This window comes from Notamacropus eugenii, chromosome 4 (assembly GCF_028372415.1).
Source record: "Notamacropus eugenii isolate mMacEug1 chromosome 4, mMacEug1.pri_v2, whole genome shotgun sequence".
NCBI lineage: Eukaryota > Metazoa > Chordata > Mammalia > Diprotodontia > Macropodidae > Notamacropus > Notamacropus eugenii.
In genome coordinates, this window is record NC_092875.1 from 94,483,310 (window position 1) to 94,555,398 (window position 72,089).

At 42.2% G+C, this 72,089-nt stretch overlaps 1 protein-coding gene across 3 annotated transcripts; it reads left to right on the plus strand.

Moving 5' to 3' along the window:
• Positions 1-8,352: 8,352 nt before the first annotated feature.
• GPR20 (G protein-coupled receptor 20) lies at positions 8,353-50,188 on the plus strand. 3 transcript variants are annotated; one of them, XM_072602943.1, is made up of 2 exons: positions 8,353-8,536; positions 43,449-50,188. In XM_072602943.1, the coding sequence occupies exon 2, from the start codon at positions 43,464-43,466 to the stop codon at positions 44,514-44,516; it is 1,053 nt and encodes a 350-aa protein (XP_072459044.1). In that variant the 5' UTR covers positions 8,353-8,536; positions 43,449-43,463; the 3' UTR covers positions 44,517-50,188. The 3 variants fall into 3 exon arrangements, with proteins under 3 accessions (XP_072459044.1, XP_072459042.1, XP_072459043.1); XM_072602941.1 differs by having other exon boundaries at positions 8,358-8,544; XM_072602942.1 differs by having other exon boundaries at positions 8,389-8,540.
• Positions 50,189-72,089: the final 21,901 nt, after the last annotated feature.

Consider the following 72,089-nt stretch of genomic DNA (forward strand, 5'->3'; position numbering starts at 1 on the left):
GCTTCCAACAGCACCACTTGATGGAAATAGCTGCTAGCAATCACCATATTACTCATCCCAATGCTGTTTTTTTCTCAGTCTTGACCCTCCTTGATTTCTCCACAGCATTTGACACTGGTCATTACTCTTTCCTTCTTGAATTATCTCTTTTATTTTGCTCCTCTGATTCTTGGTTCTTCCACCTGTCTGCCTCAGTCTCCTTAATTGATGCATCTTCCTCCTGCTGCCATCTAAGCGTGATTGTTTTGCAAGGCTCTTTCCTAGTGTTTGTCTGTCTGTCTGTCCTTTACTCTCCTCCTCCTTTTTCTTTTCCTCTCTCTCCTCTCTGTCCTTATCTCTTTCTCTCTATATCTTTCTTTCTGTCTCTCTCTGTCTCTCCTCTTCTCTTCTGTCTCTGTCTGTGTTTCTCTCTCTTTCTCGCATCTCCATCTCTCTCTCCTCTTGTCTTGTCTCTTGTCTCTCCTTTCCTCTCTGTCTCTCTGTTTCTCTGTGTGTCTGTCTGTCTCTTCTCTCATCTCCATCTCTCAGTGTCTTTCTGTTCCCACCTCTCCTCTCTGTCTTTATCACTTTCTCTCTGTATCTCTGTCTGTCTCTGTCTATATCTGTGTGTGTCTCCTCTTCTCTCCCCTCTTCTCTGTCTCGCTGTCTTTCTCGCTGGGTGTCCTTATCTTTCTCTCTCTCTCTCTCTCTCTCTCTCTCTCTCTCTCTCTCTCTCTCTCTCTCTCTCTCTCTCTCTGTCTTTCTCTGTCTCTATGTTTCTGTCTCTCTCTGATCTGTTCTCATGGGTTCAATCCTCTAATCATCTCTAAATGGAAGATTCCCAAATTTACATACCCAGCCCTCATCTTTCCCCTGAGCTGTTTATCATCTCCACCTGAGTGGGCACCTCAAACTCAACATCTCTCAAATGAAAATGATTAACTTCCTTATTTCTGTGAAGGAAACCAAAATTCTCCCAGTCATACAAATTAGTAACCTCTAAATTAATTCTGACAGTTCTCTGTCCCTAACTCCCCCCCCACACACACACTCACTTGCCAAGTTTTGCTGATTCTAGTTTCACATCTTTTACCTAACTGTATGGTGGTAAATATTTAACAACTGGCCTGGGGTGAGGGGAAGTACACTCAACACATTTTAAACTCTGATCTGCATTACTAACATTTTCTTCATCATCTTCTTCAGTTTAGACAGTAAAAAAAACCCCAATAAATCAAGCTACGATTTTTAGCATTTGCTAGTTTTTGAGATGGAAAATGCTAACACTGAAAATTTAACAACTGGCTCCCATGAGCCTCCAGTATGCCCCTGCTTTTACCTATTCTCTTCTCTCCAGGGATATGACCATGACCCTACTTGAGGACTCTAACACCTCTTGTCAGATTATTAATAATTATTCCTTCTGTCTCTTATCTTTCCCTTTGTTAATCTATCTCTCAAATAGCTACAAAAATAATCATACTAGTTGTTACTCTTGAGTTGTTTCAATTGTGTCCAACTCTTCATGACCCCATTTAGGGTTTTCTTGGTAAAGATACTGGAATGGTTTGCCATTTCCTTCTCCAGCTCCTTTTACAGATAAGGAAACTGAGGCTAACAGGGTGAAGTGACTTGCCCAGGGACACACAGCTAGTAAGTATATAAGGCCAGATTTGAATTCATATAGATAAGTGTTCTTGACTCTATGCCTGGCAGTCTATCCACTGCACCACTTAGTTGCTCTAATCAAACTAGCACATAGATATTAGAGTGCCATGTCACTCCTCCGATCAAAAACCTTCCATAGCTCACTATCTCCTTAGTCTGGCACTCCATAACCTGACTTTCACCAATGTCACCCATTCCACATTCCAGCCAAACTGGACTGCTTGCTTTTCTCTGACAGCTCAAAGTTATCTGCCTCCTCTGGACATTTAGGCAGAGCGTGCTCAATATCTAAATATACTCCTTCATTATCTCAGGCTGCTAAAATCCTCTCTTTATTCAAGGCTCATCTGAGCCAAGGCTCAGATGCTGTATCCTTGAAGGCTTCCTTGATCTGTTTCCCCAATATGAAAATATGCTCTCTCTCCTCACATTTTCCTAACTTAGGAAATCTAGATTTAGATTTGTATTTAGATCTCTCTTAGTACTATATTTAAATATCTCCATGTTATAGGCACCAGTAGAAGGTATGCTCCTCAAGGGAAAAGGATTATAACTTTTTTTTTGAAAACTATTTAATTCCCTATGCCTAACACAGTGTATCAGCAACCACACTAGCACAGAGGGTAGGTTTCTAGCACAGGCTCTTTATCTTCTTGTCTAAAGGAAAGACAACTTTAAAGGGGTCAACAATCTTACTTTAATTAAACACATATGAGTCATTCACTAGTTCTGGGGAAAGGTCAGCACCCTGAATGTGGAGGAAATATAAGCAAAAAAACATAGAGCAATTAGCATAGAGATTCAACAGGCAGGGCTCCTACTGTCTGAACAAATTAATACAACCACCTACATACACCACCAGACTGGGAGAGCACAAACCTCTGAGTATTGGGGAACTCTTAACAAACAGCTACTAAGAGTCCCATCCAGAGAATCAAAAGGTCTTTCTCATAAGCAAATACCCAAAGCAAAATGCCAGTGTCCCAGAATATATAACAGAGTCCCTGATTGGCTCAGAGCCAGTAGGCACAAAACCTATGTAACTCAGCACAGCTGGGAATTATCATGGTTCAAAGGAGATCAATCTTTCAGATGTTTACAAGTTAGCCTGAGCCTAAGAAACTGAAATCCAAAAAGAAAACAACAAAATCCACTTTGCTTGCACTTATACACAGTGTCCTACACATAGTAGTAGTCACTTAATAGCTAACATTTATATAACATTTTAAGGTTTGCAAAGCACTTTACAAATATTATCTCATTTGAGCCTCACAACAACCATGAGAAATAGGTATTATTATTATCCCGTTTTACAGATGAGGGAACTGAGGCAGACAGAAGTTAATATGTTGAGGGTCACACAGCTAGTGAATGTTAGAATATAGATTTAAACTCAAGTCTTTCTGATGCCAAGTCTAGCAATTTATCTAATGAGCCATTTAGGGGCCCTAATAGATATTCAATAAACTAATGAATTAACATTCAGGTTTTCTGTTCTCTGACAAAGTGAATTATCTTTAGATTAGACCACATAGAATAAAAAATGGCTGCTGGAGAATTGATACCTAAGGTAAGTAGAGAAATAATATGATGAGTTAAAATCACTTGGCCCAATTGATCTACGTCCTGGGTAATGAAAGAAAGTTTGGGGATGACTGCAGTGTGTCAATGGAAGACCATGGGGGACAGGAAGGTCATGATGGATTGAACAAGGGATAAATATTATCCTGATTTTCAAAATAAGAGAAGGAAAGGTCCTACAATGCACAGACCAGTGAGCTTGACTTTGAATGCTGGTCAAATTCTAGAATGTATTATTAATGGGCTGATTGGTGAATATCTAGAATCAAAAGTAATACAAAGAGTTGGGATGGCCACATCAAGAATAATTCATGTAATCTTCCACCCTGTGTGTGCAGAAATTGCAAAAATTGGCAACAGTCAAATGTTGGAGAGATTTAGGAAAGATAGGCACACTAATACTTTGTTGGTGGATCTGTGAATGCTATAGTCATTCTGGAAAGTAATTTGTAACTATTCAAATAAAGTGACTAAAAAGTCTATTCTTTGAACCAGAGACTCCATACTGGACTTATACCCCAAGGAAGCCATCAATTAAGGGGAAAAAATCCCCATATTATTCAAAAAAATTATAGCAGCACATTTTATGATAGCTAAAAATTGACAATAAAGTGGATGCCCATCAAATAGGGAATGGTTAAACAAATTGTGGTATGTGAATGTAATGGAATATTACTATGCTGTAAGAAATTATGTGTGATGAATACAGAAAAGCATGAAAAGATCTACATGAACTGATGAAGAGTAAAGTAAGCAGAGCCAAGAAAACAATGTACACAGTAACGACTAAATAAATGGAAATGAAATGGTTCTTTCCACATCAATGGAGAAAACAACGATGCACCAAAAAGTCAAAAGTGAATGTTACAAAATTATAAAGCTCAAATAAGGCTCAAATGAAGAGATATGAGAAGATATTCCTAACGTATCCCTTTGTGGAAGTGGGAGATACTAAGCATTACGCATGTTTTGGAGCTTTAAAAAATGTATTCAAAAAAAGAGAAAGTTATACCAAATTAACTTCATTTCTTTTTTGATAGTCAAATCAAATAAAAAAAATTTTATTAAGCATCTATTATGTTCCAGACACTGCATAAAACTGGCGATTCAAAGAAAGGTAATATAAATAGTCCCTGCCTTCAAAGAGTTCCCAGGCTTATGAGAGGACAATATGCAAATGACTATGTACAAACAAAATGTGGACAGGATAAATGTAAGGGTAGTCTCAGAGGGAAGGTACTAAAATTAAGGAGGACTGGGAAAGGCTTCTTATGGACGGTGAGACTTCAACTAAGATTTGAAGAAAGCTAGGAAAACTAGGAGATAGATGAGGCAGGAGAGGATTCCAGGCATGTGAGACAGTGTGTTCGAGGAATGTGAAAAAGGTGGGTAGCTTGAGATCCAAGAATATGTGAATTGAAGAAATTGGGGTAGGTTTTTGCCTGAAGAAGAGAATAGCTGTCTTCAAATACTTTGAAGGGCAGGATTAGACTTGTTCTACTTGGCAGCAGAAAAAATAGGAGCCATACAGTCAAGCTGCAAAGAGGGAAAATGAGGTTTAACATTAGGAAAAATTTGCTAACAATTAAAGTTCTTCAAGAGGCTACCTCTGAAGGTGACTCTCAGTGAAGATTTTCAAAGAAAGGGTGGATGATCACTCACCAAATATATCAGGTGACCTTATCTAAACTTTCTTCCAGCAAAGAACCAGCCTGTCCCAAACTGAGCCCTAAGACCATTAATTGTTTCCTGAACTATATATTGGGTCCAAGAGTGTGGATAGCCCCATGTGGCAACCAGAGACCTCATGATCATGGATGGAGCGCTGTATGGAATTCTTTGTCCTAGGAAAATTCCAGGTCATTGTATTAACGTTGCATCCCTGATGTCCAGTAGGTAAAACAGTGTTTATCTTCAACATCCCACATGGAAACAAGGCTATTCCCCACCCAGCAAGCCCCATAAACCATCAGCTATTACTCATCCGCCTTTGCCAGCTCGTATAAGATGAGACCGATGTTTTCCTTGCCAGGGGAACATTGTATTCCAGCTTCATTTGTCCTGAGAGACACCCTGTAAGGGTGAGAAAAATCTCGGTTTCCAGGGTGATCTCCTCTGGCCCAAGGAAAAAACCAAACAGCTCTTCTGGACATTGTCTAATAAAAGTAAGGATGGAAAAGGTAATGCGGTGCTTCAGAATGATAACCCAATGGGGAGTCAGAGACCCGAATTCAATAATTCCATTCAACAAACATTGAGATTAAGGACTGACTATTTCCAGGGAATAAAGCACAGAAAAAGGAGGTAAGATTTGAACCTAGGCCCTTTGATTTTTGAATCAAGGCTCTTTCCACCATACCACTCCTCAGAAACTCATAAGGTACAAATACAGAGAACTATAATACATCTCAACACAGAACTACATTAGGGAGATAAGAAAAACATTGGGCGAGATGGGAAGAGGGGTAATTACTCGAGACAGGAATCAGGGAGGGCTTTTTAAAGGGGTATTTGACCTGGGTTCAAATACTTACCCCTTGTGTAACCTTAGGTCAACACTAAAATTCTCTGGCATCTAGGTGTGGATGGTCCTGGGTTCTCAAAGTCTGTTTCTAGATTAGCACAAGCTCTGGCCAGGTCTAGAAGCTGAAGAAGCCCTCAGTTGTGGGCCAGTGATAATCATAGATTTAGAGACAAACAGGCTAATCCTCTCATTTTACCACCAAGGAAACTGAACCTGAGAGAGGGTAACTTTCCCAAGTTCACACAGTCTAAGGCAAGATTAGATCTCATGTTTCCCTGACTTCAAGTCTAGTGCCCTAACTAGAAGTCCATTGCCTAGGTGAGTTTAAGACAAACCCCTCTGTGTGTTGGTCCTTCGTCGCTGAAGAAGACCATGCCGTGACTTGCACTTGACTTTGTTTTGAATGAGGGAGGGCTGTGCAGGTCACCAGCCTCACTTCTCCTCCAGAACCATCTGAATTCAGTGACCAGATATTCCTCAGGATGACTGGTGACAACCCAGGATGAGGCAATTAGGGTTAAGTGACTTGCCCAAGGTCACACAGCTAGTGAGTGTCAAATGTCCGAGGTGAGATTTGAACTCAGGTCCTCCTGATTCCTGCATTGGTGCTCTATCCACTGCACCACCTAGCTGCCCACTAGCACTAAGACAAGCCCCTCTACATACATAGCTGACCCCATTCTATTTTTATCTTCTCCAACATTTTCTGCTCCTTCTCTCTATCACCCTTACTCTCTCACTTATCTTCAGTCTCTTCCTGTCACCTTGCTGCTTCCCTACTGCCTCTACACATGCCCATGTCTTCCCCATCCTCAGAATACACTCCCTTGATCCATCCATTCCCCTCTAGCTCTATCTCCCTTCCCTTTTATGACTAGACTTTCTGAAGGTCACCTACAAGGGATGCCTCCACTTCCGTTTCTCTGACTCTCTTCTTAACTTTCTGCAGTTTGTCTTGCCTCATCCTCCCACCAAAACAGTTCTTTCCAAAGTGATCAACGGTTTCTCAATGGCCAGATCTTTTTGGATGTTCCCTCAAATCCTCAGCCTTCTTGACCTCTCTCAACATCTGACACTGTCAATCATCCTCTTCTTCCTGATCCTCTCTTCTCTCTAGGTTTCTGCTTCCCCCTAGTTCTCCTTACTGATAATCTAACATCTCTTTTCCTGTCTCCTTTGCTGGATCTTGGTCATGTCACACTCACTAACTGTCCTGGGCCCTCTTTCCTTTTCCCTCTACATTATTTTATTTGGAGATCTCATCAGCAACCATGGACCTAATTACCATCTCTATGCAGAGTCTCTGATCCTTTTATCCAGTCCTCACTTCTCTCCTAACCTTCAGTTTCCATCTTGAATTGCCTGCTGAACAACTGAAAGTCCCACAAACATCTTAAACTCAGAATGTCCCAAAGTGAACTCATTATATTTCCCTTCAAACCTTTCCCTCTTCCCAATTTCTCTGTTATTATCAAGGGTACCATCCTCCTCTTAATCACCCAGGTTCACAACCTAGGTGACATCCTTGCTCTTGAACTGTCATTCTCGCCTCCCCTACATGTATTACGTTGCCAGGTTCTATTGATTTTACCTTCCTAAGTTCCCTCTTCTCTTCTGACAGGCCCCCAGGCTCCTACAGGCCTTCATCACCTCACATCTGACTATTTCAATAGCCTGGAAGGTGGTCTCCCTGCCTCCCTTTCCCCATTACTCTGTATCCTCTACACAATTGTTAAAATGATCTTCCTAAATCCAAGGTCTGACCACACACCCTTAATTCAATCAATTCCAAAGGCTCCCTATCAGGTCTAATATTAAATATGAAACCCTTTTTGGAGGTTCACAACCCGCACCGGCATCCCCCTTCCCACTCTCCAGTCTTCTTACACATCAGTCACTCCAACTTTTTCTGTCAATGCACTGACTTCCTGCTATATTCCTTGAAGGAGGTAACTCCTCAGCTCCCAGGCATCTTCACTGTCTCTGCTCGCACAGAATACTTTCCTTCTTGCCTTCCCTGCCTTCCTTGAAGTCTCAGCTGAAGTTCCACTTTCTGTAAGAACTTTCTCTGTCTTCCTTAATCTTAGCGCATCCTCCGATGACTACCTCCAGCTTATCCTGTGTCTGTGCTGTTTGTACATAGTTATCTGCAGGTGGTTTGTACATAGCTGTTTGCCCACATTAGACTTAAGTTCCTGGAGAGCAGGGACTTTTTTTTTTGGAAGGGAGGGGCGGCTTTCTTTGTTTCCCCAGCATTTAGCACGGTGCCTGCCACATGGTAGGTGTTTAATGAATGTTTCTTCACCGTGACTATTGGCATGCACACAGGGACTCGTCAGGCTGGCACACAACACGGGGCACTCTCGCCATGGGTGCCACCTTCTCTCTTTCCCTGTCCCCCATCCAGGGGTTATGCACCTTGCCTTCCCAAGTACAAGTGCTCGCACAAAGATCGGAGGGACGCTCCCTCCCAGCCCCAGGCCCCCCGCGCTCCCCCTGGACAGCCCCACTACGGCGCCTCCCCCTCTTCCCCACCACCGGCCCCCGCCCCGCCTCCTCGCCCCCAGCTGGAGCCGCCTTTGCCCAAAAGGGGCCGGGGAGACTCAGCAAACTCCTGACGTCCTGCTCCGGCTCCATTTCGGCTCCCTGAGTGACCTCAGAGACAGACGGGACCCGCACACGGCCGGCGCGGGGACGGAAGCACCCCAGATCTGCGGGGGACAGGGACCGCACGGGCGCCGGGGTCTCAGCTGTCTCCTTGAAGCTCTTCCAGCGAGCGAGGGAGTGAGTGAGTGAGTGAGCGGGCGAGCATCCATTGGTCCCGTTATCCCCCCGCAGGGTTTGGCCCCGGGCTCCCCCGCCTGGCATAGGGAGGAGTGGAGACCCGGGCTGGGTGGACGCGCAGGGCTCCTGCCCGGGCTTTGGGGTCGGGACTCCCCCTATCAGAAGAGGGTGGGCAGAGAGGTGTCGTGCCCATCCCCGGTAACCTAGAGAGGGTACGGACGGAGGAGGCAGGCTGAAATAAGGGCGGAGCCGGGTTTGGAGGAGGAGAGGGGTAGACCTGAAGCCGTTCCCAAGAGGGACAGGGTTTGTGAGCTTCAGGAGCGCTGATGTTCAAAAAGCGCTTTGCAAACCTTTCTTTTTGGGGGGAGCTATCCTGGCACAGGTAGATAAAGTACTGGTCTCAGAGTCCGGGATATATAGTTCGAGTCCCACCCTTGACACCTACTGGCTGTGTGACGCCTGGCGAATCACTTAACCTCCCAATGCCCCAGACAACTCTAAAGCTATAAATTGCAAAGAAAGTGGGACTAGGCTTGGTAGAGGAAGTGCCTGTTGACACAGTTTCCTATAAGAAGGAAATCCTAGGTCCAGTCAAAATTAGGAGCATTCTTCTACTGCAATGGAAGAGGGAAGTAGGAATACTCGAGCTGTCTACAAGGGAACCTGAAGAAAGGAGAACATAGAACGGTATTACTGGTGGAAGCTTGGAGCGTAGAATCTGCAGTGTTAGAGATGGAAAAGATCCTCGGAAACTCTGTATAGATAGGATTTTAGATGTAGAGTTGGAAAGGACCTCCGAAGCCATCTAGTTACCCCCCTCCTAAAAAAAACTGCACACATTTACAGCGGAGGAAGTTAAGCCCGTGAAGGTACAATGACTAGCCTACAGTCACACCACAGAGCATTGATTCTGGAGACAGTGCTCTTTCCCTTGTACCGATCCAACCCCCTATATTCTACAAATGGGGAAACTAAGGTCTGGACTTGCCTAAAGCTCACCTACCAAGTTAGCAGCAGGGGTGGATTAGAACTCTTAGCCTCTACTCCAAAACCAAGACTCTTTCTACCAATGTAAATTACAGGGGACTCCAAGTCTCAACTTAAATCCCATTTTCTACAGGAAACCTTTTTAAAACCCTGTTAATTCTGGTGCTTTCCCTCTGTTAATTATTTCCTACTTATCTTGTCTATAGCTATATGGAAGGGAATTATTGTTTATCAGGGCAGAAGAGCTTGCATAAATGGATAGAGTTGTGAACTTGAACAGGTCATTTTAGTTGGACCTCAGTTTCCTTCTCTGTAGAATGAAGGCTGTTAGACTAGATGGTCTCTAAGCTTGCTTCCAGCTCTAACATTCCATCTTCTAAGATCCCTTTAGTTCTGACATGAGATCGTAGTATCACAGACCAGCTTCTATCTATCTAGTCCAAGCCCCTCAATTTACAGAAAAGGAAATTGAGATCAAGAGAATTTAAATGTTTTGTTCAAGGTCATACAAGTGGCAGAAGTAAGATGTGGTCTCGGGGGTCCTTCCACCTCTTGATATTTCTTTTTCAGTATTCTAAAGTCCCTTCCTATGATATTCCCTGAATTCTCTAAGTTTCTCCATGAAAGGGAAGGTATAGCAGGACTGGATCAGAGAGAATACTGGGAGATGGAGAAGGGCATCTGTCTAGCAGCCAAATATATTTATGACTCAGAAAGGCCTCCTTCATATCAATCCTCAGTTTCTCCTGCTACAGAAATATTTAGACATTAGAATCATAGAATGGTAGGGCTAGAACGGTCGGAAGAGGTCATTCAGTCCAACCATCTCATTTAACAGATAAGGAAACTGAGGCCAAGAGAGATGAGGCAATTTGTCTTAGATTACTCAGGGAGTAAAGCATTGGAGCTCAAGTCCTTTGCCTCCAAGTTTAGTGGTCTTCCCATTGTACCATGTTAGGGATTAAGAAAGGTGTGGGCATAGCATTGTCCATCTGGGATCATGGAGGCCAGCTCCACTCTAACCCCCATCCCAAGTAGAATCAAGGATCTGGACTAAGGGACTCACTTCATTTCCAGGGATGGTGGAGGCATAAGTCCCTGAGAAGAGGTTTCTCTGCCCCTTTTCTAAGGAAATAGGGAGCAAAAGATACTGGCTAACATAAATTCTAGGACATTGAAACTGAAGGGAATTTTAGAGATAATCTAGCCCAACCTCCTCATTTTATAGAGAAGAAAACTGGAAGCCCAGAAAACTAAGTAGAATTGCTTGAGGTCTTGCTTGATGGTAAATAGAGCCAGGATTCGAACCCAGGGTCTGATTTCAATCACACTTTTTTTTCACTCTACTGCACTTTCTTGGAATTGTCTAGTCTGACGCTTCTTTCTCCCTCTTTGCCATTTCATAGCTAGGGAAATTGAGGCTCAAAAAAGGAATGTCTTGCCAGAGGGTACATAGAAAGTCACTGGGTCCATCCAGAGTAGTCCATAATCAGCACAGGCTCCCTTTGACCTGCTCCTTGGACAGGAGCAACCTCAACTGCCTAGGGCAGATTGCCAGGAACACAGTCCCTGGTTGGCCCTGTGAGAATGCAGGGGAAAGAGAGATCCCAGTCTGATGGGGGCTGGAGACCAGGGACCTTCACCCTTCCCCAGGGGCCCTATGGGCACTCATAGAAAGGAAAGAAATGTGGCAGGGTGGTATCTAACCATGAGGGACTGAGAGCAGATTTGGTCTTCAGCCAGAAAAAGGGTGGGGATGTGGCATCAGTCCAAGGCACGGGCCTCAGGCAAGTTTGGGTAATGGAGTCGGAGGAGGAGGTCCTATTGACAAAGACCAGCTGCAATGTTGCTGGGGGTAAGACTGGGAACGAAGGATCCAGTGCAGTCCCAGTGAACTGAGATTCTCCAGGCACTTCCAAATCCTATCAACGTCCAAATCCCCTCGAGTTTTACTCTGACATGGAGACAGAGAGCTGAACTGGATAACCTCTACCCTCATCAAAGAGAAATCATGATCATAATTATCATTTCTCCAGTGCTTTAAGGTTGACAGAGTACTTTTCTCTCAAGAACCCTATGAAGTAAGTAGTACAAATGGATAGAGTATTGGATTTGGCAGCAGGAAGACCTGAGTTCAGATCCCAACTCAGACACTTACTAGCTTTGTGATTCTAGGCAAGTCACTTAACCTCTGTTTGCCTCAGTTTCCTCATCTGTAAATGAGGAGTTGAACTAGATGACCTGTAAGATCCCTTGCCACTGAGTAATCTCTGTTTTCCTCAGTTTCTTCATCATTGTGATAAAGTACTTAGCACAGTGCCTAGCATGTAGTCAACATCATATAAATGTTAGCTATTATTGAGTTGCCTATCACTGAAGGTCTTTAAGCAGAAGTCACATATTCACATCAGGCACATAGTGGACTCATGACTTCTAAAATCCTTCTATTTCTGACTTTCTGGGACCATATGCCTCTAAGATCCTTTCAATGCTAACATTGTATTCTATTCAATTTTAGTCAACAATTATTTATGAAGGATCTACCTTGTACCAGGCCCTGTTCTGGCCACTAGTGATACAAAAGTGGCCCTTATTGGCTCCAGGGCCTCTCTCCCAACTCCAGCTGGATGCTCAGGTCTCCAGAGCTTAGCTACCTCTTCCCTCAGGTTCTGGGGTACCCCTGAGAGGTTGGGGGTAATTTTTCTAGTTCTCTCTACTTGAGTCCCGTCCTATGTGTTCCTCCCAACAATCACCAGTAATTATTGCCCCGGTATCATTTGCCAGTGCCAGTTACTTATCTTATTTTGTCAATTGATTTGTCTTTGATATCATGAATAAACAGTTAGCATCATTTAGTTTTCATAAAGGGTATTTACTGAGAAGATATAGCAAGAACAGAAGCACAGAGACATAGGAAACGGAGCCCACTCTCTACCATCTTGGTTCCAAGGGGAAAGTGCACTTAGATTTAAAGTGATTGCTAGCTTAGCCAAGGGGGAATTGCTTCCTTCCATGCAGGACATGGTGACTTGTGGGGTCACTAACGGGTTAGGTCATGTAAGTCCCTGCTTGGAATCTTGTTAGTTCATTGCTGTGGTTTGGCTGTGATGACTGTAACATCTCTGCCATAGATTCCCTTCCCTGGATGTCTAATGATTTTTCTGACTTTTTGAAGCTCACAAGGTCAATACTTCTTCAACTAAGATCATGAAAGAATAAATATAAAGTTGATAGAACACATAGCTGGACCATATGTTCTTGGGGTACATGGCAACTTAAGTAGAGGCAGCAGCAGTCACAGAATATCTGTGCATGGTCTGAGTCAGGCTAAAATCAAGGAGAACAGTTAAAATCAATCAAAAACAATAAAAAAAAAAGAATCAATCAACAAGCATTTATCAAGTGCCTACTATGTGTCAGGCACTGTGCTAGGTACTGAGGATACAAACGGAAAAAAAATGTAACACTCCCTACTCACAAACTTACATACAAATGGGAAAGATTTATAGCCTTCCTAGAAGTATAAAGGGAAACCATTACAGCAATCAAGGCTAGAAATAATGAGGCCTGAACTATGGCAAATGGAAGGTGATGTGGAAAAAAATATTTTAGAAATGAATCAATATGATTTGGCAACTGTGGTGCATCTGCATATATGTGAAGGAGCCAGAGACAGAAACAGGGAGGGAAGGAGGAGAGGGAGAAATGGAAGAAGGGAGAGGAAGGAGAGAGGAAGGAAGGGTGGAGGGGGAGAGAGAGAAAGAGAGGGGAGAGAGAGAGCAAAGGAAGAGAGAGGGAAGAAGGAAGAGAGAGGAAGGGAGAAAAGGGGGAAAGGGAGAGATTCTTCCTACTACCCCCTGATATTTTGGGGTTCCTGTTGCCCTTCTATGTGTCATCTTGAGTAAGTCACTTTTCTGAGCCTGTTTCCTTTTATTTATTGGGGGGGGTTGGGGAGGTGAGGACCCATGATTAGGGAACTCCCATTGTGGAAACTCACTCCACTGATGCAGGCTGTGGACTTGGCAGTCTGTTAGTCATCATGCATTTATTAAGCACCTCCTGTGTTCTGGGCACTGTAGGAAGCTCTGAGTATACAAAGAAAGCCAAAAAAAATCAGCCTCTGCTCTCAAGATGCTCACAAGCAAATAAGATGGAATACAGAATAAACTGGAGATCCTCACCAGAAGGAAGGCAGGCACTAGGATTAAGGAGGGCAGAGAGAGACTTCTTATCGAAGGTGAGACTTCAACCAACACTAGAAGGAAGCTAGGAGGTAGAGATGAGGAAGAACATTCCAGGCATTGGGGCACGATGAACGAAAATGCTTGGAGTCTGGAGGTGGAGTGTCTCCTTTGAGGAAGTGAAGAGGTGGTTCACAGAATATGTGGAAGGGGGGAAGATGTAAGGAAACTGGGAAAGGGGGAAGAGAGCAGGATACTAAGGGCTGCCTAGGGTATTGCCCAGAATCACACAATGTATGTCAAAGGCAGGATTTAAGCTCAGATCTTCCTGACTGCAAGGCTGGCTCCTTCATGTATTACACTGTTGGTTTCACCTTTCTTTGTATCCTCAGTACTTAGCACAGTACCTGACACATAGTAGGTGCTTAATAAGTGCTGGTTGACTATTGGGCTGACTGCTGACATTTCCTAAACCTCGATAAAAATAGGCATAGTAATATTTAACTTATAAGGATATAAGGAGAGCTCTTCACAAGCTGAAAGTGGCTAAAGAAAAGATAGGTAGATAGAATGTGGCTAAAATAGACATTGGCCAGTCCAGACAGGTATAGGAAAAGGAGAAAAAGAAGGTTTCTGATCATGTGACCTTGAACTGATCGCTTCTGTCTGGGCCTCAGTTTCCTCATTTGTTAAAGGAGAGAAGGAAGGGAAATATGGGAGAAACCCTGTTCCAGTTTCAAAATTTTGTTCTTCTTTGATACCCTGATTTTCTCTTTACCTTGCAATGTCCCTCCCCCTTCCCTTGAAATTTCCTCTGGGAATTTCTTGGCCTCCTCCAAGAAGCCTCCCTGATGAATTCTGGCCTCTCCATGCCTCTGGTGTTGATGTATTTTGTTGCTGGCAGTGAAGTCAGAGTCCTTCTTAGAGGTGGCCATGACCCTTTCTGTAAAGAGATAGAGCTTCCTGGGAAAGGCAAATGGCCAGGATTAAGTAAGAAGCTAAGTTAACAGGAAATGAAAGGCTGCCCTGTCAAAGTGATCCCAGAAGATCATTGGGTCCAGGCATGGACCTTCCACCAATGTTAAGAGGGGCCAAAGGAAGCATTGGTCACTGTGGTCAGAAGCCCAGGGGGAGATTGCAGAGGTTGATTTCAGCTCAATGTAAGGCTAACTTCTAATAATGAGAGGGGTCCCAAAGTCTGCCTTGGGAGGTGGTGGGTGCCTCATCCCTGTAGTTCATTATGCCTTTGCTTGTTCCTGTTTCTGTTCAGGAGTCCACCATTCTTCCCATCATCCATCTTCACAGTCTTTGAATCAATCTCAAGTCCTTAGTCTCCCCCATCCCATGTAGACATTCACTTACAAAATCTGGCCATTTCTTGTTCTGCAACATCTGTCCCCTTCTCTCCACTCACATAGCTCCCAGCTTAGTTCAGGCTCCTCTCCCTTTTTGTCTAGACTGTTGTATAAGCCTCTTTAACTGCTTTTCCTATATCAAATCTCAGCTCAGTGTTGAAGTATATGGAGTAAGGGGCCTGGATTCAGGAAGATTCATCTTCCTGAGTTCACATATGATCTGAGACACTAACTAGCTGTTTGACCCTCGGTAAGTCACTTAACCTTTTTTGTCTCAGTTTCCTCATCTGTAAAATGAACTGGAGGAGGAAATGGCAAAACACTCCAGTTTCTTTGCCAAGAAAACTCCAAATGTGATCACTAAGAGTTGGACATGACTGAAAAAACAGCAATCTCAAATGTCTCCTCTATTTTCTACCCAAATTCTGAAGGGATTTTTCCTAAAGCCGGAGAAGTCACTCCTCCACTCAATAAGCTCCAATGGCTCCCTATTGCCCCTAGGTTCACATATAAAGTCTTCTGACATTTAAAGCCCTAACAACCAGAATCCTACCTTTATTTCTTAGCTAATTACACCTCAGATGCACTGGGCAGTCTAGCCAAGTTGGTTTACTTGTTCCTAGGTAAAGAGTAAGAACGTAAAACTCTCTCCTCTCTATTGACTAAGCTGCCCCCCCATGCCAAGAATCAAATCCCCCCCATCACCATCTCTAGCTTCCTTCGAGTTCAGCTCCAACACCATGTGCATCAGGCCACCTTTCCTGATTCCCCCAGCTGCTGGTGCCACACCCTCTCCCCACTAAAGTTATCTTCTATTTTCAATCACCTTGCATATATATGTGTATACATATGTACACATATGTGTATACATATATACACATATGTGTATACATATATATATATACATATATATATATGATATAGCCTTAAATGTGTATGTGTGTTGTTTCTCCCAATAGAATGTAAGGTCCACAAAGGCAAGAAGTACTTCTTTTTGTCTTTTGGCTTGGCATTCAAAGCCCTTCATAACCTAGCCCACTCTTACCTTTCCAATTTTCTTATCTTAGTTCCCAAAACATACTCTTCAATCCAGTGACAATGGCTTCCCATCGACTCCACAAAGAAGATAGTCCATCTCCTGGCTCCACTTTCTCTGCAACTGTCCCTCATGCCTGTAATGCCCTCCCTCCTCATCTCTGCCTCCTGCCTTCCCTGGCTTCCTTTAAGTGTCTACTAAAAACCCATCTCCCAGCCCCTCTTAATTCTAACGCCTTTCCTCTGTTAACTATGCCAGTTTGTCCTGTAAAGCTGGTTTATATTTATTTGTTGTCTCTCCCACTAGATTATGAGTTCCTTGAGGGAGGGACTGTCCTTTGCCTCTAGCACTTAACACAGTGCCTGGCACATAGTAGGCACTTAATAAGTGTTTGACTGATTCATTAGTATCTTCCTATGCCAAGCATGGAATTGGCACATAGTTTGGCATCTAATAAATGCTTGTTGGGACAGCCAGATGGCACAGTGGATAGAGTGCCTCAGTTTCCTCATCTGTAAAATGAACTGGAGAAGGAAATGGCAAACCACTCCAGTATCTTTGCCCAGAAAACCTCAAATGGGGTCACGAAGCATTGGACATGACTGAACAACAGTAACAGATGCTTGTTGACTTATTGATTATGAGGTGAGTAGACTAGATGGTCTCTAAAGCCCTTTTCAAGGCTAGTATTCCATTTCCTAACAATATGGTTATAAGTTGGTTCTTTTTGAGCTCTAACTTTCTATGTTCAGGGTTCCTTCCACCCCTGACCATCTATACAAGTCTATGGTTCTGAGCATCAGTGTGCTGGGAAATGTTAACAATGGACTGGGCTGGGGGGCGGGGAGTACTACATAAGGGAAACATGCATAAGCTGACTCTTCATTTTGAATGTCTTTCTCCACTACTTTTTTAAGTCTAGACAATCAACAAAACTATCAATCAATACCTAATTTGTATCATTTGCTGATTTCTGAGGTGTAAATGCTCACACTAAAAATTTAACAATTGGCTTTCAGTTTAAGTTGGCTCTCTGGTGTCCCCCCTGCTTCTGCGTCAGAGGAGGTGTTTTACTGTGGATGGGTGGGATTCAAAATGCTAAGTGGTTCATTTTTGGATGACTACACATCCTCCCTTCTCTCTCCAGTCACCTAAATGACAACCCCTCTCTCTTGTGCCTCTGATGTTCAATTCCCACCAAACCTTACTTTATCCTAGAAGCCTCCAAGTGTCACCTCCTCCAGGTAGCCTGTCCAGACTACTCTAGGTTACGTGACTCTGTCTTAGAAATCCAAATGGAACTTAGAGTTAGTATCTACAGCTGCCAAATAACCCAATGAGTTAGGGAGTATAAATGTTATTATCCCATTTTTACAAAGGAGGATCCTGGAGGCCAGATACTTTGGCCATGGCCGAACAGGTTAGGGGCAGAGTTATGATTAAAATCAAGATCTCTGTACTTGGTCCAAGCTTGGGGCTTTCTCTCTTCCACCCCACCATGTCCTCTCTCTCCGGGCTACTTGCACATTGCTAACACAGGACTAGATACAAGGGATGGGCTGAATACAGATGTGTGGATTAATGGATGAAATGGCTTATCCTCTCCCTTGTCTCAGAAGGATTATGACTCACTAGAAGGAAGAATTTTTCAATCACCAAAACTATTCCAAAAGTAGGGAGGGAGAAGTCTGGTTTCTTATTTGTGGAGGAGTTCAGTGACCACTTGTCGGTAAGAATGGAGAGGCACTCCAGCTGAGGTAAAAGTTCATCAATCAATGAGTATTTTTCAAGTGTCTACTATATGCAAGGTTTAGCTAAGTGCTGCAGATACAAAGACAGGCAAAAGATACTCCCTGCCCTCAAGGAGCTCAGAGTCTGGTAGAGGAGATCACAAGCAAACAAATATGTCCAAACAATGTATATTGTATAAATTGGAGATGATCAACCAAGGGAAGGCACTAGAATTAGAGGAATTGGGAAAGGCTTCCTGTAGTACGCAGGGTTTTTTTCTGATACTTCAAGAAAGCCAGAAGAGAGAGAGGAGGAAGGAGAGCCCTCCAGGCATAGGGAACAGCTAGAAAAAAATGCCTTGAGTTGGGAGATGGAATCCTTGTTCTTGGAAAAGCAAGCGGGTCATTGGTCACTGGATCACAGAGTATATAGAGGGGACTGGAAGGGTAGTAAAGAGCCAACTTCTGAAGGACCATATGCTTTCTGATGGCCCAACTCATATGCTATGATTCAAAGAATTTTGATTTCTTGGCCTAATGTTTCAAGACCAAGAAGTCACAGAATCATGGAATCATAGAAGCTGAGAGTTGGAAAAGGATCCCAGAGGCCAACTATTCCATTCCACACCTGGAAAAGAATTCCTCCTACAAGAAGTCCAAACAAGTGATCATCCAGTCTCTGCTTAAAGACCTCTAAAGAATCCTCTGCTTCCTGAAACAACCCATTCTACTTCAAGGCAGAGCCTAATAATTAGGAAGGATTTTTTTTCTTACCTCATTTAAAAATTTTCCTCTTTGTAACTTGTACCCATTATTCCTAATTTTCTCCCTTCCCTGGAGACAAAGAGAATAAGTCTAATGCTTTTTCTATATATAACTTTTTATATTGTTGTTCAGTTGTTTTAGTCGTGTCTGACTCTTCATGACCCCATTTTGAATTTTCTTGGCATTTTGCTGTTTCCTTCTCCAGCTCATTTTGCAAATGAGAAAATGGAGGCAAATAGTGTTAAGTGACTTGCCCAGGGTCACACAACTAATGTCCAAGGCTGTATTTGAACTTGGGTCTTCCTGACTCCAGGTCTGGTGCTCTATCCACTGAGCCACCTAGCTGCTCGTTTTTTTTACATAGTTGAAGACAAGTGGTATGTCCCTCATTGAGTATTCTTCTGTCCAGGTTAACCACTCATAGTGTCTCTGAGTGATCCTCATTATGACGTGAACTTGATACCAAAATCTTCATAGTTTACCCTTCTTTAGATGACTTCAAACTTATTCATGTCATTTTTTCTTTTCTTTTCTTTCCTTTTTTCTGCGAAGCAGTGAGGGTTAAGTGACTTGCCCAGGGTCACCCAGTTAGGAAGCGTCAAATGTCCAAAGACGATTTTGAACTCAGGTCCTCCTGACTCCAGGGCTGGTATTCTATCTATTGTGCCACCTAGCTGGCCCATTAATGCACTTTATAATTTCCTAAGTTGTAGTGCCCAGAACTGAACACAATACTGATCTTATGGGATCTGGCCAGGTCAGAGTACAGTTAAAGTATCTCCTGGAAGCTATGACTCTCTTAAGACATGGGAAAACTGAATTCATTTTTTTGGTTGCCATATCACATTGTTGACCCTGTCGAAGTTGCAGCCCACTAAAACTCCCCAGATCTCTTCCAGAAAAACTACTTCCAACCATGCTTCTCCCATCTGGTACTTGTAGAGTCAGTCTTTTAAATCCAACTTCATTCCCATTCATCTCTATTGAATTTCATCTTATTTGACTCCATGCAGAGTTCTGATTTGTCAAGATGGTTAAATGGATGGAATATATATACATATGTATACATGTATGCATATGTGTACATATGTATGGATGGAATAAGCATTTATTAAACACCTACTATATGACAGCCACTGTGCCCAGCATTTTACAAACATTGCCTCATTTGATCTCAGGATCCTTCTGAATTCCGACTGTGGCATCCACTGCATTGACTCTCCTTCCTAGCTTTATGTAATCTGAACATTTGATAACAATGTCATCTATCCTTTTATCCAAGTTCCAGATAAAAACTTTAAAACAGAGCAGGTCCAGTACAGGTTCCTAGAGCACTTGAAAATTCCTCGCCACCAGATCATCAATGTCTACTCTTTGAGTCCTGCTACTTAACTAGTCCATCTAATTGTAATCTGGTCTCATCCACATCTCACCATCTTTTCTATGAGATTAATGTGAGCTGCTTTAACAAATCCCTTGCCAGAATTCTAGATAAACTGTTGCCATTGCATTCCATTGATCTTTTATTAGCTTATTAACCTTGTCAAAAAAGAAAAAGAGGAAATAAGGTTAGCTTTGAATATTGGAGAGATAGTGAGCAAGGAAACAATGGTGGCAGAGGCAGATGGCTTCATCCAAAGTAAATCTTTGGATGAATGAATGGATGGATGGACGGATAGATGGATGGATGAATAAATGAATGAATTAATGGGTGAATGAATGGATGGATGGATGGATGGATGGATGGATGGATGGATGGATGGATGGATGAATTAATGAATGGATGGTGTAATCTAATGGTGGGATTTTAACCCCAGAGTGAGGTTGATGGGGAGATTATTTAGAAACAGTCAGACCTTTTGTCAACAATCCTTCTTTGACCTGGAGGTTATCAGTTCTGTTCTTGAGAAAAGTAGTTAAGAGCCAGTAGAGACTTGCAACCAGGCCAACCTTACTGCCCTGGGTTTTTTCTGGTCCTGTTCTGTCCTATGATCACCAAAAGATGTCTGATTTAGCATTTAGTGTTTTAGTCAACATTGAATCCCCTACTGTCAAAGGACAACCCCCTTGCCCCACTCTAGCTCTCTGCTGTCTTCATCCCATACCCATCCTCTCCCAATACCCCACTCCAGAACTTCCTGACCCTGTGTTCTCTGAAACACTCGCTCCATCAAGCTTTCTTTCCTCTTACAACATTTCCTGTCTTATTCCTTTTGTATTCTATGCTCAGTGTCTTGGCTCCTTCCAGATGACACTGGCCACCCTGTCCAGTACCATTTGCACTTTCACTTATCCCCTTTGACTCACTGGTTATAGTGAGGGAGTCAGCGTACTCCTTGTTTCCCATGGCCAGTCCTAAGCTCTCCCTCTACTATCATAACTCAGAAGTCTTTCCCCTTTGAGATTCATGCAATCAGAATCTATCACCCAATCCAGTTCCTGGTAGTTGCTATCTACTGATCCTAGGACATTCTCCTCCTTTTTCAATGAGTTCATTGCCTAGCTCACAAAGTCCCTCTTCACCCTAACTCTTGACCTCATACTAGGCTATTTCAGTAAACATGTTGATGTTCCCTCAACTATCTAACTTCCCAGATCCTTAATATACTCAAACACTCAACTACTGTGGGTTGACCTATTTCTGTTCCACATAAGTTATGCACAGGAATGGTCCTCCCCTTAATCTTGCCATCACCCACAAGTGAAATCCTTCCATGTTTAAGACCCCCAACCTTTTTCTTTTTCAGATTGTAATCTTGTATCTTCTTGGGTCTCCTGCTACCTTCACTTCTCCTACACTTTGTCCTCCCTGGTACCTCTAATAACCTCAGTCCCTCAGTATTTTCCCTAGCCATCGCTCCTGCTTTGACTCTATTTTCTTCTCTTCCCATTCTCATCCTCTCGGTAAACCAGTTCAAATCCACAGTATCCTTTATTATTCAATCGCTTGTGCCCTTCTCCTATCCCCAATGACACCTTACCCAGCTCCAACCTTATATTACTCTGACCATCTGCCTCCCTCACTCCTACTGAGGTGCTGTTCAGTAGAACTGAAGGAAACCACAAAACCGTGCTGGCTGGGACTGCCACACATTTAGACTATCTCATCTCAACTCAGACCTCTCTGCAGCAAGGCAGTCCTACTGCTTCCTGATCTGTGTCCCCTCCCACTCACTCACAGCGGTTGTTACCAATCTCTTCTCATTCTACCATAACTTTCACTTCCCTGTTGTTATTGTTTAGTCATGTTTTTAGTCTTTGTGACCCCATTTGGGGTTTACTTGGCAAAGATACCAGAGTGGTTTGCCATTTCCTTTTCCAGCTCATTTCCCAGATGAGAGAACTGAGGCAACAGTGTTAAGCAACTTGCCAGGGGTCACACAGCTACTAAGTGTCTGAGGCTGGATTTAAACCCTGGAAGAGGAGTCTTCCTTCACTCACTCAACTTCACAAAATAAATAAATAAATAAATTTTAAAAATTAGAAGTCATTCACTGAGAGCTCTCTCTTGTACCTCCTCCTCATCTCATGTCCAACTGATACCTCCATTATCTCATTCACTTCCATCTCTGATGAAGACATGTCCCTTCTAGCCAAGGCCAATCCTGCTAAAAGTAATTTTGATCCCATTTCCTTCCATATTCTCCATCAGAAAGTTACTCTACCAAGGGGGCAGTGGATAGAGCACCAGCCCTACTGTCAGGAGGACATGAGTTCAAATCCAGCCTCAGATACCTACTAGCTGTGTGACCCTGGACAAGTCACTTAATCTTGTCTCCAAAAAAAAAGGGAAAAAAATAAAGTCATACCCTCCCCATCATCCCTACTCTCTCTCTATCTACTGATTCCTTCCCCCTGCCTGTAAGCATGCCTAAGTCTCTTCTCTCTTAAAAAACAAAACAAAACAAAACAAAAAGCCCTCCCTGAATCTTAGCATGCATACTAGCTATAATCCCTCATCTTTCTTTCCTTTCTTAGCTAAACTCCTTAGCTGTCTTCACTTGGTGCCTCCTCCGTATTCTCTCCTCTCACTCTCTTCTAACCCTCTGGCTTCCAACTTGATCATTGAAACTGCTCTCACTAAGGATATCAGCAATTTCTTAACTGCCATGTTGAATTGATGTTTTCCAGCCCTCATCCTTCTTGACTTCTGTAGCATGACTCTGTTGACCACACTTTCTCAGACCCTCTGGGTTTTCACTTTATATGTATTGTCTCATTTGATCCTCACAACATCCCTGAGAGGTCGGTGCTTTTGTTCACCCCATTTCACAGATGAGGACACTGAGGCAGATGGTTGTTGATCATCTTACTCAAGGTCACATTTGAGGCAGGGTTTGACTCCATGTCCAGCATCTCTCCATTGCATGTCTCATAAACATTTGATGATTGATTTCTAATGGGGTCTAGTGTCTCTTTGCGTTTTGCTAGTATGGTCATGTCTCTATCACTGTACTATGAAAATAGTCTGAAGAATTGAGCAGAGCCCTGATCTGGGAGCCTAGACGCCTGAATTCTTACTCTAGCTCTGCCTCGAACTCACTATTTTATCTTGGGTGAGTCATTTTCGTAGTTGTTTGCTTGTTTTTTTCCTTATTAGATTATGAGCTCCTTGAGATCAGGGACTGTCTTTTGATTTTTTGGGTATCCTCAGCCCTTAGCATGGTGTAGGCAAATAGTAGGTGGTTATAAATACTTATTGAGTTATTGATTTTCAGAACCTCACTTTCTTCTCTTTAAAAAGGGAGCTGGATGAGACTGTAATCAGGTCTCTGAGCTCTGGCATTCTACATTCTAAGGTCCTTTATAGCCAGGATGTTCTGTGTCTGACATAGGAGCAGACACACACAATCGGAGTCATAGGCACATACAAATATATCTGCCTCTACTTACTCTCTCTGTGCTCTGTTCTGACCTGGCCTGTTAGCCTGGATATTATCCTGAGAATGTTCAATTGATTATTCAATATCTCTTGCTCCCTGTGATCACCCCAGGGCGATTCCTAATGCTATAGGTCGAGAATATGCTCTCCACTTTGGAAGCAGTGGCACAGAGATGTTAATAAGCATACCAGGGAGCAGCCCAGCATTCTGGGGCTATAGAAGCAGAATAAGAGGCAGGATAAGAGTTGAGTGTTTGCTGAAGCAGAAATAGGGGAGGGAAAAGGCACATGGGAAGATGCGTCACAGTGAAATACCATTGAGATTCTATCTTTGTCCTTCTGGAGTTGTTGGCAGGGCAGCTGATGAGATGCAGAAATAGGAAGGAAAATGGGGTTAGGGAGAATTCTTGTTGCCAGCAGAAGGGTTTCATAATATAACCAAAAAAGTAGCATCGAGACCTTTTCACATGGTCCTCCTTGTGTAATATGAGCAGGCATCTCTATGAGATATAAGGGGCTTGAGGTATCTCTATAGGGGTATAAGGGACCTGAGGCATCTTTAGAGGATGTAATGGGTCTGAGACATCTCTGTGGGAGTATAAGGGGCCTGAGACATCCCTAAGGAATACAAGGGCCCTCAGGCATCTTTAGGGGATGTAAGGGACCTCAAGGATTCCCAGGGGATAGGAAAGACTCCCTGATGAGTATGAAGGTTCTGATCTATCCTTAGAAGAGGTAGTTTGTATAAGGTGGAGGGGCAGAGCTAGCCTTGCTTTCATGACAGTAGGGAGCTGCCTAGGCTGAGTGTGTCTATGAGCTTTTGGACTTTTTAGCCCCCTCTAGTGGTGCTGCCCTCTTCTCCCCAGCCAGCTGTCTCTACATAAGCAGGGACTGCTCCTAAGCACTCCTGCCTGTCCTGGATAGGGATGGCTCTGTCTTCACTGGCCTAGAGGGGATAAAGGGAACAGGGGCCAAAATGAAGAGGAGAAAATGGTGAAGGAGAAGGAGAAAGAAGATGAGGAAGAAGAGGAAGAGGAGAAGACTCCGAAAACAACTCAGTGTAATGAAAAATGCTCTGCATTTGGAGGCTAGGGATCTGAGCTCTGTATGACCTTGATGAGATTGGTTTGTTCCAGTTCCATAGTTCAATGACCTTTCCCTATTCCATTACTCCATTTCTACACCCCACCTCATAGTACACACACACACACACACACACACACACACACACACACACACACACACACACACACACACACTATGAAAAAGTAGACCTGTGCTGGTTACCACTCGATCTCAGTTCTGATCACCTGCTCCTATGAACCTTGGCCACTTTCTCTCTCCTGGACCTTAGTTTTTGTCATCTGTAAAACAGGAACAGTTTTGGATTAGCTGACCTCTAAAATCCATTCCAGGGCTAAAGTTTTTTAAAATCCATGGTTCTAATGGTGGAATTTCAGGCACTTGAGATATTGTGAGGGGCAAGTAAAATTTCCAGAGGGAAAACTCTAAAACCACAAGCCCTTAAGTGTAGTTTTGTCCCCAAGGGCAAGGGTAATGAACCTCTTTCTCTGTCTTCTCAGGTGCTCTTCATGGGCTTTTGACTGTTATGAATATATCTAATTACCTCCAGACTGTTTACTTAGGATGATTGCATTTAGAGCCAAAGGAACTTTATTGATCATCCAATGCCCTCACCCCCATTTTATAGATGATGAAATTGAAGCCCAGAGTGGGGAGATGACTTAGATTATCCCATCCTAGACCCCAAGTGCACACTTTTTAGGGGTTATTCACAAAGGATAGGAGAACCAACAAATTCAGAAATAATTTACCAAGGGAAGATTACCAGTATAAATAAAAGGAGACTGCCTAGTCCCACACTAGGTGACCCCAGCTCTTTCAGCTTCCCTAGACTAACATTATAGGGCAACTAGGCAGTACAGTGGGTAGAGTGGGAAGCCTGGAGTCAAGAAGACTCATCTTCCTGAGCTCAAATCTGGCCTCAGACACTTACTGGCTGTGTGACCCTGGGCAAGTCATTTAACCTTGTTTGCCTCAGTTCCTAATCTGTAAAATGAACTCAAGAAGGAAATGGCAAACCACTCCAGTATCTTTGCCAAAAAAAAAACCCAAGTGGGGTCACAAAGAGTTGGACACAACTGCACAACAGGACTAACATTCCTCTAGGCCATTCTGATCTCTGTCTCATTTATTTCCCTCAAGATGTCAGGAGAAAATTTTCTTACCCCCAAGCTAAAGATACACACACACACACACACACACACACACACAAACACACACACACACCTCAGACATTTTGTGATTCTGATTCAAAATGCTTGTACCTAGCAAGGCCCTTGTCCCTGATATAATACAACACACATTTACAAAGCACCTACTGTTTGTCCTGTTTGCAGAATTCCTCATTAAGTGCCAGAGGGAGACAGAACCTTTTTTTTTTGTAATTTTTATTTCATTTTCATTTTTTTAAATTAACAAGCTCTTATTTTCTCTCCCTCCTCCTTCTCACAAAGAGACACAACATTTAGCTAAAACATGGTTCTACCTTCTACAGTCAATCAAGGTAATGAGACACATGGATGTATACAAGTACGTGGCATTACAGAAAGTGTTGTGTGATTTGGTTCCTGTACATGCCAGCTGGATGGCCCTATAGACAAGCCTTTCATCTCCTTAGGCTTCAGTTTCTTCCTCTGTAACAGGTTCTTTGCATTGTGTTCCTCTCCAAGTTGTTCTGAGCAAAGTGCTTTGTAAACCTTAAAATGCTATAGGAATATGAGTTATTATTAATAATAATAATTTATTATAATTACTACTACCAACTTAGGGGACCAGGAAAGACTTCCTAAAGGGGGCAATATCTGAACAGACTGATTCCCATCATCTTCCAACAGGTAGGTGGTATAGTGGATAGAGCCCTGGGTTTGGAGGCAGGAAGACTTGAGTTCAAACTCAGCCTCAGATATTTGCTAGGGTGAGTCACTTAAACACCATCTGCCTCAGTTTCTTCAACTGTAGGATGGGGATAATAATACCTTCCTCCTACAGTTGTTGTGAGGATCAAATGGAAGAATATTTGTAAAGCGCTTAGCACAGTGTCTGGCACTTAGGAGATAACAATAAATGCTGGTTTCCTTCCTCTTGTTATTATTAATTAATATTGGATAAAATATTCCTAGCTGACATTCACATAGCACTTCATAGTTTTACAGCACAGTTGCTATTGAACCTGTACTCACCTTGGATTTTGAAGTCAGTATTAGCCAACAGTGTAGAATGGCAATCCAAGAAGTTAATGCCATCCAAGGCTGCGAGAAGTGGCCAGAAAACAAAAAGGGGTGTGTGTGTGTGTGTGTGTGTGTGTGTGTGTGTGTGTGTGTGTGTGTCTGTGTGTGTCTGTGTGTGTCTGTGTGTCTGTGTGTGTGTTTGTGTCTGTATGTGTGTGTGTATGTGTCTGTGTGTGTGTTTGTGTCTGTATGTGTGTGTGTGTGTGTCTGTGTGCATGCGTGCACAGTGATCATCCTGCTGAATGCTTCTCTTTCAGAAGATCTAGTTTTGAGTACACATTCTACCGATTATAGTCACCCAATTTTGAGGAAAGTCAGTTTATCCATCTGGGCTTGTGTCTCTTCATTTGTAAAATGGGAATAATAATACTTCTCTATCTACCTTATAGATTTGCTATGAGATCGTATATGCAAAAGTGTTTTGTAAAAAAAAAATGGGGGTTTTATCATCTTCTCTAGGGGTCCTGGGTATCATACACTGGTGGGGGACAGTGAGAGAAAGAAAAGGAAAGAGGAGACGTATACTGAAGATAGCTTCTCTGAAGGCCATAAAGGCTCACTGTGTTTTTGTTCAGTCATTCAGTCATGTCCAACTCTTCTTGACCCATGGACCATAGCATACCAGGCCTTTCTATCCTCTACGATCTCTCAGTCTGTCCAGGTTTATGTTCATTGTTTCCATGACACTATCTATCTCACCTTCTGCCATTCCCTTCTCTTTTTCCCTTCAATCTTTCCTGACATCTGGGTCTTTTCCAAGGAGTACCATCTTCTCATTATGTGACCAAAGTATTTAAGCTTCAGTATTTGACCTTCCAATGAAGGTCAAATTATTAAATGAATTAATAATTTCAAATCAAATCAAAATTTAAATAATTAGTTTCCTTAGGTATTGACTGATTTGATCTCCTTGCTGTTCAAGAAACCCCCAAAAGTCTTCTCTGGCACCACAATTCAAAATTCGAGCATCAGTTCTGTGGTGCTCAACTTTCTTTATAATCCAACTTTGTCAGCCATACATTGCTACTGGTAAAACCATAACTTTGACCACATAGACCTTTGTCAGCAAGGTGATGTCTCTACTTTTTAGTATGCTGTCCAAATTTGCCATAGATTTCCTTCCAAGGAGCAAGCATCTTTTAATTTCATGGTTGCAGTTACCATCTGCAGTGATCTTTGAGTCCAAGAATATAAAATCTGACACTTTTCCATTTCTTCTCCCTATATTTGCTAGGACCTGATGGGACCAGTTGCCAAGATCTTAATTTTTTTATGTTAGGTTTCCAGTCAGCTTTTACACTCTCCTCTTTCACCCGCATCAAGAGGCTTTTTAATTTTTCTTCACTTTCTGCCATCAAACTGGTTATCATCTGCATATTTGAGATTGTTGATATTTCTCCTGGCAACCTTAATTTCAGCTTTTCATCCATCTAGCCTGGCATTTCTTATGATGACAACATACAGCCTTGTTGTACTCCTTTTCAAATCTTAAACCAATAAGTTGTTCAATTTTTCGTTATAACTGTTGCTTTTCGGCCCACATTCAGTTTCTCAGGAGACAAGTAAGATGATCTGATACTCTCAATTCTTTGAGGACTTACTACATTTTGTTGTGATTCACAAAGTCTGCTTTTGTTGTTCAGTCATTTTCAGTTGTGTCTGACTCTTCGTGACCCCATTTGGAGTTTTCTTGGCAAAGATGCTGGAATGGTTTATCATTTCCTTTTCCAGCTCAGGAAACAGAGGCAAAAAGGGTTAAGTGACTTGCCCAGGGTCACACAGCTAGTAAGTGTCTGAGGCCAGATTTGAACTCAGGAAAATGAGTCTTCCTGACTCCAGGGCCCACACTCTATCCACCTAGCTGCCCAAGAGCTTTAGTGTAGTCAGTGAAGCAGAAGTAGATGCTTTTCTGGAACTCCCTTGCTTTCTCCATAATCCAGCCAATATTGGCAGTTTGTCCTATTGTTCCTCTGCCACTTCAAAAACCAACCTGTTCTTCTGGTAATTCTCAGTTCACATGTTGTTATAAAGACTAGCTTGCGGAATCGTAGGCATAACCTTGTTGGTGTGTGAAATGAGTGCAATTATTAGGTGATCTGAGCATTCCTTGGCATTGCCCTTCTTTATGACTGGGACATAAACTGATCTTTTCCAATATAATGACCATTGTTGAGTTTTTCAAATTTGCAGGCCTGCTGAAACCAGCACCTTAATAGTATCATCTTTTAGGATTTTAAATAACTCAGCTGAAATTCTGTCACCTCTACTAGCCTTATTGCTAGCAATGCTTCCTAAGGCCCACTTGGCTTCATTCTCCAGGGTGTCTGGCTCTAGGTCCGTAACCACAAAATCATGGTTATCCATGATGCTAAGATTTGCCTTGTATAGTTAGTTCTTTTGTGTATTCTTGCCACCTCTTTTTAATCTCTTCTACTTCTGTTAATTTCTTACCATTGTTGTTTTTGTCATGCCCATTTTTACATGAAATGTTCTCTTAATATCTCTGATTTCTTGAAGAGATCTCTTTTTCAGTAACCCAAAAGGCAGCTCTACACATGGACATCCCCAGATGGTCAATACTGAATTCATATTGATTATATACTTTGCAGTCAAAGGTCAGTTATGCAGTCTATAGAGTCAGTTAAAATAATACCTGGAGCTGACTGTGACTCATATTATGACCTTCTTATTGCGAAATTCAGGCTTAAGTTGAAGAAAGTAGGGGAAACCATCAGCTCACATAGGTATAATCTAAATAACATCCCTTATGAATATGAGGTAGAAGTGATGAATAGATTTAAGGGATTAGATCTGTCCCCTGAAGAACTGGGGACAGAGGTTCATAAAATTGTACAGGAGGCAGCAACAAAAAAAAAATCAAGGCTCATAGTCAGGAGTATTATGATCCAACCAAAATTCTAGTCCCCTTCAGGAAAGTAATGTCAGCCCTTAATGTCTTCTCACCAGACATAGACGCCGTCCTTTTCCAAAGCTGTAAAGCATGAGTCAATAGTGAGTTATGAGGGCTATTTAACTCCAGGAGACTTGTTTTCTTGGCTTTCTCCTGCCTCTCTTCATAAAAATTAGGACCCTTAGATGCTCCACACATGGCGACTTATAAAATTCCTTCGCTGGCAACCCTTAGGTCCAAAAGCATCTATGCTACTAACTTATTAATTCTATGATCTTGAGCAAGTCACTTGTCAGCAGTTTCCTCCCCTGTAAAATGAGGGACTTGGTCTAGAATCATCTATAAGGTTCTTTCTAGCTCTAAGTTCTATGACCCATCTCCTCTTTCCCTCTCCACCTCTGTCCCAATTCATACATAGCCCCAACCCTCTGATGGTAAGGCCTTTCTAGGAGGAGAAAGTCATTGAACTCCAACTAAGCTGTCAGGAATAACCAATAGGAAGCAAATCCTCCAGATGATCCTAGTTGGACACCTTAAGCCTGCACCAGATTTAAAACATATCCCCACATACATCACAAGGCATTCAAAGCAAAAGGCAGAGCTCTGTCCCAGTAGCCCAGACATGAAAGATTATGGTTTCTTTCTCAGTAGCTGGTTCAACAGGCCAAGGAAATAAACATCCTTCAGCACCGTATGTCAGTATCATCTCTGCTCGTGACTTAGTGGGCCAGGGCTCCAGTGTCTCCACAGCAATCTCATCCAAGTAAATGGGATTGTTTCATTATTTACCTTCACTGAGTTGGACCAAGTGCTGCATTTGGATAGAGGGCCTTAGGTTCCAGTCTCTGCTATCTGTCCTTGGTAGGGCACGCAAGTAATGATGCTGAGATTTTCAAACCCAGAACCTCTGACTTCCAATCCAGCATGCTTACCACTGTCTCACCATGTCCCTCAGTACCTTAGTAGCAGGTAAGTTAGATCTCTAACTAGCCATTCCATAAGGAGCCCTCAAAACAAACTTTTAAAGACTAATTCAGTTGTGTGGAGTAATGGAATATAAGTCCCCAAGGGGGAAAAGATCCCAGGTCTTTGGCCCTCTGAGAAGAGACCCTGGAATACCTTGATGTCACTATTAACTCTGAGGGAGGGAGTGGGGCAGGATCTGTTAAGAGAGAATTGCTAATTAAATTTGCTAATATTTCAGTTATATCCAACTCTTGGTGACCCATTTGGGTTTTGTTTTGTTTTGTCTTTGGCAAAGAGCCTAGAGTGGTTTGCCACTTTCTTTTCAAGCTCATTTTATAGATGAGAAAACTGAGGCAAACAAGATTAGGTAACTACTAAGGGTCACACAGCTACTAAGTGTCTGAGGTCACATTTGAACTCAGGTCTTCCTGACTCCAGGCCTAGGACTTTATTCACTGTGCCACCTAATTGCCTACATATTAGAAAACCACATATTAGAATTATCTATGCTTTATTGTGTTTTTATTTCTTTTGCTAAACATTTCCCAATTACATTTTAATCTGGTTCCAGAAACTTGGGAGTTTCATGGGGGCCTCATATTTGACACCTATGTTCTAAGGTCTCTTTTTAAAAGGAAACAAGGAGGTGACTACCACCCTCTAATCGTAGCATACAGACCATTGGTCCTAGTGATGCTATGTCTGTATGTGTTTTCTTTTTGGATGAGCTCCTGGTTACAGATAAACATTTCAGGTCATTGCAATAACAATAGTCCTTCAAATTTATGATGAACTTTGTACTTTTCAAGACCCTTTCTCATCCGTTACCTAAATAGTTATACACAACAACTCTGGAAGATGACTGAGGTAGGAACTATTCCCTCCATTGGAAAGAGAGAGAAGTTGAGACTCAGGATGAGGAAGTGAATTGCCCAAGATCTTGAATCAAATCCAGAAGCAGAACTGGATCAGAAAACCAGGTCTTCTGATTTCACATCCAAGGGCTCACTGTACCACTAGACAGAGAAAAATAATCAGTTGGGAGTGGGGAAGGGAGAGGAGGGGGAAAGACTGAGTGACTTGTCATTGACATTGTGGAGAGGACCTTGGACTACATGCTTCTGAAGTCACTTCTAGTTCTGAGATTCTCTGGTAAGATAGTAATGCTAATTCACATTTCTTTGCATCTGTACATATATCGAAAGCATTTTCTTCATAACAATTCCGTGAGGTAGACAGCTCAAATATTGTTGCCCCATTTTGTAGATGAGAAAACTGAGGGTCAGAGAGGTTCTGCAACCTCTTTTCTGGGGTCATAGCTATGAAATATCAGAACTAGATTTCTCCTGACTTAAAGTCCAGTGCTCTTTACAATAGACTACACTACACTATATAGTCTAAATAGTCACCTTATATTCTCCTTTCTTCTTTCCTCTCTTCCCTCCTCCTGACTCCTTGTCTTTGTGTAGAGCAGCCTCTCACATTGTAAGATTGTCAAAAAGTACTTACTTGTATTACGTAAGTCTGTCCTGCTTGCTATGGGAACCTCATCTTTCCAGTCTTGGCTTTTTCTGACTCTAGGAGCTCAGAAAAATGACTAGACTCTTAACCAATGGGGTGGTGATGTGTGGACATACCTGAGATTCCTAAGTACCCAAGTGCTGGCACCTGAAATGCTCCTCTCAAAAAGTCTTCACTTTAAAAAAAAAATTCATTAATTTATTTTCTGTTCTAAGATCTCTCTCGCATTCCTATTCACGGAGAAGGCAAGAAAAACAAAACTCATTACAAATATGTATAGTCATGCAAAACAAATTCCTATATTAACCATGTTTTTTGTTATATTGAACTGTTTTAATTTGTTTTTTCTTCTTTTAATTAATTTATTTGTTTTCAAAAAAATGCTTGGAATCACTATTGATTAGAGAGATGCAAAGCAAAACAACTCTGAGGGACTACATCACACCTATCAGATTGGCTAACATATAAAACAGGAAGACGTCAACCATGTTCTTAAAAAAAAAAAAAGAATGAAAAAGCAAGGAGAAGAAAATATGCTTGACTTTCCAATTCCCATCCCAATTTTCAGTGTCTGTCAGCTCTCCATCTAGAGCATGTTTCATCATAAGTCCTCTGGAATTGTTATTGGTGATTGTGTTGATCAGAGTCTTTCAAAATTGTTTATCTTTACAATATTTTGTTATTGTATAAATTTTTTTCTTGATTCTGCTCATTTCACTTTGCATACATAAGTCTTCCCATGTTTTTCTGAAATCCTCCCCATCATCATTTCTTACAGCAAAGTAGTATTCTGTCACATTTATATGCCATAACTTGTTTAGCCATGCCCCGATGGATGGGCATCCCCTGATAGATGGGCATCCCCTTAGTTTCCAATTCCTTACTGACACACACACACACACACACACACACACACACACACACAAAGCTGCTATGAATATTTTTGTATATATGGTTCTTTTCCTCTTTTTTTGATCTCTTTAGGGGTATAACTCTAGGTATCCCTGGGTTGAAGGGTATACACAGTTCAAGAGCTTTTGAGGTAGAATTTCAAATTGCTGTCCAGAGTGGTTGGACTGTGATCTCAGCTCCGCTAACAGTGCATTAATGCGCCTGTTTTTCCATAGTCCCTCCAGCATTTGTCATGTTCCTTTCCTTCTCAATATCCACATGTCACAAATGAGAAAGTTAAAGCTTGAACAAGTGAGGTGATTGGCTCAGGGTCACACTTCTTAGGAAGAGGTAGAGATTGGACTAGAATCCACTTCTCCTGAAAATGCTTAGACCTGGCTTAGCCATTAACTAGCTGTGTGGCCTTGATTATATCAGTTTTCTCCTTTGGAACTTAGTATCCTCAACTGTAAAATGAGGGTATTGGACTAAATGACACTAAGATCCCATTCAGTCCTGACATTCTAAGGTTATTCCTAATATTCTGAGGTTCCTTCCAACTCTGACATTTTACCTTTTAAGATTCCTGCACTGTCTAAAATTTTATATTTTAACATAATAAGTCCCTTCCCACAATAACATTCTAAATTCTATGTTCTAAAGTTCCTTTGATCTCTAACAATATGTTATGAGGAATCTTCCATGTCTGACATTCTGTGTTCTTTGTCCCAAGAGTCCTTCCAGCTCCCAACATCTTGCAGTTTCTAAGATTTTTATCAGAGGGTATGAGAGTTTAAGAAGGATCAAGATTTAAGCAGGGGGGTGGGGGGGGGAGAAGAAAACACACCCCCTATCCTTCAGGCATCTCACAACCCAGTTGGGACCTGAGTCATTCCCCTACCAATTTTCCCAGGTGCCCCCCTCCCCAAACACTTTTCCAAAGGAGAAAAGATAGTTTGTAGCATGGAAGAGTCAGGCATAGTCAGGGAGTGGGCCAATCTATAAAGCACCCAGCATATCGTCGGTACTTTTTGGAAGTCCCTGCAGTCTTGTTCTAGAGAGAAAAAGGACATAAACCGTTTTGCTTGGGTACTTCAAGAGCACTTTTCAAACATCCCAGTCCAGCCTCTGGCTATTAGGTCACTGGCAACAAATTTAGAGGCTTCTGGGCTATGAGAATATTTGCTTGATAAAGTCTATCATTCTTCTTGAAATTTTACCATTCATGTTTTTTATCCCTTTGGGCTAAACATTATCCTTCCCATACCACCATTACAAAATACTAATCTCCCTAAAGAAGGGAGCACATTCAGTCCCCAACATCTCTGTGGGAAAGAATTTCTCATGGACTGATACAATATTATACCTGGAAGGGAATTTAGTAATCCTCCAATATAACCCCTTCCCTTTATGGATGTGGAAACTGAGGCCCAGAGAGGTGATTTACTGAAGGTCATACAGCAAGTTAGTGATCTATGTGGGACTAGAGCTCTTTCCTTTAGAGGTTAAGTATTTAGGGCCTGCAAGACCTTCTTGGCATCCCACATCCCAGGCCATGTGGTCTTCAAATCCCTCCTAATTCTCTTACTGATAAGTCCTGGGTAGGGGCCAACCAGAGCCCCTGCTTGAAATTTGTTTATTCTAGACTATATTTGCATCAGGGAGCACCAACAATGTTGGGCGTTTCAGGAACCATGAAATCAGTCTATTCCTTGGCTGGGCCTATGGCCAACTGGCCTCGAGCCACAGGTTCTGACTTTTCTCTTTCAACAAGGCTGCGTGGGCACTTTGGGAAACCAGAAAGGGACTCAGGTCCCATCTGAGTTGTGAGAAGTCCAAAAGACAGAGGCTGTGTTTTTTCCAATCAGACTATAGCAGGGCTATAGTAGCAACCTCAAGGCAACATGTGACTTTCTAGGACTTCAAATGTGGCCCTTTGACTGAATCCAAACTTCACAGAACAAATCTCCTTAATAAAAGGATTTATTCTATAAAACTTGGACTCAGTCAAAAGAATGCACTCAAGGACCTAGAAGACACTTTTAGGCCTCAAGGCCGCAGATTCCCCACCCCTGGACTAGGGAAAGAGGGATGATATACAAGAATAGTATGATATAAATGAGAAGCATGGGCCAGTGAGTAGAGGGCTTGAGTCCCCCTTCCTACACGTTTTGGCTTTGTAATCTGGGCAAGTACCTTTCAACGTCCTAGCTAATTTCCTAAAATCATAATATGCAGACCAAATGGTTGCAGATCTACATTCATGGAGAGTTGGGGGTGGGGTGGTACTTTTTCACCAGTGAACTCCATACAGCAATGAATTCACAGATCCAAAAAATAAAAAAAAATACACAGTATAGTGTAATAAGGATCACAGGGTCATAGATTTAGAGCTAGAAAGAAACTTAGAGGCCATGAAATCCCACCACTTCATTTTACAGATGAAGAAATTCATCTTGGACCAATCTCAGAGGGGTTTGTGACTTGCCCAGCATCACACAGGGAGGAAGTGGTGTAATCTGGATTTGAACCCAGTTTTTCTGACTCCACAACCAGTGATCTTTCCAACTCACCACTCTTTCTTTTACTCAGTAACTAATTGGATATAGAGAGTAAGGAAGAGATTCAAAGATAACTCTGAGGTGTGAGTCACAGGGAGGATCCTAGAATCTTAGGTGCATAGATAGTGATAAGTTTAGGGCTGTGAAAGGATGGATCTTAGAGTCTGTCTAGTCTAGCCTCATTATAGATGACAGCGTGGAAACACAGAGTCATACAGATTGTAAGGATAAAAGGCAAGAGTCTTCCTAACTTCAAGTTCAGCACTCTACCCACGCTGTCTCTCCTCCATTCTAGAAAAGCAGAGAAATTAGAAGTGTCAGGTTTGGTGGGAAGATGATGAATTTAGTTTTGGATAGTTGAGTTAGTGGAACATCCAGTTAGAGATGACCATTACACTTGGAGATGGAGGAGGGAGTCCTTGAGAACTAGGGCAGAATTTCTCCTTTAGACCAAGGACCATGTCCCTTCATCAGACCAGAACACCTAGAGCTCAGAAGCTATGTCACCTCTTCAGACTAAGAAGAGACTTCAGTCCTTTACAACAGGTCTTGGTCTTCCTTTTCAGACTGGGGGTTCCCCCAACTCTTCTGTTCTCTTCCCTCACCTATCACTCAAGCTTCTTAAAACTCCCTATGTTTGGTTGGTTGGTGCTTGTTTGTCCTTCATTCTTGAAGAGGACAATGACATCTGGAAGGTGACGCCATAACTTGCAAGTGAATTGGATTAAAGTGAGGGAGGGCTGTGCAAAGTCACCAGCCTCATTTTCTCCTCCAGAGCCATCTGGGTCCAGTGGCCAGATACAGATCAGGACAACTAGAGACAGTGCTACATGGTTGATTAAGAATATCTTCATTAAGCATACCCTAAAACTGAGAGAAACTGCCCCCAAAAGGGAGGGAGCTGGTGAAGACCATGAAGAAGAGGCATTTCTAACACATCGTAAATCTCAGACAAGCTTTGGCAAGCAACCAAGCGCCTGGGAAGCAGTTCTGGACTCCCAACAACGGGATGGCAAATTCCCCTTTCACTTTCCCCAAATGCCAATACCAAGGCTATATTTAGAGACTTGGGAAGGGAGATAGGGTAGAAGAGAGAGACACACAGAGGGAGATACACTCAGAGATAGAGGTGGAAACTCAGAGAGAGGTACTGGGAGAGATATCCATAGAGAAAGATGCAGAGAGATGAAGACAGAAAGAGACTGGGCTTGATTTGGTCCATGTTAGGGCTCAGTTTGTGACTGGTTAAAGTCTCTGCTTTTTACAGGCAGCTAAGTGGTGAGGTGATAGAACCCTGGGTCTGTAATCAGGCCTCAGACCAGATTTGTGACCCCTGGGAAAGTCACTTAACTTCTGCCTGCCTCAGTTTCTTCACCTGTAAAATAGGGATGATAATAGCACCTACCTTCCAGGGTTGTTGTGAAGATAAAATGAGGTAATATTTGTAAGATCCACATATGTTGTTGTTCAGTCCTGTCTGACTCTTCATGACGCCATTTGAAGTTGTCTTGACAAAGATACTGGAGCAGTTTGCCATTTCCTTCTCTGACTCATTTTATAGATGAGGAACTGAGGCAAACAGGATTAAGTGACTTGCCCAGGGTCACACAGTTAGTGTCTGAGACCAGATTTAAACTCAGGAAGATGTGTCTTCCTGACTCTAGATCTGGTGCTCTATCCACTGCACTACCTATCTGCCCAAAGCACTTATAGGTGCTTATTTCCTTCCCTTCTCCTTCATATCAAGGTCAGAGCTCCTCAGTCTGTGGAACTGTGGTCATGGTTAAGGTTCAGTCTTTGATTGAGGTCAGTACTAGGTCTGGAGTCAGGGCTCTGTCTGGGGCTATGGTTAGGATTGCCTGTCATCAGGATCAAGACCTAGTGTCATGGTCAGAAATCAATCTCTCACCAGGGTCAAGGCTCAGCTAAGTGACTAGGAAAGATTTATCTTTTTTTACCCAACAAACACTTGATGACTTACTTTTCAGCTTCAGATAGATAGATAGATAGATAGATAGATAGATAGATAGATAGATAGATAGATAGATATCCATATCCTTGTTAAACCCCCCTGGGGAAATTGTAAATTCTTTGATGGTATGAGAGGTGGTACTGTATAATGATGAGAGACAGAGAGAGAGAGAGAGAGAGCCTTACTTAGTCATCTTGCCTGGCTTGGTCACAGATAGTTAGCAAGGTGGTTTGGGATCAGTCTTTGTTCTTTGCTCCTCAATGTCCACCTCTGTAAAATAAGAGAGTTTTATGGGATGTTTTCCAAGGTCTCTTCACACTGATGTTCTGTGAGTCTGTGAACCTCTTTTGTCGTTTATTGAGCACTTCAAGGCGCTCGGTAAATGCTTGTTCATTCATTCAACAGTCATTTCTCAGTTGCCTGCTAAATACAGAGCTTGGGATTGGTGCTAAAGGTGGTAGAAAGTTTAGGAAGTTTGGGTCCATGGCTTCATGAAGCTTATATTCTATTTAGGGAATAAGACACAGATACAAAATCAAATTAAATTGTGTACCCCAACTCTGTATTAGGTACTACGGGGATATACAAGAGATGGAGAAGATAGGATCCCTGTCTCTGGGGACTTGTCAATGGAACAGAAAAGAAAAGAGGCAAATTCAAAACAATAAGTCAACAAACATGAGAGGTGTACAACTGACCAGCTAAAGATTGGAAGGATCACTTAGTGGGTGAGGGTTAATCTGGGAAGACTTCTTGGAGGAAGTGATTTTAAACTGGGCCTTGAAGAACAGGTAAGAGATGGTTCGGAGGAAAGGGGGAGTTAAGTATTTTAATAGAATACACATATCCTTTCCACATTGCAACTTTCCCCGTCAAGATTTTGCTAATATCTCGGCTTGGCATAAGAATTTAAATGGGAATTTGGGGACAGTTTTGCAGAAACTGCAGACAACATACAAAGGCCAGCAGATGACACAGAAAGCATTTAGAATCTCAGAAATGCATAAAATATATGCATAGTATTGTGCAATATCAACATATTATATTTTAATACCATAATAATTCAGACTTCTTTGCTAGCATGAAGGGAAAAACCAAAAAATTTTACACAGATTTTCCAGATCATGGGAGTGCCATGCCCCTAACCTCTGCTGTGTGGAAGTGATAACTGTATAGGATCTGGAAGGGACCACAGAGATTACATATTTTATACACACCCCAAGCTTCAGTTTACAGAAGATGAAACTGAGGTCCAGGAGAATAGCATGATTAAAAACCCAGGGGTTAGAAATGAGCGTATATATTGCAGGAGACAAGATGAGCCTGGCTAGAGTCAAATATCCTTCTAAAGAAATTGTGGGAGATAAAGAGAGATAGCTTGGCTCAGGTTAGACCATGAGCTTGAATGCCAGAATGAGGAGTTTGGACTTCATGGGTTAGGAAATAGGGAGCCACTGTAGGTTCTTCAGCAAGGGAGTGATATGAAAATATTAGCAATGGTAATAGCAAAAACAACTGTTTACATTGCATCTCATGGAATGTTAGAGCTGGGAGGGACGATCTAGAGAGGAAACTGGCCCAGATAAGTTAAGGGAAATTGTCCAAGGCCACGTTCAAGGCAGAACTCAGATTCAAGTCCATTTGACAATTCCAACCATCTTGCTCCTCATTTTGGACTGGACTTGCAAAGCAAGAGACTCTGGATGAAGGAGAGACTCACTCTGCCAAAGTAGGTCAGCAAATGCTCAATAATTGAGAGAAAATTGGCCGGGGGGCACTGAGAGGTCCCACAGCTGTGAAGTATCAGCGCAGCTGGGTCTTAAACCCAAGGTCTTCTGACTCTGAGACCAACTTCAGCTACTCCAGCACACTCCCTCGTATATATAGCTCTCATATGTCCTAAACATTTTCCCATTCATGAGCTCCATTGTTCCTCTAGGTGACACTGAGAAGTGGCTAATTGCAAATTCGCATGGCCAGACTAGGATTCCAATTCAGGTCTTCAGAGTGAGAATCCAGAGATGTTTTCTAAAAGAAATGGCACTAAAGCTGACTCCCACCCTCTTTGGGAAAGGATGAAATTCCTTCCCCTTCCCCTTCCCTCTCCCACTCATTCCCCTCTCAATAAAGCCTTTTTAAGGAATGGACTGCCTTGGAGAGGTAGTGAGTTTCCTGACAGTGAAGGTGTTCTAGCAAAGACTAGTATTGATCGTTGTAAATTATGTTGCAGGTGATATCCTGTGAGGTCCCTTCCATATTTAAGTCTATGATTTTCCAAGACCACCTACTTGGGCAAAGCAGAGGGGACCACCATAGCTGCCTCTTTAGGGAATTTGCCTCCCTTTCTCCCCCTCCCCAACCAGTCTTTCCTGGGAGGAAGGCAGGGGAGACTCTGGCTTCACTCTCCCCAGCATCCTCTATGATTTCTCCCTGAAAAAGCAAGAAAACTCCTTATTTGGCTGAAGTGAGCCAGCCAGGTCCCTGCAGAAATGAAGGCTCTGATTTAACCCTTGGTTTATAAATAAAAGAAGCGATCACAGGAGGGAGCTTAAACACCACCAGGCAGCAATATAAACAGAACTCAAAGCCATTCCTGGGAAGGAGGCAGAGAATCTGGGGAGTGTGGGAGGGTCCAAGAAGAAGCAAGGGGGAACTGGACAACCCTCAAGCCCAGCTGCTGCAGGGATTTTGGCCCAGGGGCTAGGGGCCAGAAGATGGAAGCCCTGGTGTTTATTTGAATGACACCCAGGCCGCCTGGGAACATGGGCTTGGATTCTTCTCAGCTGAGACTCTCTTTCCATCTGACTAGGTCAGCTCGGAATCTGGGAGAGGTCTGCTCTGCCCTCTGCACTGCTCAGCCCTAGTCATGTGTATCCCTTTGGACTCCCAGAGAGCTCAGAGACCACCTGGGCTGAGCCTTGTCCCAACAAGAATCCTCTCTGGGGGTATCCCCTACAAGTGTGCCCAGCACCTTAGCCACTCAGTGCCTGTAGCTGGTGCTTAATGTTGCTGTTTGTTCATGGCATCAGGAAGGTAATATCATGACATGCAAATATATTGGCTTTTAGTGAGGGAAGGCTGTGCAAAGTCACCAGACTCACTTTTTCCTCTTGAGTCATTTGGGTCCAGTGGTCAGATACAGGTCAGGATGACTAGAAATGGTCCCAGATGCTATGGAACACCTTGACTTTTTTTAAGCTAAGGCCTTTAACAGGTCTCAGTTTGAGGCAACACCCATTTATTGATTAAGGTTGGGTAAAAACTTAGACAGAGTGGCCTCTTTTACCTAGTCAAAATAAAAATGAAAAAATAATCAATCTGGGAGAGGAAGACCCTCAGGGTTTCTGGCCAAAACAGAAACAATTGCTATAAACATTTGTTGAACTGAATTAAATTGAAAAGGAGAATCTGATTCAGTACAGCTCTTTTTTCAGTACTGTTCTTTTTTCTACCCTCTGAGGCCAAGCAGAATAATTCTAATCCTTCCTCTTTTTCCTCACAGCCTTTCAGGTACAAGAATATTGCTATCCCTATTGTTTCTCTCCTATTTCTTGCCTTATTAAGACTAAACATTCTTAGTTTCTTCAAGTTATCCTTGTATGGCATGCTTTCCAGTCCCCTCTCCATCCTGATCTTGGTTCCCTGGACCAATTCCAGTTTGTCAATGTCCCTCCTAAAATATGGCACCCAAACGTGAACATGATATTCCACATGGCCCAACCAGGGCAGAGTACAACAGAATGGTCATTGCCCTTAGCTGTGGTCTCATTTTGGCCCCACAAAAGCTATGTGGCCTTAGACAAGTCACCATCCCTGTGAGGTCATAGTTTCCTGACTTGTGAAATCTGTGTAGTGGGAGTTTGGGGCAGGGTTATGAAGAGGACTTGAATTTTAAATCGTATCATCATTTGGTATGGATATTATATCAATTAAATCAGTTCTTTAGAGATACATTTTTTCTGCTTGGCCCCAGAGGGCAGAAGCAGTAGTAGTAATAATATTTATATAGCGTTTTAGGGTTTACAAAGCTTTTTTTACAACTATGATTTCATTTGATTCTCACAACACATTCTCCTGGGGGAAGGGGAGGTATCTTATCCCCATTTTACAGATGAAGAAATTGAGGCAGGCAGAGATTTATGTGATTTACTCAGGGTCACACAAAAAGAAAGCATCTAAGGCAGGATCTGATCTCAGGTCTTCCTATCTCCAGGTCTAGGACTCTCCCCACTGCACCACCTGGTGACCAAGTGGAAGTTAAACTGAGGTTGAACAAAAGGAAAACTTGGTAACTATCGGAGCTGTCCAACAATGAGATGGACTGGCTTATGAGACACTAGGATCCTGGGGATTTCTTTGAGGGTTGGAATAAATGCTCTGGAGTTTAGAGAGTTTTATGATCCTAGAGAGTCCTAAGAGTATTTCATGGTTCTAGAGAAAAGAACTGAACAGAGAAGGATGGGATGAATCAAGAGAAAAATAATTGTAACACATTTATCTGGTATTTTAAGATTTATTCCCAACAAATGGGAGAGGTAATGCAATTATTATCGCTATTTTACAGAGAGGGAAACTGAGTCTTAGAGGGATGATGTACATGCTCAAGGCCATATACCTGGTAAGCTTTGGAGACACCGAAAAAAGGAGTTTTGAGCCAAGCTGTGCCTCTTGGATCCCACCAGCAGCAGTAAGCGAGGCTACATAATTGTGCAAAAGGCCCAGCATTTAGGGTCAAGCTGTGGGTTCAGATACCAGTTCTGCCATTTAATTGCCACATGACTTTGCCTAAGCCCCTCCTACCTCAGTTTCCTCATCTGTAAATCATGGCATTGAATAAGATAATAACAGCTGGCATCCTTATAGGATTTTAGGGTCAGCAAAAAGCTTTTTTTTTTTTTTTTTTTTTTTACAAATGTGACCTCATTTGATCCTTACAATAACCTAGGAAGGCAGGTGCTATTATCCCCATTTCACAAATGCAGAAATTGAGACTTGGACAAGTTAAGCCAGTTGTCTGTGGTCAAAGAGGCAGCAAGGTTCAGAGGTCATATTTGAACTTAGGTCTTACTGATGTCAAATCCTGCCCCCTCCCCCATCCCATGCACCACACTGAATTCCCCATGATTTTTAAGGAACTCCTATGAGCCTATGTTCCTTGCCTAGGTTGGTTGCCTGCTAGACCCGTAACTGGGTCTATTTTTTTCACTGAACTAGGAGTCATCAGGTCTGGATTTTAGTCCCACCTCCACCAATGATTCTCTGGGTGACCTTGGACAATTCACTTCCATATTCTGGGCTTCAGTGTCTTCCTCTGTAAAAAAAAAAAAAAAAAAAAAAAAAAGGACAGCTGGACATAATGGATGCTTTTTTTTGTGAGGCAGCTGGGATTAAGTGACTTGCCCAGGGTCATACAGCTAGTACTTACTAATCTGAAACTGGATTTGAATTCAGATTCTTGTCACTCCTTGGCCAGTACCACCTAGCTATTCCAACATAATGCTTTTTAATGGTGATTCCACCTTTTTTGCCATGGACAAAACCAATTGAGAGGGGGGTGGGATGAAGTTTGAGCCAGGAAAGCAATCTTGCAGGTTGAGAGAAAAGACAGTCTTGAGAGAGAGAACACAGCAATGAGTGCTAAGGGTTGGTAACTATGCTACATAATATATGGGCTAGAGGAAAACTGATAGGCTAGATAATATTTGCTATTAAAGAAGCACCCCATCCTCCAAAAAAAATTGGCACCCTAGGATAAAACCCTATTTGCCACATACTAGGTTTGGTATATCTGTTCCATGCATCATGGGTTGATATTCCTATCTATTTCCTCGCTTTCCTTTCAGGTCCTGGTTGTCATCATGCCATCCTCCTCCCCTGAGGAGTCCTCCCTCCTTGCCAGTTCCAATGCTACAACCCCAGCCAACAACAGCATGGAAGAAAACCAGTTCCTTCATACTTTCTCACTCTTGGACAAGAAACTGCATGATAGCTTTCCCAGCCTGTGGGTGGCCCTGCTAGCTGTCAATGGGACCATCTTCCTTGTTGGTGTGGCACTCAATGGCCTGGCCCTCTATGTCTTCTGCTTCCGCACAAGGACTAAGACCACTTCCATCATCTACACCATCAACCTAGTGGTGACGGACCTGTTGGTGGGCCTGTCCCTGCCCACGAGGTTCATTATCTACTACGTGGCTCAAGACTGCCTCAACTGTTCTCTTGTGCATGTCTTCAGCTACTTTGTGAACATGTACTGCTCCATTCTCTTCCTCACCTGCATTTGTGTGGACCGTTACCTAGCCATTGTGCAGCTGGAGGCCTCACGAAAATGGAGGAACCCCAGCTGTACCAAAGGCATCTGTGTCTTCATCTGGGTCTTTGCCGTGGTAGTGACCTTCTCCGTCCTTTCTGTAGCAGTCCAGGGAGGCTCCTGCTGCCGCCTCTTTGCCTTAACAGTCTTTGAATACTTCCTGCCTCTGGTAGTCATCACCTTTTTCACAGGGAGAATCATGTGTGCGCTGTCCAAGCCCAATCTAATGCATCAGAGCCGTGAGCGGCGAATGCGTGCAGTACAACTACTCCTTACTGTCCTCGTCATCTTTCTGGTATGCTTCACACCATTCCATGCTCATCAGCTGGCCATCTCTCTCCACCCCCAAGCCATATCCAAAGAGGCAGATCTCGTGGCCTACCATGTCACCATCACCCTCAGCAGCCTCAATAGTTGCATGGATCCCATTGTCTACTGCTTTGTGACCAACAGCTTCCAGGCCACTGTCCGGGGCCTCTTTCGCAGGAGTGAGCCAGACCAGACCAGTGGGGAGGTCATCAGCATGCATAAGAGCTCCAAGGGTTCCATCCATAATGCCATCATCCCCTGCTCCAGAGTTCTGGCCGATAGGCCCCAGGCATAGTCAGGAGGGTAGAGCATCATAGAAGAGGCCAAGGCATTGAATGAGGTGCCATAGAAAAGTCCTAGAATTTGAGTCATAGGCCTTGGGTTCAAGTTGGGACTCTGCTCCTGACTACCTATGTGACCTTAGTCAAGTTTCCACTTATCTGAAGATGAAAAGTTTCCTCATCTGTAAAATAAAAGGTTGACCCAGATTAACTCTAAGCTCATATAAGAGCTCAGATATGCTCCTTCCAACTCTGGAGCCTATGACCCTACTTGGACTCTGATGATATCCTAAGGATGGTTCCAGAATGAGGCACCCACCTCTATTCCACTTCTGCCTCCATGTGTGACCTCAGACAAGTTCCTTCAACTGTCTAGGTCTTTGTTTCTTCATCTATCAAATGGGGATAATAATGCCTGACCTTCCTACCTCATAGAGGAGTTGAGAGGGTGAGAGCAACCTGTGATACTAAGGTCATCAGATACTTAGAGACACATGTGACCAGGACAAATGGACATAGGATTTAGCTACTTAATCCTATTCTTAAAAGTGTTTCCTGGGGACCCAGTAGTTAGTTAGCAATTATCTCTTTAGTTCTGGGCATTCCCTACTTGGTTTTTCAGTTTCTGGGGACAGTCTCTCTAGGCCTCCATAGACCTTGGACACAGGAAAGGAAGAACTGGGGGGAAAGGTGGGGGGAAGAGTGGAGATGGGAAAGGAGAAGGATCCAAGTAAGAAGGGAGCAAGCAGAAGAGAAAAAGATACATCAAATGGAGAGAGATAGAAAAGGTACAATCCATGGTCAGCTCAGGGTGAATATATAAAAATGTTCCCTGTGCCTGATATTGGCATAGAACTTAAAGCTTTTCAAAAGTATTTTCCCATCTAATCTATCATCTGAGCTTTATAACAGCCTGGAACGGTGGCAGGAAAGGAATTCTATCTAGGGTTTAACACCGTGCCATGAACATAGTAAGTCATTAATAAATGCAAATCGTTTCTGATGATTTTGACATGCAGAGAAGTGATTTGCCCAAGGTCACAGATCTGGCTCCCAACCAGGGGTTCCTTCCACTAAATATCATCACCTCCCTTCATCCTAAACATTAGCTTCCACTTAGGGCTGTCTTGCCTGATGACGGTAGCCCCCAGACTAGAGTCTCCTTTGTGTCTCCTCTATCCACTTGAATAAAAGGAGAGAAGACCACTGAGACAACTCCAAGTAGGGTCTCCAGTTAGAACCTCTGACTTACCTCCACTTTCTCAGTGTGGGTAGAATCTTAGAGCCAGCAGATACACTGTACTCAACCTGGGGAGCTCCACCTATATTAATGGTAAGGACTTGGCCCAGAGATTGATCTGGAATGTACTCAACCTGAATCTGAGACATCTCTTTGAGTTCAGTATAGGTGGAGGGTACTTTGGAAGAGAGAAGGAGGCCTCCTTCTCCAATATAGCCTTTGAGTTGTAGCTTGGATAGGTCATGCCTTAGATAGCATGAAGGCAGTGTAGTAGATGGAGTCCTGGATCTGGAGTCAGAAAGACCTGAGTTCCAATCTTGCCTCAGACATTAGTTGTATGACCCTTGGCAAGAGACGTAACTCTGTCTGCCTCTGTTTCCTTATCTGCAAAATGAGGATAATAATAGCACTGACCTCACAGCATTGTCGTAAAGAACATATGAGATAAAATATATAGAGCATTTTGTAAACCTTAAAGTGATACATAAATGTGAGCTAGTTTTATTCTCTGCACCTATGAACTCTACTTCCCCCCCAAAAAAATCCCATTTCATTGATGAAGGGAAGGAATGCTGTGGGACACTCACTAAATGTGTCTTTTATAGAATTTAGACCTGGAAGTGAATTAGTCAAACCTCTTCATTTTACAGACAAAGAATTGTCAACGAGGGGGGAGAGACTTGTATATCACAGCCATACAGCTAAAAGGTAAGATCTGGGATACAAGCCCAGGTCTTCTGACACTGAATCCAACACTCATTTACTACATCCAAACCAAGGGTGTGTCTACCCCACAGGAGTCCACAGGGGTGGACTTCAGGGGTATGGTGAATATGGATGGGAGAAAGAATTACATCTTTATTTTAATATGATTGTAATCCTGTGTATTTTAATTTGTGCATTTTACATTATTCTGAGTTGGGGCCATTAGGCTTCATCACACTGCCACAGGGGTCCAGGACAAAAGAAAAAAAAGATCAAAACCCCTCCCCAACCACCTGGAATCTCTCTCGAGAATACTGGGAGCAAAAGTCAAACCATGGGGGTAAATTGGTTACCAGCTGAACTCCTTTAAATTTGCCACAGTCCCAACTTGCTAAAAAAAACCAATGATTCATTTATTGAAAGCTAATTCTTGAGGGTTATAATGCCTTGCCCCTAACTCCGGAAATCTTACTCATTTGGTAACCTTTCTAGAAGTTCCTCCTGGGTCACAAGGGGATTTCATTGTGTGGTCCATCAGAAAGAACACCATATGTGAAGTATAAAGGCCCTGGGTTCAAATCCAGACTCTCCTAATTACTACCAGCATGTCATAAATTAGGGCCTTAACTTTCCCAACTGTAGAGTTAGCAGACTGCACTAGATAATGTCTAGGATCCCTTCCTGCTCTAAGGTTCCATGATCCTGTGTTCTTCCTCTGAGTTTCTGAGCAAGTTTGGGCTTTGACAAAATGGAGACATCGTAGAGTTCATATTTAGAAATATCCACATCCCCTCTTCCATTCCCGCTTCCCTAGATTTGGTGTTTCCCCCACTCCCAGTCCTGCATCCCAAGATCCTCACTCAGGTACTTTGTTCCTTTTTAAATGGGACAACCCACCTCCCAACTCAATGCCTTTGCAATGACTGTCCACCAACCACTGGAGTGTTCCCTCTTCTCACCTTCATATACTGGTTTCCTTTAATACTCAGTTCAAATCCCACCTTTCTCAGCCCCTGCTCGCCCCTTCCTCCATGGGTAGTGTTTATCCTCTGAGATTGGCATAATATCTATCTTGTACATACAATTATTTGCATGTTGCTTCTTCCATTAGAATGGGAGCTGCTTGAAGGCAGGGACCATGCTTTTGCCTTTATTTGTACCTGGAGCACTGAGCCAGTACCTGGCATGTAATAATGATGTAAGATATGCGTGTTGACTGACTGTCTAAAGACTTCAAAGCTATTCCAGGATCTTAAGTGTCTAAGAATCCTTTTTTACCACAGGTGCTCAGATCAGAATGTTCTCCCCCTATGGAGTCTGAGAGATTTCCCAGTAGCCCCCAGTTCTCACCAGAAGGGTGGCTACCTACTTCTCCTTCTTGTAAAGCTGATTTTGTCTTTGAGGCGCTGTCTAACCCTTCATTTCCTCCCTGGAAAAGCCCTGTGGCTCAATGAATTGAGCACCGATTCCTCCTAGGGCTCCACTCTGCAGGAGAAGAATGTCAGAGACAACAGTTAGCTATCTGTTAGCCAGAATTGAGGAAGTGACCCTGGGCAGCAGCTTACTTTCCTACTCTCCACTGATGGAAGTACTGCCCAAGCAGACCCTGCAGCAGAGAACCCTCCTGGATTTGTTTATTTAGGGGGTTCTGAGTTTTTTTAGGTTCAACCCTGAAACCTAAAATGAGCCACCAGGAGAATCCTGAGTGGGGGTGGGACTCGCATTGCCTTTTGAACTGGAAAGAAGCTTCCACTGAGCTGAATGCCCCTTGGGTCCCTGAAACTCTAAGACCTAACTCCATAGGAATGAAGAATGGTGGTATTGATGATGATGGAGGAGGAAGAGCCCAAGAGCAGGAATCTGCCCTAGGAAGAGACCCAGAGACCTCCTCCTATCCAGTCCTGGCTCTGCTCATAATTTGTCATGGGATCTCAGGCAAGTCACATCTCCTTTTGGGACTTCAGGTCCTTTTTCTGTAAGTGAGGGTGCTGTATTAGATCATCTCTAAGGTTCCTCCCAGTCTGAATGTTCTGTGTTCTATGATCCCAAGAAAGACCAACAACATCAATGAAGGTGGAGGAAGAGCACTTTGGGACAGAGGGGGGAAAGTCCCTCCACCTTGTGACCTTCTGCTTCCTCTCCAAGCAGTACTCCTGGATTGCATCATATCTTCCAGGCTGGTCTCTTACATGACCAATATCAGGACTCTCTAAACCTCTATCAACAAGAGCATCTGCTTCCTGGTCCATGACATAAGCCTGGGTAAGGATGGGTATGAGGTTCTGGACTGTGTGAGATATCTTTTCCCCTGCTGACTAGGGTTTTCCCTAGGAGGCCAAATAACAGACTGAAGGTCCAGGGACTCAGGCTTTAGCTCTTTCTTCCCCAAACTTGGCCCCTACTATTACCTCATGTGGGAGGCCCCAACTCCTCCACCTCCCCAGAGCAAGTCTGCTCCTCTTAGTGAATGGGCTTAGCTGGGAGATATTGACAAGTTGGGGGGAGATAAAGGAGCTAAGTTGGTGAGGCTATGTGACAAAGTTGGTTATGATATCCAAAGTTAAAGTCCCGTAACTCTGGGACCTGGAATCTAGTAGATTCAGATAATTTCATAACCGATAGTAGCCTTAGAGCCTAGAATAGAGGACCTAAACATACTTACACATACACACACACGTGTGTTTATTGTGTACGTGTGTGCACATCTGTGTATATGTATATATTATTATAGAGGTGGAAAGAACTTTAGAGCACAAGATATTAGACAATAGATTTTTTTTTTACCTGAGAAGAACTTTAAAACGTAGAATTTTAGACCATAGAATATTTGAGCTAAAAGAAACCTTAAACATGGAATGATAGAACAGAAAAGCTTGAAGCTGGAAAGGGCATTAGAACATAGAATATTAGAACTATACAGGACCCTAGGGACCCCTATCAACCAGCAATTCTTGATCTGGGGCCCATCAATTTTTAAAATATATATGTTTTAATAACTATTTCAATATAATTGGTTTCCCATGTATTTTATTTTTTTAATTGAAATCCACTATTCTGAGAAGGGTCCACAGACTTCCCAAAGGCTCCATGACACACAAAATGAGACTAAGAACCTCACTCTAAGTGTCCTGACAATGAATATGAATTTTAGTCCAACCTCCAACTGGTAGAGAATACTTGTATTCCTTTCCTTCCAAGCTTGGCTCTAGTTCCAAGGTCTATATAAGGCCTTTCCCTATCTCCTAGGCTCTGGTGTCCTCTCCCTATTGAAAATGCATTCGATTTCTTGGTATATATGTAGTATTTACTTATTTGTGTACAGGTTGTACCCCCTGGGAGAATTTAATCTCCTTGAAGGCAGAGGTTATTTGGTCTGTCTGTGTGTCCCCAGTGCCCAAGCACAGTCCCTTACCAAAGTAATCATAGTAAGTCATGTTTGTTGCATTGAAGTGAACACTTTATTTTACCAAAGAGGAAACTGATGCCTAGAAAGGGGAAGTGATTTTTAGAGGATATCACAGCAACATGGTGGCATAGTCAGAACTAGAACCCAGGTCTCCAGAGGCCCAGGCCAGCTAGTGCTCTTTCCGCTAGGCCCGAAGGTGATAAGTATTTGCAAACCACTACCCCTCCCCTCCCGCCCCCAAACTTTTTTTAGTCGAAGAAAATGTCGTGTATATTTATATCAGATGTAAGCAATTCCTGTAATGAGACGTCCTGAATTAAAGCTGTTTATTCTGACTGAGTGGCCTCCGCTTCTAGGGCTCTGGGCAGATCCTCTGGGCTACTCTCAGTAGGGCTGGAGAGCAGCAGGTTGTTCCTGGAATGTGACCAGGTCGATGTGACCCAGAGAGGCCCTAGGTGGGGGAGAGAGGGGAGGCGGTGGAGAACAGGGACACAATCCCCAATAGGTCTGGGCACACAAATATTCCTACACAGCTGCCCATGTCCTGAGACTCATAGACTCACATATATCCACATACATACATGTATATTTACAATGTTTTTAGAGATGTACATGCAGTCAGACATAATCACATATACATATCCCATGTCACAGGAAAGCCTCTTGAACATAGGATGTCAGAACGGGAAGAGACCACAGATTTACAGTTAGAAGAGATAGTCCCATCACCTCAGTTTACAGAAGGTAAATCTAAGATTAGGTGACTTACCCAAGGTCACATAAGTAGCAGAACCAGAGTTTGGACCTCAAATCCAGTGCTTTTTCTACAACATCACAGTCAATGTGCTTATGCCTTAATGTATGGGATAGCATATGAATGTCAGCTGAAAAGGACCTTAGAATATAGAATGCCAGATGTGGAAGAATTATTGCCATCACAGACTTGTTCTCAGATACGCTCAGATGCTTTGGCTTTGAATTTTCTTGTATTCCACTCATCAACCCCCTTCCTAGTCCTGTAAGTTATCTCTTTCCCTATTTGGAGATTAGTAGGGTCTCATTGTGCCACTTAGATATTTCACATCTGTCAGGGCTCTGGCATTACTGTTCCCAAAACTAGAATTACTCTGTAGGACCCAGTGGGTACTCATTCTTGCTAGCTGGATGCACAGTCTAGGGGTGCTGGAGTTCTTGTCTGCCCTGGCTTCATTAATTCTCACTCTTCCAAATCTTCCTAGATTGAGATCTATTCTAATGGGCCACCCAAGTCCTCCAGGGATCTACTCCTTACTGGAAGACAGGGGTTCCCACAAACATCTGGGTATCCAAATCATAAATACCCTCAAGTTCTCTGAGGTCTATGCCCAGACAATCCCCACAAACACATATGCACTGACTCAGACACTTTGAGTTTTCATACAGTCCCCTCACTTTGTACTCTGCCTCTGAATCACTCCAAGATCAAGGCTACCTCTCTAATTTACCTCCAAGGCTGGCCCTGCCTATTCATCTAGTAACTGGTTCCAGGAGAAAATCCCCAATAGCACAGTAAGTGCTTAATAAATGCTTGTTGATTTGACTTATTGACTTTTAAAGCCTGAGGAGTAATCACAACTATTTGCACTTATATCTGATGCCTCTTTGGGGTCTATAAAACATAGAATATTCGAACTATAAAAGACACTAGAGATTATCAACCCCAGGGGCTCATCAACCTTTACAAATATATATATTTTAATAACTATTTCAATATAATTGGTTTCCTATGTATTTTATTTTCTGTATTGGAACTCATTGTTCTGAGAAGGGTCCTAAGACTTCCCAAAGGCTCCATGACACACAAAAATGGGGCCAAGAACCCCACTCTAAATGTCCTGACAATGAATGGATATGAATTCGAGCCCAACCTCCAGTTGGTAGAGTACTTATATTCCTTCCCTTCCAAGCTTGGCTCTGGTTCATACTACCCACCATAACAATCTTTATGACGTTCTTTCAATGGTTCTTACAGTCTGAAAGTTTACTATATTCCACATGTTTATATAGGTGGACTCTACTTTGGGTATCATATACCTTCTCAGTCAACTCTTTGATTTTTTCTTTTCTTACTAGGCTTTTCTCTTCCACATCCTTCTATTATTTTCTGATGTTGAGCATCCTACATCTTATGGTTTGCCTTTGATATGTCTTCCCTCCCTTTACTCTAGCTTTACAGCTTGATTAGACATGGAGTCCGTGATAACCCTAATGGACTGCAAAAATTTGCATAGATTTTAGGTGGTTGGTAAAGTTGGAGAAGGAAAAATGACATTCTTAATTTCACTAGCCTCTAATTGAAATTTACTATTTCTTTTGATTATGAATATTGGCAACAAACCATTATTCTGAGAAGGGGTCCGTAGTTCTCCCCAGACTGCCAAAGGGATTCATAACACACACACACACACATACACACACACACACAACCCAGGAATAGATGAAGTTGCTCCTTCAAATTCTAAGTCTTCTCATTTTTTTGTTTTTCTTTTAGAGGCAATGAGAGTTAAGTGACTTCCCAAGGGTCACAAAGCTAATAAGTGTCAGGGGCCACATTTGAACTCAGTTTCTCCAGACTTGAGGGCTGTACAGTATCCATTGTACCACCTAGCTGTCCCAAGTCTTTTCCTTTGAAGATTCCTTCTTCAACTTAAACTTCTATTTGAATTCCCTCCTCTCAGCAGAGAGATGGAAGACTACAGGTAAAGAATGAGACATATGTTGTCAAATGGAAATTTTCTGTATGTCTTTATTTGGGGGCTTGGGGGTAGAGACTGGAAAGTGAGAGTGATTTGAGAAAAACATTTATTTACTTAAAAATATAAAACAAACATGCTTTAAGCTACTGAAAAAATCCCAGCCTCTCCTTTAGCTCTCCCTACCTAATGAGATTTCTATATAGCATTACCCTATGTGGTGAGGCCTATCCCTCTCTTCTGGCAGACAGAGAGCTTTACCTTTCCTTCCCTTCCCTGGGCAGATATTGAAGTAGTAAGAGCCTCAATCCCTGATAACTTTGGACTTGAAAGAACCAAGAATGTCATCTCAGGTCTCAAAGCTACAGGCCTGGTTTCAGAAAAAAAGATTGCAAAAGTTCATCCCAGAGGAGAGGGCTTGGAGAAGAGAAAAACCTACTGCCTGACCTAGCTGGGTAAACAATAGCCCCTTGTACAGCACCTGAAGTAGGATACCTGTCTTTCCACCACCACAGCCACACACACCCCTACCTTGGGCCCAAAACAAGGATATTTGTTCTACAAATATACAAGGGTCTTCTCCACCTCCCAGATTATGGACAACGAAGCATTCTACACTTTCTTTTCCAGAAAATCTACTGCTTACTAAATCCCCAAAAAGTACCTGCTGAAATGATTGCTCCCCACCCCCCAATTCTTCCCCACCTCCATCAATACCTACAATGTGATAAGGAAGTGGGGATATGGGCTCTGATGTAGTTCTGAGGATACTGTGAGGGACATGCTCATTATTTTTCCCCTAAACGTACCCTGCTTCCTACCTACCCCATTACTATACAACACCATCCTCCCAATCCCTCAGGCTCACAACCTAGGAGTAATTCTGGAATCCTCACTATCTCTCACTTTCCATAGCCTAGCTGTTGCCAAGGCAACATCTTTCAAATACACCTCTCTTTTCCTCCCAGCCCCTTCTTTCCTCCAGCTATCATCACTCAGGTACAAGTGCTCTCATCATCTCACACCTTATTGCTGCAATGGCCTGGAGGTGGGCCTGCCTGCCTCAAGTCTCTCCCCACTCCAATCTGTCTTCCATTCAGCCACTAAAGTGGTTTTCTTAAAGCACGGGTCAGACCATATCACACCACCACCCCAACCCCAACTCAGTAAGTTCTAGTTGCCTCCAGTAGGAAATACAAAATGTTCTATTTGGCATTCAAAGCCCTTTATAACCTAGTCTCCTCCTACCTTTCCAGGCTTCTTACACCTAACTCCCCACCATGTACTCTTCAATCCAGTAACATTGGCCTCCTGGTTGTTCCAGGAACAAGACCTCCTTCTCTGCCTCTGAGTGTTCTCCATTGATGTGCCCCATGTCTGGAATGCTCTCCATCCTTTGCTCCAACTACTGACCTCTTCTACAGCAAGCCTTCCCCAACCCCTCTTAACTGAAGTGCCTTCCCTCTATTCTTTATTTCCTATTTATCTCCTCCATAGCTTGCTTTGTATATATTTTTTACATGTAGTTTCCCCCATCAGATTTTAAGCTTTTTGAAGACAGGACTTTTTTGCCTCTTTTTGTATTTCCAGCTCTTAACACAGGGCCTGGCACATAGCAGGTGCTTAATATGCGTTGATTAATTGTTCAGTTTTCATACTCACATGCCCTAGCTCTGATTCTGTCCTACCCCACTCCTCCTCAGGCTCAGAACTACCCCTATTTAGACATCTAACATCACCTCCCAGCCACTGGTACCACTCCATGAAGATTTGCACTGATACCCAGACTATGCTCAATATTTCTGGCTGAAAAGACAGGATGAGGACCTTGATCTCCATATTCTATTTTACTTTCCCCTTTCCTAAATTGAAAGAACTTCAGAGACACCAACAAATATCTGGGGATCTTTGGCCAAAATACACCCTCAAATTATCTGGGAATCCTCTGACTTATACACTGACTTATTATACTTTCTCAGTTTTCAGTCTTGAAACTTACTAGCTCTGTGAACCCTGGGTAAGTCACTTAACGCCATTTGCCTCAGTTTCCTTTTCTGTAAAATGCACTCCAGTATCTTTGCCAAAAAATGAAAAAAGTCAGACACAACTGAAATGACAACGGAACTCCTTATTCTTTCGGATTCACCCCACTAATTACTACGCAGACAAGACTAATTTGCCATCACTCTGCCCTCTTCTGAAGGTTGCTGACTCTCTCTGGTCCAGTCTCAATCAGCAAACATTTACTGAATGCCTCCTTTGGGAAAGCTGGGACCCAGGCCTCCAGCAGTTCAATGTGCATGCTAATACATCAGGCTGTTCCCAGAACATCTACCTGCCTCACAGAGTTGTGCAGATGAAATAAGATGATATTCACAAAGCGCTTAACACAGTGCCTGACACATAGTAGGTAAAGGATTATTCCTTTCTTCCTTTCTTCTACTCTAGACAATGAGGAGTAACTGAAGGCTCCCAGGTCCCCTTGGAAGGATGTCAGAGAGAAAGATGCTTCCTCTTGGCCTTAGTTACCCTGTTCAAGACAGGATGGGGCAGGGAGGGCAGCAATCCCAGAGCCTGCCATTCACCAGCACCTGTCAGAGTCAGAGGTAAATATTTGCTGGAGGGTGTTTAGATAGAGAGCAGGAAATTAAGAGCAGGAAATTACAGGGTCAACACCCTTGGGGGAAGTTCCTGCTTTCTGTAGCATTCTGACACCCTGAGGCTAGAGCTGGCAGGGGGCCTGGAGGCTGAAGGACAATGAGCAAGTCCAGAGGAGGAAGAGGAGCCAGGAGACACAGAGAGAAACAGGTTCTCATCCTGCTCTTTCATGCACTTGGCTCTCAGAATTTTCTGATCACAGACTCCCAGATTTAGAAAGGCAGCTCTCAGAGATCACTTAGTCCAATTCCTTCCTTTGACAGGTGAGGAAACTGAGGCCCAGAAAGGGCAAGGAATTTGCCCAAATTCACACGTGGAGTCAGTATCAGTTGGGGTAGAACCCTGCTCTTATGACTCCCTGGCTATTACCCTTTCTTCTCCACCATGGCATATCTCAAAGATGGACGAAAGAGGGCAGAGTGATACAGAGATTTTGGAGAAGAAGAACTCAGTAAGAAGAAGGAAAGCGGGGGCAGAGAGTAAAAGGAGGAGCCATACACTGTGGGAAAGAGGGGAGAGGTGATGAAGCAAAGACGGAAGGGAGTAGTAAAAGATGGTGTGGGGAATGATGGGAGAAGAAAGGAGGCATTGAAGGGTACCAGAAAACTGTAGAGAGGAATATGGTCCCAAGTTGTCTGCCCTGTCCCCTCCTCACTTCCTGGGTCCCCAACCCTGATCCTGTCCCTCCCTATCAATCTAGTCAAAAGCCTACCCAAGCCTTCAAATAGAAAGGTGGTCCAGAACTGTCCCTATAACAATGGGACAAGTGGTCACCTTATGAGCAGTTAGGTGGTGCAGTGAATAGTGCTGGGCCTGGAGTTAGGAAGACTCATCTTCTTGAATTCAAATCTGACCTCAGATACTTACTAGTTGTATGACCCTGGGTAAGTCACTTAACTTTGGTTGCCTCAGTTTCCTCATCTGTAAAATGGACTAGAGAAGGAAATGACAAACCACTCCAATATCTTTGCCAAGAAAACCTCAAATGCAGTCACAGAGAGTCAGACTCGACTGAAATGACTCCCTTATCCAACCACTCCCAACAACTTCAGCTAGAGGATATAGCATTTGGACTTCTCTCTTTTACATCCTTCTGCCATTTTTTGAACTTGGACATTCCATATCATTGTCCGTTGTATCATTGTCCAGCAGCAGGAACTGAGCCAACTATACCCTCTCCTTCAAGCCAATAATAATACTTTGCATATGTATGTATATATATAGTACACTAAGGTTTACAAAATATTTCATGTACATTATCTCATTTGCTTCTCACAACAAACCTATGGGTACTAGACCCCCATGACCTAGGGTACCCTCTTTCACATGTGGACCTAAGAAAAATTATTTCAGATTTAAGGCATTCTATGGGTCAAACCCCTCTCAAAACCATAGTTAAGAAGATCCCACCAAGGTGTTACTTTACAAGTCACGTTGGACATGGTAACTCAAATGAAGGCATGGCAAATAAAATTACATGGGGAAAAAATCCCCCCATACAGACATTAGGTACAATCTCCCACAAGTCTCAACATCAGGGACAACATATGGAGGGCTCATATATATTAAAACAGAGAACATGTATTAAAAGACACATGCAGCTAGGTGATCAAAGGGGAAAGAGCACAGGGCCAGGAATCAAAAAGATCTGAGCTCAAATCCAGCCCCAGATACTAGCTGTATGACCTTAGGCAAGTCATTTATCTTCTGTTTGCCTCTGTTTCCTCAACTGTAAAGTGGAGATAATAATGGCACCTTCTTCCTAGGGTGTTGTGGGGAATCTAATGAGATAATATTTGTAAAAACACTTAGCCTGGTGCCTGACACGCAGTAGATGCAGAGTAGAAAGGCTAGCTGCTATTTTTATTCTTGTTGATATTATTATTACATACCAGGAATCCATTTGATCAGTGCATACGTAAGAAGGGCATACATGCAGAGAATACACACACACACACACACACACAAACACACACACATATACATATATACATAAGTATATATGCATATATTGATGCATATATGTTTAAATGTGTATATTATACATATACACACATATATGTGTTTGTTTGCATATATGTGTGTGTATGTATATGTGTGTGTGTATGTGTGTAAAACTAGTGCATGTCTGTGTATGTGTGTATTCGGCAGCTAGGTGACACAGTGGATAGACTTCCTGGCCTGGAGCCAGGAAGACTCATCTGAAGGAGTTATTGAATTAACATTTATTAAGTCCTCAATATGTTCAAAACAGGACTCACTAACTATCCCCAACCCTAACCCTCCCCTTATCCCAAGGGGCACCAGCCCCTTGTGACCCCCTAAGTGACCTCCTAGTCACTTAGACCTGTAGTCTCAATGTCTTTCTCAGCTTTTCACTCACTCCCTATATCCAGTCCGTTGTCCGATCTTGTCAATTCTACAATATAACATGTCTTGAATATGGGTCTCTTCCTACCACTCACAAAACTGCCACCCTAATATAGGCCCTCATCATTACTCATCTGGACAAGAGCCTCCTAATTGGACTCCCTACCTCAGTTTCTCCCTTCTACAATTTATCCTCCACTCAGCTGCCAAGTTGATTTTCCTAAAGTACAGGTCTGACCACTCTCCACTACCCAGTAAACTCCAGTGGCTCCCTGTTACCTTTGGAGCAAATATAAAAGTTCTCTGTTTGGCATTTAAAGCCCTTCACATCCTGGCTCCTTCTTACCTTTCCAGTCTTCTTATGTTTTATGTTCCTGCCAGTATCCTATGATGCAGTCTCAGGGACCTACCCACTGTTCCTCCAACAGGGCACTCCATCTCCTGACTCCATGCCTGAAATACTCTCCCTGCTCACCTCTCTGCCTCCAACTTCTTTTAGAACTCTGCTCAAGTGCTGACTTCTGCAGAGGGTCTTCTTCCATCTGTCCAAGCTGGTAGTGTCTTCCCTCTGAGGTGACCTTCTATAAGGAGGCCATCTCCAGCCATTCTGATCTATATCTTGCCACTGGACTCGGGTGGCTCCAGAGGAGTAAGTGAGGCTGGTGACTTTGCACAGCCCTCCCTCACTTAAATCCAATTCACTTACAAGTCATGGCATCACCTTCCTGATGTCATGGTCCTCTTTGAGAACAAAGGACCAGCAACAACAACCGTCTATAATTATTATATACATAGATCTTGTGTGCACCTAATCATTTACACGTTGTCTCCTCTAGTAGATTGTGAGCTCCTTGAGGGCAGGAGCCATATTCTCACCCTTTCTTTGTATCCTGGAGTTTAGCACAATTCCTGGCAAAGAGTAAGGGCTTAACAAATGCTTGTTGACCAACTGACCAGTTGCTCATTTTGTGTAAGACATCATTGGAGTTACTGGCAGTAAAAGGCAATCTCTGCTCCGGAGGACTTTATATTTAACAGAGAGGACAGAGAGTTCATGAAACAATCAGAAAAGGCTTCCATCTAATCCAACCCATACTTCCCTGCAAATCACAACCAACAGTAATCATCCAAATTTCCTCCAATGAGGCAGGCCAATCTATATTTGTATCATTATCATATAGCTCTGATTATTTGGAGGTTTTCCTTATATTAAACCTAAATCTGCCTCTGTGAAACTTCTATCCCCCTTGCACTTCTGCCCTCAGGGTCCAAGCAGAATAAAATCCTTCTTCCACATGACAGCTCTTCAAATAATTAAATATATCCCCCTTGAGTCTTCTCTCTTCCAAGTTAAACATCCCCAGTTTCTTCAGCAAGTCCTCATATGATGTGATCTGAAGGTCTTCACCATCCTAGTTGTGAATGCTCTCCAGCTTATCAATATTCTTCCTAAAATATACAAATCCTGCCTCTGAAAAGACCATGATCACTTTACTTGGTGCTTCACTTTCCTTCTCTGTAAAATAAAGTTAGACTAGATTGCTTCTGGAAACAGCTAGGTGGCTCAGTAGATAGAGGGCTAGACCTGGAGTCAGGAAGACCTGAGCTCAAATCTAGCCTCAGACGCTTACTAGCTGTGGGACCCTGGCAAGTCACATAATCTCTGTTTGCCTTAATTCTCTAGAGAAGGAAATGTCAAACCACTCTCTTATCTTTTCCAAGAAAACCCCAATGGACAGTACTGGAGTGCTATGGTCCATGGGGTCACAAAGAGTCAGACATGACAGAACAACAACAAGATGGCTTCTAAGGTCTCTCTCAGCTCTGAATCTGTGATCCTGTGTGGTGCCTGTAACTGAAGATAATAATCCAAAAATGGCTTGGCCAGGGCAAAGTAGAGAGGAATTATAGTGACCCTATTTCTGGAAACTGTGCCTTTTTACTGCAGTCCAAGATCACATTAGATTTTTTGGCCGCCACATCATTGGCTGACTCACACTGAACTTGCAGTCCACCAAAATCCCTGAGATTGTTAAAATAAAAAATAAAAAAAGAACTGTTATCTGACCATGCCTCCCTTATTTTGTACTTGTGAGGTACCTTTTTCTGAACCCAAATATAAAACTCTTCAAAACCACCAAGATTTTTTTTTTAGTACTGTATCTTTACTTACTTATCTACCTCTAACCTGTGTATTAGTCATACCTTCCAGAGCTGAGTCTTTTGCATGATGTTCTAAGGCCCTATTCAGCTGTAATTTTCTGTGTTCTATTATGTGTAGTGTCTACCAGTTAGGATGTTCTCTGAACCTTAAGCCTGAGGTACTTACAGTTTGAGATGCCACAGCAAACCCCATCAAGCCAGGGACCATTTCTTATTCATTTTAGTCTCCCTGGACACCAGACTCTGGGTCCTGCTCAATAAAAATTGTTGCATAGATGCATATAAACTCAGTTTAGGCAAACTTCACCCACCCACAACTTTTCAGTATCTCAGCGGTCCCACAATGAAAAAAAAAAAAAAAAAAAAAAACCAAAGGACTAGAATAATATGTTATCAGGGCACCATCTTCTGGCCAGCTGTGGAAGAGAAGACTGGCAAATAAATAAATAAATAAATGAAATTTGTCCAGGCTTTGGAAGACTTTCAATGTCAGCATAGTATTTTTTAAACATTTTTTCAATTAACAAACATTTCATCTTTCTCCCACTCATCTCCCCCATTGGTAAAAAGAAAAAATAAAACCTTAGTAACACTCTGTAGAGTGAAGCAAATCAAATTCCTACATTTTTCATATACACAAAATATTTGTGTAAATTGACATCTTAAATCTAATATTGTCTTTTCTCCTCCAGGATCTGGCCCCTTTTATTAGTCCTGCCTTGTCTTTATCTTTCATCTTTTTATCCTCTGGTTCCTTCCTAGTCACCTACAAATCTTCTCAGATCTCCCCTGTTCTTAAAACAAACAAGCAAACTTCTCTAGCCCCCACCATTCTTTCAAGCTATTATCATATATTTCTTCTCTTTTTCGTATTCAGACTCTTAGAAAGAGTTGTCTGTTCTTACTGACTCTGTTCTCTCACATTCCACTTACTAAATCAGTCTTTTGCTATCTGGTTTCTGCCATCATTACTTTCTTTTTTTAATTTTATTTTTTCATTTAATAAATATTTCTTTTATCTCCTTCCCACCTTCAAATTAAAAGAAAAAACCCTGTAACAAAAATGCACAATAAAGCAAAATAAATTCCCCCATGGGTCATGTCCAAAAATGCCTATTTCTGCCTCTTGGAACCATCCATCCCTTCCTTGTCAAGAGACAGATCACATAGACATCATCAGTCCTCTGAAATCATGGTTAGTCATTGCATTGGTTAGAGATTTTAAATTCATCCGAGTTATTGTATTTATCACAATGTTCACTACACTGCAGCAATTCATACAAGTCTTCCAAGGTTTCTCTGAAACCATCAATTTTTTTATTTTTTATTGCATAGTCATATTCCATTACATTCAAATGCCCTGATTTGTCTAGCCAGTCCTCAGTTGATGAGTTCTTCCTTAATTTCCAGTTATTTGACAACCCAAAAAGAACTACTACAAATATTTTGTACACATGGTTCCTTTGCCTCTTACTTGAACCTCTTTGGGATATAAACCAACCTAGGAGCGCCAACCTAGTATGAAATTGTACGGGACAGCTGATAAGTGAGGGATTATTATAGCGGTTGGAATGGTCAAGCAAGAGTTTGAGAAGGAGGGTAGAGAGGCAGGATGGGGTTCAATGTTTTTTTTTGTTTGTTTGTTAGTTTGCTTTTGTCAAAGAAGGGACAGGATTTGGAAAGGACAGAGAGAAGGATATGGATTCGGGGGAGAGGAGAACATTGTGAAGAGTGAGTCCGAGTGTTATTATTTTTACAACTCAAATTTGTGCAACACTGTAGAGAAGAGAGGAGAGGGTTTTTTTGCAGATAAGGCTCTCCAGACGTGAGGCAACTGATGTTGAAAGTTGCGCAAAGATTATTATCACCATTTTAAAGATGAAGAGACCAAGGCTCAGGGAGGGGGAGCAATTTGCCCAGAGTCTCACAGCTGAAAAACCAGAATGTTTTAACTGGGAGGAACTATAAAGGTTATCTAGTCCAATTCTTTCATTTTCCAGATGAGGATACTGAGAGGTGAAATTACTTATCTAAGATCACATAGTTAGAACCTGGATTCAGAACCAGGTCCCACAAACTGAAGTCTAGTGCCCTTTTCTCTCTGGGGTTGCCCAGAAAGGTCAAAGGGATGGGGAGGACAGGGAGAGATGAAGGAGAAAGGGCCCCAAAGACTAAAATCTTCATTTCTGTCTGGAGTTTGACCCCCTTCTCCTCTGCTGGGGCCTTGGCAGACAACTTGAGTTTCACAGGAGAAGAAAATGCAAACACTGATTAGAATCCTCTAAACAGTGAGAAACAATGGACTGAGAAAATAAACTGACCCCTGACCTGTTATAGGAGGTGGGAGAAGACGGGAGGATTTTTGTAGGGGGAGCTGGATGATTACCCTAGGCCCAACCCAGACTAGCTAAGCCCTAGGAAATAAAGCATCGTCAGACTCCTAAAATCATAGAATACAAGGGATTTTATCCAGCATTTTGCAGAAGAGGAAACGGAGGTCCCAAGAAAGAAGTAATTTGCCAATGGCAAAGATATAACTGGAACTCCAACTCAGGATTCTTTCTATTACACCAAGGCCCAAGGGCAAGTTACGGGAGAGATACTACCCCAAGGGACCAGTAAAATCTGAGGGATGTCTTTCCAAGGAAGTTTGGAACTCCTATTTTGTCTAATTTCCTTAAAATTTCATCAATACAAGTCAATCAGCTCTTACATGTAGCAAGGCAGTCCCCCACATATGGCATGGCGGTATCCTTGTGTGGTTCAAAGGGGAACAGACTAGACAGCTCTTCTCCCCACACTCCTTCTTCTCCAAGGAAGACTTTCATTCCTTCCAGGGGGGGAAACAAGAAGTTGTGGAGGAAAGAAACCACTCTGCCCTCCTGAGAGAGAGAGAGAGAGAGAGAGAGAGAGAGAGAGAGAGAGAGAGAGAGAGAGAGAGAGAGATGGAGCTAGAATTATATCTATCTTCTCCTTTAAATATTGTTAATCAAAGGAATGTGGTTTTCAGGTTCAGTCTAACTTCTGATCACTGTTCATTTACGGGGAAAGGAGGACGCCAAGCTCTATATCCAAGGTTTGACTCCCTCCACATCAAATTCCATTTCCACAATGAATACATGGAGCAGTTAGCAAAGAGACTCCTTTATTCTAGTTGATAGCAAAACAGAAGCCAGAGAACGTATACATATGACAACATATGCCAGACAATACAGAATAAAACAGCCCTTCCACTGGGCTTGAGGTAACTCAGCTCAATAGAGAAAGAGAGAGAGAGAGAGAGAGAGAGAGAGAGAGAGAGAGAGAGAGAGAGAGAGAGAGAGGAGGGAGAGAGGGAGGGATGGAAGGGGAGAGAGAGAAAAAGAGAGACAAACAGACAGAGAGAAAGAAAGAGACAGAGAGAGAGAAAGAAGAAGAGGAAGAGAGAGAGAGAGAGAAGAAGAGAGAGAGAGAGAGGGAGGGAGATAGATCCAGATCTCAAACTATAGGAAATTCCCCAAAGTCTCTAGGCAGGGTGGGGAACCTGTGGCTTCGAGGCCATATGTGGCCCTCTAGGTCCTCAAGTGAAGCCCTTTGACTGAATCCAAACTTCACAGAACAAATTCCTTTAATAAAAGGATTTGTTCTGTAAAACTTAGACTGCACCCCAGGACCTAGAAGGTAGCCTCGAGGCTGTAGGTTCCTCACTCCTGCTTTAGTGTAACAAGCCTGGGGGTAGGGACATGATGGAGCCTGCCAGCTCCTCTCACGTCAGCTTCTCCCCAGAGTCTTAATCTCTCTTAAGCAACCCAAAATGGGGCTTGGCACCATCCATTTTCTCTCTAGAAGCTAGAAGCCAGAGGTTCCTGAAGCCCAAAGATACTAAAGAAACTGAAGAGACTCTAAGACAGTGAAAGGGGGAAGGGATCTGAACCAGCCTTCCTCCCATTCTTGACAACTACACCCCACCCCACCCCTCTCACTGGCCCTGGCCACACAATTCCACCATGGAGGATGGGGTCCCACACCTATCTATGGGCTTTGGAACTCAGATTTCATAAATATAACAAAATCTATTTGAAAGAACAAAATGTCAATTGCTAACTGCCTGATAAAGATCAGTCTTGTGTTCTTTGATCTGGTGTAAATGTCTGTGCTAAAGGACACGTTCTTTTGTAATCATTTAAGCATTCTCTTTCTTAAAAAAAAAAAAAAATGACCTTTTCTTGCCTGAACTTATTCAAACTCTCTGGGTCATATAGCTCAGCAGGAAAGAAGAAAGGGAGAGATAAAATAGAGATAGAGGGGATAGATGTTTGTTGTTGAGGAATCCCTTCAGCTGTGTCAAATTCTTCATGACCCCTTTGGGGTTTTCTTGGCAGAAATACTGGAATGGTTTGCCATTTCCTTCTCCAGCTCATTTTGCAGATGAGAAACTAAGGCAAACAGAGTTAAGTGACTTACCCAAGGTCACTTGTAAGTGTCTGGGGCTAGATTTGAATTCACGAAGATGAGTCTTCCAGATTCCAAGGTTAGTGCTCTATCCACTATGCTACCTAACTGCCAAGACAGATACAGAGAAAGATATATAAAGATCTAAGATAGAGACAGAGAGATATGAGATAGAGATAGATAGACAGACAGAGATATAGATATTATCTATGGAATTGTAAGACACACATGTCTATCACCTACTGATGGGCTATGTCACATTCTTGAGTGTACAAATAAACTGTATTGTACTTGTCTGTCAGTAACCTGTATTGGCTTATTCATGCAGTGGCTAGCAAGGATCCTGAAAATTCTTACAAACTGACAAAATAATTTTCCTAAAACACAGGTTTGATCGTGTCAATTTCTTGCTCAAGAATATTCAAAGTCTCCCTATTAGTTCTAGGGTAAAAATGCAAATTCCTTTCCTTGCTACTGTAGCATATTTTTTAAAAAAACACCTTTTTAGTTTCTCTAAAAATATTAAGAAATAATATTTCTCCAGCCTAAAATCCTTTTCAGACTTTTCCCTTTAGGAAAGGGGGAAGAACAAAAAAAAAAAGACCTTCCTTTGAAATAAAGCAAGGGTGATAATCAAACTTTGTAATGCCTGTCTAAATAAAATCATTGTCTCACCCATCAGAAGTGATCGTCCATGGCCCACTGAAGAGTAGTGTCCTCTTACGTAATTCAAGAGTAAGATATTAAATGGGCCAGGAAAAAGCTAAGGTTTGACTTCTGAGATATCAATCCAAACTGAATATTGATATATTATGATCGTTTCCTTATTCAACATTCTTATTACCTCAAATCTTCTTGGAATAGCTAGTTCTGTCAGAGGATGTGGAGGATTATGCCAGTTTGGACATCTCTCTCCAACTCAAAATGGCTTGAGTATAGATTAATGATATATTAAATGAAAATATTTCCTAGAGACCTTGAGCCTGAATCACAGAACTCTTTATTGGCATTGACTACTTTTCTTCTGCATCAGTAAGTAAATCTTTCACAATCTAGTTCCAGTCTACCCTTCCAGATAATTCATATCATTTCACTTTACATATCCTAGTGAAGCTGGTCTACTTGCCATTACCCCAAATTCACCATTCTCTATTTCATATGCCTGGAATGCTCTCTCTCCTTACTTCTACCACTGAACAATCTTTTTTTTCCCTTTCAAAGTTCATCTCTTCCATGAAGCCTTCCCTTTTTAAAGGAGATCACTCTTAGTTATTACCACACAGATTGTTTTTTATTTGCTTATCTCTTTATGCATTGACTATACCTTCTCTGAAACCACCTCCCTCCTCCAAGTCATAAATGTTAAGTTCCTTGAGTTCAGGGGTTATTTTTCATGTTTCTTTTCCCCAATTCTTTCTGTGGTCTGACTTTTGTCCTCATCATTCATCTAAAATTGCTCTTTCCTAAATTACTAGTAATCTCCTCATTGCCAAATCTGATGGCCGTTTGCCTATCCTTACTATTTTTAACTTCTCTTCAGTCTTTGACACTGTCATTGTCCTCTTGTCTTTGATACTCTTTCCTCTCTAGGCTTTTATGATCCCAGTCTCTCCTCATTCTCCTCCTACCCATCCAACTGCTCATTTTTAGTTTCGTTTGCTGCATCTCCATCCAGGTCATGCATCCCAACCTTAGGAGTCCCCCAAGGTTATTTCTTGGGTGTTTTTTTTCTTTTTCCTCTGTACTACTTAGTGATCTTACCTGCTTCCATGGATTCGATTATCAGCTCTATTCTGAAGATTCTCATATCTACTTATCCAATCCCAAACTCTCTCCTAATCTCCAGTCTGGCGTCTCCAACTGTCTATTGGATGTCTCAAAGTGGATGTCCTATAGACATCTTAAATTCATTATGTCCTAAACTGAACTTACTGTATTTCCTCCCAAACCCTCCCTTTTTCCTAACTTGTCTATGACTGGAGGGTGTCACGATCCTCTTAGTCACCCAGGCTAAAGCGAAATTTTGCTCTTCATGACTTCTGCCTAGTTTGCCTTCCGGGGCTGAGCAGAGCAAATTTAATCCCTTTATCCTACAACAGTCTTTTAAATATTTGAAGGCGGCTTATGTTCTTTTAACAGGTAAGTTTGAAATATTTTTGGTTCCTTCAGTGGATTCTCATATTGCACTAACTCCAGTTCCCTCAAAATCTTGGGTTTCTCTCTTCCAATAAGCTCTAGCTTGTAAATGTTCTTTCTCAAATATGGTGTTCGTAACTGAGCACAATTCTCCAGAATTAGGCCTAATTTATTCAGAATGCTACCTCTGCACTCTTCCTGAACTCTGTGCTTCTATTAATGAAGTCCAAGATTTTATTAACCAATCAATAAACATTTAAGTTTTTTGTTTACCATGTCACTCTGTTGATTCATATTTACTTGGGAAGGAAGGACATAGGCAGAAAGAAAAAAGATGGGGGACACAGAGACACATAACCAGAGGAGAACAGAGCAATGAGTTGCCAAAACCCTGAGGGTTAAGGACAAAGGGGAAAGGAAAGAAGACTAGGTGGGGCCAGTCAGCAGCTCCTTGCTGTCCTTACTCAAAGAGGACCAAAATGACATCACTATGTTGGAGTCAATGTACAGTGTGTGTCACCTGGGTTGACCTGTGTACAACCAATATGAGCTTGAAACACTCTACCATAGATTGAGTACAAATAGTCCATATGAACATTTGGGATGGAAATATCTAAATTTATTCATTTTTTTGAGCTACTGCAATTCTTCTGTGTTCATAGAGCATAACATCTTCTTTGATCAAGCACATCATGCTGAACAGTGTCTCCCATGTTTCACAATTAATTCTGTGAGAAACACATTTGATACTGAGAGATATCAAGGAAAAATTATTATAGCAGAGTTCAGAGGAATTGAACGCCTTGGCCAAAAGTGGACTCTACCCCTCTTCAGGCGGAGAGAGTGAGAGCATTTTTATACTGTTAGTTCAGGACAGATCCTCCCATCAGAGAACAGATTGGTCTGTTCTCTGTTAGGTCACCATCTTCTCTACATGTCTACTACATATCTCCTTGATATGTCCCCCCCAACATATGAATTGTGCCTAATTTTGTGCTATCTCTCCCCATCCTGGGCAGAGAAGTTAATATATATGAGGATCAGTAAGCAAGTGCAGTGAAGAAAAAACTTTCTCCCAGTCATTCTGAGTTATTTTTCCCAACTGGTTTAAGCTGGTTCCCCTTTATCAAAAACTGTGATTTTCTGAAGGCCACTGTCTGTCTCCTGATTGGTTGAACCCACCTGCAATCTGCTTGTTTTCTTATCGAATGTGTTCTTCAGTGACTTCTTCAACTAATAACTCTGTGAAAACTTAACTCTTTGTTGTCTCTTTCAATTCCAAAGTTCTTCAGCGAGACCTTGAGAGTGCCCTTGTTTCACTTCTTCTGACCTCCATGTGAACACTTGCTTTTTGTGAGTTTTCAGTAAAATAATTTTAGGCATTCAAACAACTGTGGCCAACCCATTAAAGTTGTGCTCTTTGCAAGAGTCTGAAAGCTTGGCAGTTCAGCTTAAGAAAGGACCTCAGTGCTCAGTACCTTATCCTGCCAGGTGATCTTCAGAATCTCCCAAAGGCAATTCAAATAGAAGCAATTAAGTTTCCTGGCATGGTGCTGGTAGACTGTCTTGGTTTCACAGACATACAATAATGAGGTTAGTTCAATGGCTCTGTAGACCTTCAGTATGGTAGATAGCCTAATACTACTTTTCTTCCACACTTTCCTTTGGAGCCTCCCAAACACTGAGCTAGCTCTGGCAATGTGTACATCAACCTCATCATCAATGTGTCCATCCCTGAAAAGTATACTGCCAAGGCGAGTGAACATATCACAGCATTCAAAATTTCTCCATTTGCTGTAACCGATGGTTCCACACATGGATGGTGTGCAGTGCTGAGCAGTGGAGAACCTGTGTTTTCTTGGTGTTAGTTGTCAGGCCAAAATTAGCATAAACAACAGAGAATTGATCCATACTTTGCTGCATTTCAATCTCAGAGACTGAATTGAGTGCACAGGTGGGGCTGGTGGGCAGCACTTACTGAAGAAAATGTAGGGGGCTACAGACAGTGCCAGCCCTAAGCATAGGAAGACTTCTCTTTGTTCTCAAATTTCTCTCCATTTAGTTACACTATTGAGAATTTCACTTCTGAAACTCTGAACTAAGCATTTCTGAACTAAGCATTGCCCTCTTCCAATTCTGTTTTGTAAATGCCAGATGAGGAAGGGGGAGGATGGTGATTGGGGCAAGGAGAAGTTTGCATTAGGGAAAGTGTAAGAGTAGGAAACATTTGTTAAGTGCTTTACTATGTCTCAGGCACTGTCGTAACTAAGCACTTTATAAATATTGTAGTCCCACAAGCAATACTGATACCTCTGTCTCCCTCATCACTGTTACCTCAACCAGATTTCTGCCTTCACCCCACCTCTTTGGGTACATTTAGAAAGAAGTCTCTCAGTGGTCTTTCTGCCATCATTCTGTTGTTGTTGCTGTACTTGACTGCTGAATTTATCCATTCCTCTTGCATTTCTGTTGTTTGAGGTGTTCAAGAAGCAACTAATTTCTCCAATTTGGCTTTTCTTTCTAAAAATTATTTCAAATGCCTCTTTATTATTGAATGTCCATCTATTTTCATGTATGGCTAAACTTAGATTTGCAGGAGAGATTACCCTGGGCTACATCCTGAGTTCCATTGCTCTTCAGAACACATCCTATTCCCTCCTACATCTTCTAGTGGGTGCTGAATAGTCTAGACTTATTGGAATTTCCTTTCCTTGGTATCTGAAACTCTTTCTCCTGATCATTACAAAACTTGTTTCTAAAATTAATTGTTAAATTTAACCATCATATACCTTGGAGTTTAAAGCCTTGGATTCTTTTCTGGAAGCAATCAGCGAATTCTTTCAATTGGTATTTCATTTTTTTATGGTTAGCAGTTTTGAGCCATTCTCTTCTTTGATTTCTTTCATTGTGATGTTACGGAGTTTTTTCCCCAACCTTTTATCTTCTAGATCTATGATCCTTAAATTGTTTCTATATATCCTATATTCAAGACTAGTATGTTTTGTTTTCATAGTGAGAATGTTTTCTTTTAATGTTATTTTTTGCTTCTCTTCTTCTAGATTATCCTTCACCTCTGTGTATTTGCATTCCCAATCTGTTGTTCTCTCTTTCTTTGAAGAGGCTTGCCATTACAGATTCCATTTTTCTATTCTACCTATTATTTTGCTCTGTTGGTTATAAATTCAAGTCTCACAATTCTCATTTGTCTTTTGGACCATTCAGGAATGTTGTGTTTCCATATTCTCATGACATTCCACAGGGCTCTAAGTCTTTTAAAGAGTTCTACCTTTTCCTTTGTTTTACATTATTTATTCATAGATACATGAACTCATTTGCTAGATCTGGAGGCCATATTTCCTTTGTTTTTTTCCCATTGATTTATCTATTTATGTTCAAGGACTTTTGAGTTTTCTTCTCCCTAAAATCTTTCATAATTTCAGTCTTTTTTCCCCTTTACTTTCCCTATCACTTCTTTCTGATTCCCTCCTCTCCGATTATGGTTTCCTAGCAAGTTAGATCTAAAAGCGGGTCAGTCTAATCTTAATCTGGGCAATTCATTATTCACCATACTAGGTTTCTTTCCCAATTGACTTTTGAGTGGTCAGAAGTGGCCCCAACTAGATGCTGCGCTCTTTCCCTTAGGTTTAGTAGAGTGTTGCATAGCCTCCCACATACAAAGTATCCTGACCTGCTCTTGTCTCACTGCCTCTATTCCTTAGTTCTTTGGCTAGATACTGACAGTTTGGAACTTTGCAGCACTAGTGCTATAGAGCTGACTGCCCCAGCACCGGCTCTGCTGGGATGTCCACTTTGGCATTAGTAGTTCAGAACTTTGCAGTGTTGATACGGTGAAGATATGACCCCTGGCAGGTTTTTGCTCCTGAGTGGCTACAGATGAGCTGACTAGTTGTCCTAGCCAGGGCATATTTCCACAATCCAGAGCCAAGGTCACTATGATGCTGGAAAGAGAGGGGGAAGGGAACCAGACTGTAGGGGTAGATTTTGTTGTAAGCCTGTATAAACCTTGTGTCTGCTCATGCAGCCTCAATGCCAGTAAGGTAGGAAATGGGAAAAGGGTGCTGAGTTTGATCTGGGTTAGTGATAATTATTGGATAGGTTTGGGGTTTGGGTTTTTCTTTAACTTATTTTTAGATTCTGGACCTAAATTCTAGTCCTCAGAGACAGTTAAGTTACTTTATATTTTGTACATAATTTCTATTATGGAGAGGTTTGAGAGTTGGGTCCCAGGGATCAGAAAAAATGTCTAGTCTTCCATCTTGTTGTTCACATGACCTGGAAGTTTGAGCTTCCAAAGATACTATTTGATACCACAACCTTAGGAGATAGGTATTGTTATTATCCCAGTCTACAGTTGAGGAAACTGAGGCAGAAATGAAGTGTCTTGCCCAAGGTCATATAGCTACTATGTGTCCAAGGGTAGATTTGAACTCAGATCTTTGCGATTCCAGGTCTAAATGTTCTATCCACTATACCACCTAGCTACCAAAACATCCCAGTGGTTAAAGAATTAATAAGATCCAGAGCTAGAAAGAATCTCAAAGATTATGTAGTCCTTGCCCTCATTTTACAAATGAGGAAACTCTCAGGCCAGAGTGGTAATGTGATTTATATAAGTTCCCATAACTTATAAGTGGCCAAGCCTCATTTTGAACTCAGATCTTGTGACTCAAAATCAATGTCTCTCTCTTCCATGTAGTTGGATACTGATAATAATTCTAAAAATAGCACCCATCTCTAAAGTTGCTTCAAAATTTACAAGCAATAGGACTATGTTCAAGCAATGCATAAAATGTGAAGGAGAGAAAAATTAAATTAGAAATGAGGTAAAGAAAATGGGTTCAAATCCCAATTAGTGTTTGCTCCCAGTGAAACCCTGGACAAGTCACTTAACTTTTCAGTGCTTCAGTAGAATAAAGAAGAACTAGAAGATTTCTTTTTCTTAAATCATTATGAACTTTAGAAAATTCAACAAATGTAAACATTTCCATATACAAAGAAGAAAAGAAAAAGAGGACAGTTATATGACTGTAAGCTCCTTGAGGTCAGGGACTGTCTTCTGCTTCTTTTTGTTTCCCCAGTGCTTAGCACAGTGCCTGCCACATGATAGCCAACTGATAAATGCTTATTGACTAACTACCCTTCTCTTCATTCTTGCCCCTTGAACTCTACCCTCCAAAAAAAAAACCCAAAAGCCTTCCCTTGTGAAAAATAAGTATGGTTAAGTAAAACCAATCTGCATGTTGGCTGTGGGTCTAAAGCACATTGCAAAGTTTTCAAAATTGTTTTCCTTCACAACCACGTAGCAATTTAGTATATCATTCTCCTGTTTAGTATATTATTGTACACTCTGCATCAGTTCGTACAAGTCTTCCCAGGTTTCTCTGAATTGATCCCTATTGTCATTTCTTTTTTTTTGTTTGTTTTTATTTATTGAAGAATTAATTTTTCCCCAGTTACATGTAAAAACAATTTTTAACATTCATTTTTAAAACTTTGAACTTCAAGTTCTCTCTCTTCTTTCCTCCCCACCCCTTCCTCATTGAGAAGGCAAGCCATTTGATATAGTCTATACATGTATAGTCATGCAAAACATTTTTATATTAGTCATATTGTGAAATAAACCTATTGTCTTTTTTTATAGCACAATAATATTCTATTTGTTCATCCAGTCCCATTTAATTCCCAGTTCTTCAAGTGCTGCTGTAAATATTTTGGTACATATGGG

Bases quoted from the DNA above. Each gene is read 5' to 3' on its own strand.
- GPR20 (XM_072602943.1), top strand. From the start codon at position 43,464: ATGCCATCCTCCTCCCCTGAGGAGTCCTCCCTCCTTGCCAGTTCCAAT.